At 37.9% G+C, this 72,089-nt stretch overlaps 1 long non-coding RNA gene across 1 annotated transcript; it reads left to right on the forward strand.

The window, feature by feature from the left end:
• The first annotated feature begins 237 nt into the window (after positions 1-237).
• On the forward strand, positions 238-18,990 carry LOC115907941. The gene is made up of 3 exons (XR_004061080.1): positions 238-335; positions 17,971-18,079; positions 18,891-18,990. It is a non-coding gene; the product is annotated as an uncharacterized LOC115907941 (long non-coding RNA).
• The last annotated feature ends 53,099 nt before the right edge of the window (positions 18,991-72,089 follow it).

Below are 72,089 nucleotides of genomic sequence, written 5' to 3' on the forward strand. Positions count from 1 at the left end.
TTGTAACTGATGGCATGAAAAATGTCAAGAACCATCTGCCTCAAACTTATCCAAACTGTCATCAAGTATTCTAATCCAGTCAAAGGAGATACAACTAGAACAACCTATGTAACTTGCTGAAGGCTTATCAAAAGAGTTGTAAATAAGGAAAAAAAAAAGAAAAAAAAAGAAAAAAGGAGAAAAAAAAACCCTATCAACTGCATAAGCACAGATTTCTGCCAGCTTGCCTGTGGCTTTGAAATTCAATCCCATTTCTCTAGTCTGACAAACTGTACTAAATGGTAAAATGGATTTTTATTGCTTTCAGCCATTTTCATTCCAGCTGCTATCACTAGGTAAGTACTCAGTTTTCTAATATGAGAATTATATTTTTTATTTCACTTTTCTCTTTTGTGTGTGTATACTGACTGCAATATGCACAAAAACCATTTTTTGCAGAGCCAGGATATAAATGGGGACATTTACACATCTGAGCTTAAAAAGCTGCTACTCCTTCTAACTCAGCACACAAAAGAATCCCAAATATAGCTATGTCACTGCAGAAAGCTACATTCAATTGAACAGACATGTTTGGTTTTTTTTTTTGCATTGGCTTTCACAGAGGATAGGAAAGCATGATTTTCCCAAGAAAAGAAACACATACATTTAATGCTGATCTTCCTTAATTACACTAAAATTAATCAAATGACCCCACATTTGCTAGTTTGGTTTTCAATGAGTTATGCAATCTTCAGGAAGTTAGGTCGTTCTGTATCTCAAGCATAGATTTAGCCATTTGAAATGTCCCTTGACAGCTGAAGAGAACAAGTCTCATTGCAAGTCAGTGAAAAGTCTGGTGCTAAGTCAATGAATTACCTGAAAATCTGTGTCTCGTCTACTGCTGCCTGACACTGCACTGGACTAGAGCATATTGGTTTTTCTATTGCAAGTAGTCCTGCTCCTTGTGCCCAAGGGATTCCAGGGGTTGGGAGTTAAATCCCAAGGCTTACTCTTGCATTCTATTCCTTTGGAGTTTCCTTGGTTTTGACTGGTTTCCAAAGTGGGAAAATTAAAGGCTTTTTTTCTTTTTTTTACAAAAGTGTTGTGAAACAGAGGCTTAATCAGGGCTAAAGCATGTGTGACCCCTTTATGAAAACTTCCTCTAAAGGTATTTGTTGAGAATTGGATCTTGGAGAGGTTGGATAATGGCTTAGATAAGCAAAAGTAATCAAATGGAAAACAAAAGCAAAGGACACAGAAGGAAAAGGGAAAGGATAATGAATTTCAAATATACTTAGTATTTTCACTTGTATTTAAGTATCACTTTTTTGGTAATATGTAGCATAACATAAGATATTTCAGAGCTGAAAACTATAATTTTTGGCCATGGGAAACATGCAATTTCATCAAGTTCCAGTAAAAGTTCCATATTGGCAGTCTGTATTGATGTATTTAATTTTCACTCAAAATTCAGAAGTCTTAGAATGCATACAAACATCCATATATTGTGTTGTTTGAAGTTGTAATTTTTCCTTTGCTACCACGCTATGATATCTTCTAATAGCTGTGTAGAGTTTAAGGGTAAAAGAAATCTTTCTATTAAATGTATCCATACTTTTCATTGGCTCAGGACTGAATTTATACAATTGATGTTGATACGTTTGTCATGGAATATTCTAGTGTACAGGTGGAAACAGATGATACAGTATTACTTTTTTTTCTTTTGGTGACAGAATGGTATGCAATGCATTGGAAGATTAGTTATCCATAGCAGTTATATGAAATGCAAATGTCATAACACAGATTACATTTCCATAAAACCAAAATAACACTTCAATATATGTGATTTAGTTTTACTGTGCACATTTTTATTTAGCAGAACTGACACATTGCTTCATATTTGCATCATTTTTTTGCCTTTCACATTGAACAAAAAGGTGAAGAACTATTTCAATGCACAGTAACCATTTCATTTCTGGCAGTCTCTCAAAAGGGATTTTCAATTTAATAAGAACAACCTCCTACTTTTTCATCCTTATTGCAAAAAGCAAGAGGGGGTAGGCCAAATATTAAATCTTGCAATTCCACTAGGGAAATCTGTCCCAGCTAAAACCCCACTTTGAGCAGCTTTTGCAGGGAGAAGGAACAGGGAAGGATATGGTAAAGGGACAATCTTTTTGTGGTATCATCAATTCTTTATTATCTATCTGAATTAATTCGGTTTACTGGATATTTATAAAGATAACCAGTTTCTTGTCCAATTCATGGGAGTGGCCTACTTTAGCTAGAGCAATTCTTAGCTCATCTGAGTTTCAAACATCTAGGAAAGAACTGGGAATAGCAGCGTTTGTATGTAGCAAGGCATTAATTAGAGCCTGAACTTTGCTCCTTCTTTGTATTTTTTAGTCAGTTGGCATTTGCTTATTAAAGCAATAGATGTTAAATGGGACCAACCACTCATCCCCCTGATAGCTCTGGGAGTCTACTTAACTTGATATTGCCTTTTTTTTTTGTTCATTAATTATAATCATCTGCTTACATATTTGGATAATGAATTCATTTAGTTAGGATGTCAACAAAAAGCACTTCACAAAGAGTTACAACAAGCCAAGTGGAAGATGACACAGAAGAAGTTGCTCCAGGAATGAGAAAATTCCTTGTTTTGTAGGCAGAGCTCTCCCCATGCTGGTTTTAGGATGTCTCAGCCTGTAAGGCACCATGTGTAACTGTGAGGATCATTAATATGCCATTGCTATGTTCTTGACCACCTCTAAGATAAACAACCGCCAAATATAATTAATTAATTTCTCTCTATATTCAGTGCAGAGATATAAATACCACTGGGTTATTAGCACCTGTCTTCAGACATCCCTGGAGGAGGATGTTTCCACTGATGAGTGAGGGGGAAAAACTAACTTCATACAGCTAAAATGCAAAGAGAGAAGTCCCATGCTCGGTGTCCTCCCTCAAAGAGCTGGCAGTCATTTCCTGTGTGGGTTGTGGTGTAGGTGGTGATGTGGTTTTTTTCCTTTCCTTTTTAATTCCTACACCTGCATAACTTCATTCTGTTAGCATTCATATCCAGAACACTTGCATGCACTGGCATTTAAAACTAAATTGCTGTTAACAGTCTGTAACACATCAGTAGTAGCATGAAGTGCTACTTTGTGAGATAACAATGGATGCTGTAAATGGAACTTGATTTTTCACAATATCTGACTGTGGCATGAGAAAAGTGGAATCTAAATGATCATGATACAATAAAGCATCTGCGGACTAGCTGAGACACTAAATTAGCATTTTTTGATAAAGAATAGTGTGGTGCATAGCCTATAAACCATGCTAATAGCTCTATCTTTGTAATTCATAAAGCATATACAACACATGCAGGTGGTTTCTTATTTTCATATGGGCAGAATTGTTTGAGTCTTGTACCCAGGTATGTATCCTGTGAATTCCTGGCTTTCTCATAAACCCAAGTTTTTGTTTATTATTGTTCCATTCATTGATAGTATTTATTATGTTTTGCTATAAACAGCATATTATTTAAGGAAAAACAAATGCCCTGATTTCATTGCATATTATTGTTGCTGTTATTTTGCACAGTTGTTAGACAAAAGTCTCTATGGTGGTTACTATACAACATTCATTTTTTTGTGGCAATTTCACTTCCAGTACTCAAAGGTATGGCAGTGATGGCAATGTGCTTACACTGTAGTGAACTACTGGGTGTGTATTTTCTTTTATTTTTCAAGCAATCTAGAGCAACTGCAGAAATGAAAACATTCCAAAATGTTCAGTTTGCTGGCCCCTAAACAGAAGCTTATTACAAGAAGTTATAAATGGCAGGAGAAAAAACCCAAACCCCTGTTCTCTGTTTGCTGCAAGAGACCCTCAGAGGTGTGCTGGTCATGCAGTCATTTCCAGTGAGATACATGTGAATTTTAATAAAACTGGACAGCTCTCTCCTACTTAGGTTTGCAGGCAAGCTTTACAAAAACATTGGATGGAAATGCACAAAGAGCTGACTCTGAGCTCAGCACACCTGGAAGTACATTAATGCACTCTTATGTAAATGGACTTAATGGAGAAAATGGAACATATCCAGCTACAATGGCTGTGGGATAAATCTCCACATCTGAGTGCATGGCTCAGACTGGCCAGCTGAAAACAAGAGAAACCCAGGCAGGAGCTAAGAGGAAAACCATGACCTGGATTTCCAAAGTGAGGCCCTGACATGCTGGCATTTGGGCTGCATGTGCCACACTGTGCATACTCTCCCTGAGAGGAAAAGGGGATTTTAAAATGCTCTAATTTTGAGTTATTCTCTGTTATTTTGTCATGGAGCAGACTCAGAGATTTCTGGGCTTGGGTTGAGAGTGGATGAGTGTGAGGCCATGGGGGGCACGACACAAAGGAACTTCTGCCAGCCAGTGGGTGCTGCCTGCTCACTGTGGGGAGGCTCTGGCCAGCCTGGGGGAGCCATGGCAGCACAGGGGACTGTGTCCTGTCTGTGGCACCAGGAGGGATAAAAGGAGAGCCCCACTGCCCCACTGTGTCCTGTCTGTGGTACAGGACAGCAGGGGAGCCCCACTGCAGGGACTGGGTCCTGTCTGTGGTACAGGACAGCAGGGGAGCCCCACTGCAGGGCCTGTGTCCTCTCTGTGGTACAGGACAGCAGGGGAGCCCCATTGCCCCACTGTGTCCTGTCTGTGGTGCCAGGAGGGCCCTGGGCCCTTGAACAAGCTCCCTGTGGGTGTCTATGACTGCAGGGAGGATGGTGACTTCTCCCAGACCTCCCCTCAGCCGGGTGAGTGTGCATGGCACAGGGGCATTGTCCCACCCCTGCCCTGCTGATGGCCGCCCACGGCCTTGTGGCCCCACAAGCCTGGCATCAGCTTATTTGGAGGTTTTGGGGTGCGATTTGACCCTGGATCCTGCACAAGGGCTCTTCTCAAAGCCAGGGGATGGCACCAGGCTCTGCATCACCACAAGTGATGCTTCTGCCTTTGCTCTTGTTTGTTTTGTATCAGTGTGAAGTGTCGCAGCCAGGAGAGTCACCAAGCTGGTGCCATGTGCAGGGGCTGGCTGGGGACATCCCTGTCCAGATGGAGACAGGCTCTTTATCTGAGGACAGACAGGAGCAGTTTCACAGGCAAAAACAATTCTGAAGGCCAAGCTGCCCTGGCACCTACAACCCACTTTGCTTCAGAAAAGGATTGTCTACCTTGACTTAGACAAGCACTTGAGCTGGGGAAGAGCCATGGCAAGGGAGAAATAAAGTACATGAACTAGGGATTTTAAAGTAAATGTCTGCTCCTTCAGTTTTATATAAAAAAGGATTTCTAGCAGTAGTCACAGAGGGCAGGAGAGAAAACTATGAATATTGATTTGTCTCCTAAGAGAAAAGGGTCATTTGTTAAATGTAACCTAACATTTGATTGCAGGGAAATAGGTTAATTTCAAAGAGTGATTTTCCACATTTTGTATATTGAACATATTCAAAGAAAGAAGAAAGTGGTTGACCACATTTCATTACATTTTCCTTGCAGTCCACAGTACATGTGCTTAATTGACAAGGACTTGGACAAAATCAAGCAATAAAAGGTTAAAAAGCTTTTCAATTGTGTCATAGATACTGTTGGTTTACTGCAGCTCAAAAGGTTCAGCTTAGCATGGGTTTGGAAATTGGCTTTATTTTGCACTGAGTGGAGGAGAAGTTTTTAATGTTGTAAGGAGAAGTACCACAATATAACTTTTGTTTCCCATCTATTAGGGCTTGATGGCAGCATTTAGTTATTTCATAAAGGGAAATCAGTAATATGGTTCCATAATCATTGCATTGATTAATTAGTAGTTAAAAGCAGGTGAATTTTGGATTTATCTCGCTCTATTGACTAAACTACAAGTAATTTTTTCAATGTTTCTCTACTTCTGCTGTTCTAATGGAAGATAACAAGTGGAATTGTTGCACCTACTCATGGTTAAAATGGAAAATTCTCTTCTTCTGTTGCTGTGGAGGAAGAAACCTCCTGACCACTTCCAAGGAAATGAGTTTAATACTTAGTCTCTAAGTTTGAGACAACTTACATTTCTTGTTTTTAAGCACAAATGTCAGGTTTTCTCTGGCTGCCAGAAGGTCATAACCATAAATCAATATTTTTCTGTATCACATTAGAGTTCTTGCCCTATTGCAACCTAGATGTCAATTAGTATGAAGTTAGAAAGATGGCACTTTGCATGCACCCTTTCTACATTGTTACAGCAGGTACTTGAAAAAGAGACACAAATTTAAGTTTCCGAGTTCTTTAATTGGCACAAGTGAGTTATAGGAAAAGAGTAAAAAACAAGGGGCTGAGATCATCACTAAGCATGTTGTAGGGAGAGGTGGCATTTGATCTAAAAATGTCACATTTCACTATGAGCACAAGGCTTTCACTGTGAAGTTATATTGCTCCCTGTAATGCTTTTCTTTCTAGGTTGGATTATGCTGAATTTCAATTCAATATGCATAAGAAAAAACTTGGCAGATTTTCTGCCTGCTTTCAGGAAGATTTGTATGCTTAATGCTTAATCTATTGGATACTATTCCTTGTTTTGCACTTTTTGTTCTGCTTTAGAAAAAAATGGTCTTACTAGTTTACAAGCCTTCCTTTCTCCTACGTCTGTAAACATAACGATTTCCCCCACAGAATAAAGTCTTTGGTTTGCAAAATTGGATGTATTATTCTTATGAGTACATGGCAAATTTTACTCTCAGTAATTGTTCCTTTTTTATTGTTTTATGTGTTCATCTAAGTCTGTTCTTATCCAGGCTGTAGCTGTGGTTTATCCTTTTTGGTTTGTTGTTTTTTTGGGTTTGGTCCTTTTTTCCCCCTCTTTTGTGGATGTCTCACAGACGATGTAATTTCCAAGACTGTGCTTGATTTTTCTTGTTGACTTTGGTCTCTGAAGGAACATGATGTAACTCAAAATTTAAAGTAGGCCTTGGTGAGCTGGTTCAAATTAATGGAAGCCCAGTGGGGCTGCCTGCTCATTTTTCATTTTTTTCTAAAATGCATAAGTCTGTATTTTTTTCTTTTAATTTAAAAAAGCCTAGTTCAATGTCTCTTTTTTTTGTTTTAATTTTGGGTAAAAAGCATCATCCACTTCTCACTTAGCATGAAGACATAAAATTCTTGAAATGCTGAAGAAAGCCTATGTATCGCAGTACTTCTAGCCAACTAGAAATTTTCTGGAAATTGAGACTTGCTGACTAGAAATGTCAAATTTTAATTCTTCTCTGAAGAGGGCTGTAGCTACAGATCTTTGGTGGCTCACCCTTTATTGCTATTAGAGGTACCATAATTACTAATGTGCAAGAAGGCTATGGCATACTGAAACAGAACCTCATTTTAAAATTGTGTCTGAAATGAATGAAAGAGAGATGATAATCCAACTCAGAGGTTGGATCCTTGATCTGGTTTATATATTGCTCATATTTTACCAAGCAGTGAGTTGTCTGTTCTGTCAAAGACACTTTTTCCCAGACACACAAAGCCTGTGTGTGTAGAAGTAATGATGCTTGAATTGTGTGTTCTTCATACTATCCTTCAAAGGAAGGCAGAGAGGAGGCTGCTCAGGAGATCTTAAAATAGTTCCACATCAAAAGTTTGAATTCTAAAAAAATTTCATCAGTTTATACTCTTCCTTGCTCTTCAGATGGGGACTGATAGTGGGCTCTATTTGCCTTCAGTGAAAAAAGAGCACAGGATTTGAGTTGTTTGTGTGCTTTATAGTGTCAATATATTTATGCATTATTTATGATAATAAAATCAGATGCTCTCTTATTGGTGGAAAAAAGGAGGATGAATGAATAGGTGATACAAGGCTTTACTGCCATATTGGACAGTTTCTGAAAGAATAGTATGTTTTATGGAAGTTAATGAATATTTGAAAAGCTGTCTTTATAATAGCATGTTTCAAATCATGCCTTACAAATAATTTTGTGCGGTACTGGGGGTTTGGTTTGTTTCTTAACAGGGATGTCAATTTTTCCTTGATGGCATTTAACATTGACTAATATAGAACTCATGTTCTGAATATTCAGTATTTTCAGAGTGTAGTAGGCAGGATAATGTGTATACACACATTAGTAAGACTTGCAAAATGTATTTTAAATTGGGGGGAATTTCAGATCAGGCAAGTTCTGAATCTTTTGGCTTTTCTGCTTAGTTGTGCAGTCTTTGGAACATTCATCATGTTAGCTTATCAGATAGTGGGTTTTCTTTCAGCTGAAATAGAAAAGTCTGGATGATGTGCCCTTGGCACAGAGCTGTAAACTGGCTCACTCAATGTCTGTTGGCAAAGGTGAAAAGTGCTGTTGTGGTTTTGTGAAGTCAGTTTTGACTCACAGCTTCTGAAGCTCCTATCAGCTAGAGTGCAATAGGATCCTGGAATCTCAGTGTCCATTTAGATAAGTGCCATGTCAATCTCTCTCTATCTGTATTAACTGCTCTGCTTTACATGTATCATTTATATATCCGGAATATGTATCTTGAACTAAGGAAGCTTGAAAGAGAAAGAAAGAAAAATTGGAGTGCGTCTTCATCTGCTCAAATGTTCTCTGATTTTTTTTAACACTTGGGGTTGCATCTTCATCTCTTCCATCAAGGCATGTATTTCTGCATAACATCAAAAATGCATTTTCTACTTGGGTACACTGGCGACAGAAGTTTTCGAAGTGCTACAGTGATGTTTGAACAGATTTTGTGCTGATTCCAGGAATATTGTATGAATACAATAGGAAACCAAACTCCAGTGGCAGCACAGAGGTCCAAAATCTTTCTGGTTATTAAATAAATAAATAAGCGACTGTGTTATATATTTATTTAGCTATAGGATCTGAACTAAATTGAACTGTCCCTTTATATTTTGATCTTCATCTGACTCAGTAGAATGAGACTGTATTCCTTTTCTCCAGTGAATTTTTGCTGCCTTTTTTTCTTACAGAAAAAGCCATTTAGGTGACAATAGTTTACAGACACAGCAGTACTAAATGAGTTTAGTGGTGCTACTCTTGCTTCGTTCTAGCATATGTGAGTGGACAATGAGAATGATGGATTCTTTAGTGGTGACCCCATTAACCCCTCAAAAGCTGCACTGAGGTCTCTAAAGGTGTGTAGATTTTTCCAAGCCTTCCCCTCAACCTTCATGGCCTAGTGATGCAGAGATCACGGGCATAATTGTGGATGTCCACCAGAAAGGGCTCAAAAAGGCGAGCATTAGTTTTACAGTTTGGTCTAGTGGTTTTCTTTAAACCCTAAAAGATTTGAAACTGAATCCTGGAAGCGAACTAGATCAGCCAAATAGGAAGACATTATTGAAACTGAGGTGTAGAAGTGAAAACCCTGTGGGATCTCTGAGGCATTAAGTGCTCTTCCAGGCTACCTCTGAGTGTGCCTAGACCCTGGTATAAGGGAGTCTTCAACTTCATGACATCAAGTGTCTCAACAAATAGCTGACCACGGAATGCATAGTCCTCTCCCTAGGACAGGCTTTGTCAATATCAAAGCAGGAGCAGCTAGAGATCAGATTGAGAAAAAGTGTAAAATAATCACAGCAAGGCAGGGCACTGAGATGGAGAATCCTGTCTGGTTAGAACCAGCCACCTCAGCCAACACAGCTCTGTTGCCAGTTCTGTCATGTAATATTTGTTCTATTGTCCAGAGTCCTCCACCCCAAAGAGCTGGTCAGGGCTATTTTTAGAATTTAATACTGATATTTATGATTATGAGGCAAACGTTGTTGTCATTGTGAGGTGCTCACAGGGTTAAAGGGTATATGGGAATGTGAGCTAGTCCTCCCTTTGAAGTCCTGAGGAGTTAAGAGGGCTTTACTCTTCATTCCTGGGAGTCCAGTAGCTCTTCCTGTAGACTGAAAGTCAAAAGGGTAGATGAAAAAATAACTTGCACCAAGGGGGGCTAGAACAATTATTTTTCCAAAGGATATAAACAAGAGTCCTGCAGAAATGACAAACTACATTTGTCTAGTGAACCATGTTGGTCTAGTGAGTAAGGAAAATGCCTTGTGGAATTATTTGAAGAAAACTTAATGTGCCCTGAAAAGGGGGAGTGGGAATGGAAGGAGGTTTCAGCAGTGTCTTTGCCCTGATGTCCTGTAGAGCTTATCCCAGGAACTACACTTCTTCTGCTTAGGAACTCCAGCAACATCTCTTGTTGGGTTTTTTTTGGTCATCTCTCCCAGTAAGAGGAGGACTTGGAGAGAAAGTGTTGAGACCTAATAGAGCCCAGTGAAACCTTAGCATCTACCATTCACAGATCTTGGAGTCTTTACTGAGTATCAAATAAGCCTGTTATTTCAGGGTATAATTCCTGTTAGGCAGCTCAATATCACTGCCACACATCATGAGTGGGTAAACTAAGACTGAGAAAGGTTAAGGGAGTTGTCAAACATTGTTCAGAAGTTCTGTGTCAGTCATATATTCCTGACTCTCTGTTTTTTAGCCAGCAGTTTAATTTCTCTAATGTCTAATTAAAAAATATTAAAAAAAAATACTTAACAGGTAACAAAGGTCTGTTATTATGTCTTGGTTTTTCTGCACATGTTTCTATAGTGCTTTCAGATGACAGAAAATGATTTTCCAATATTTTCAGATGTGTGAGAATGATGAAGTCATATTCCTAACCTGTCCCATCTATTGTTTTTATCAGATGCCAGGGAGAGGTGAATGCAGAGGTCAGGTTCTGTTTGTGAATCATTGTGGATTATTCTGAATGTGATGCTGCTTTGCTTCTCTCTGCCCACCACCCGCCTTCAGTTCCCACAGTTGTGTGTTTGTGTGCACTGTTTTTTAACACCTAAGTGGAGATATAAAATGACTCAATCTGCAATGACACATTTAGATTTCAGATGTTATACTGGCCAATGTGCTCACAGTTAAGCTGTCTTTGTAGAATGTACTTTTTTATCACTGGTTTCGGGTGTGCTTTGAGGAGCTGTGGTAAAATCTAGATAGATTTATCCCAGCTGTATTCCCTATAGACACCTAAAAGGATACAATATTCCAGAACTTACCTTACATTTTGAAATGATCCTTTATATTTATTTTAGGGCACACAAAATGAAAATATCAGTTTAACCTATCATACCTCTAACTTCTTGTCACTAACCTTTTTAAAGGAGCTACTTGTAAACAGACCAGATAATATCAGAATGATAATTTCTGATGCCATGAGGTATTTCTGTCCCTATCAGACTCTGGTGATCCTCTATTGCAGTGAAATGTGAAATTATTACATATTTTTTTGATAATTCATATGAGTGATGATTGCAGACTTTTCCTGGGGATGTGTTTGTGCACAAAATTTACAGAGAGGCACGTAATAACATAAACAACTGAGATCCAAACACATGGTTAAGGTCTCAAGGTTACAGATGTGTAAAGAGACCTTTCCCCAAAACATCTGTCCCATTCTTTTCCTTATGTGCTTTTTGCCATGAACTCTTTTGTAATTCTGATTTCTGTGTTCTACCATGTATAACCCAGTAGCTCTTTGGTCTTTTTTCTGGTGGTCCTTTTGACAAAAGTAACAAATATTCATTTGGATATTACATGATTCTGTTAGTCCAGAGTTTTCTCTTTTGAGAAAACAAATCTTGTTTTCTTCTTGTACAGAAGAGGATGACTCAATCCAAAGCCCACTCAAATTGAAGAGTTGACTCTAGCTTGTATCAGCTGAAATCAGGTCTTCTTTTCTCAGAAACTAAATATGTATCAGACCTAAAAACCTGAAATTTTCTGAATCATATGCTGATCCTTAATCACGCTTCATGATTAAAGAAAAAAGGCTTATGATGTCCACTGTGATAAATATGTTCTGAACTGTGTCAGAATTTAAGAAAGCCAAATAGCATATAGTTTCATTTGGTGAAAAATGTCATTAACACCTGTTACATATTTGACTGTTGCATTGTATTTGCTCACTACTTGCTGTTCAATATCTAACTGCTGTAGTAACAAGGCATTAAACCATAATAGCATAAAGAGACATTACGTGCAAATGTAGCTTTTTGGTGTGGGGTGCAGGGAAGGGAAAAAACAAGGATGAATAAACATTATGTTAATGTGAGTAAATGTATCTTTCCCTGGCAATGTTTTTTGCAGGGTGGCTGAGCTGTGAGCACTGCTGTTTGAGAAGCAGCTGCCAGATGTAACTCTGCACCATAAGCAGGACAGTGCTCGTGCTTCTGGAGCAGCAGTAAGCAAACGTTTCAGTGCAGATCTTGGTTTGTTACAAAGACAAAGATCTCTCTGCTGCCTGGTTTCCAGGTTGCTAGGACACATGAAAAGTGTTTTGATTCATTTGTCCACAGACAAAAAAAACTAGGAAGAGCTTGGATACTTGAGAAGGCAGGTTAGTACTGCCTTGATCGACTCCCAAGCTGTGTACGTGCGCCCTGGGGCTAGCTCCAGGTGCAGGCCTGTGCACAAAGTCCCCAGGTTGACATATGTTTAAAAAAAGAAAAAGCTTATTATGGGATTTATTTGTTAGGGGAAACCTGGCTGCAGGATCTGACCCAGGTAGAGGCAGAAAGGAACATCCCAGTTTGCTGCAGGAGTCGCATGGTTTGTAGATGTTGTTAAAAGATGGTGAAAGCACTGTTGTCATCTTTTCATGCTTTACCTGTCTCAGCTGGCAAATGGCTGCTGTCTTATCCTGAATGAGACAGTGCTAATATTCATTCAGGTTTGTCTGTCAGACAGCATGACAATCAGGTGGCAGAACCAGGCTTATAGAAAAAGTGAAGTATTATTGGCAAAACATTTTGCAATCTCTGCTGACTTTATTCACTACCCTTCAACATGCTCTACAAACCTGTGTAGTTAGCAATGTGGAGAGGTCTCTAGGTAAGAAAATCAAACCTAGAGGTACCTTTTGGGATAATGCTAATGGTAGGAGGAAGCTGCCATTTCCATTTTTTTCCTGTCAAAACTCAGAGAAGTGAATTTAGCACCATTAGTGGCTTAAAAGTCTCTTGGAAGATGAATTATTTCAGTAACATTAGCAGCTGACTCAAGGTTTTAACATTTCTATTTCTCTTTTTTTTCAGAAATGGCTAAAATCTAATTAAATCAGAGTGGATGTTTTATCATCTCCATATTTTTCATACATATCAATGTGCACTCAGTTTGTTATTGGATTCCAGACAGAGATACAGGAAATCTGTGAAACCAAGTCTGTTTACAGTGTGATATTGGCATTTTTCCATTAAAAAAGAAATTGGAGGGTTTAATAAGAAAAATATGCTTCTTGGGGAGCAAGTCAAGTCTTCAGAAATGCAGAGATATATCCTTGCTTTTGCCAAGAGCTGCTTCTGCCCTCATGGAAGTTGGTCAGTCTCTGTCTCAGTTATGCAAATTTGGAATCAACACGTCCCTGTTTCCTGGTGGCTGTAGTAGAGCATATTTATGAAAGTGTGTGAGGCAACCTTTTGGCTAAGGAAGCTGCACTGGGATGTCTTTGAGCAATTATTCATGGCAATTACTGCATCCACGTCAAGAAGGGCTGGGAGTCATTTAGGTGAGGCTCACTGGGTACCGCTGGAATGTACCTACTGTAGCTTTAGCTGACTTGTTCTAGGCTTTACACATTGTGCTGTTTGTTACTGTCCAGAGCACCCACTATTAAAAAAAAAAAAATTAAAAACCACCACCACAGAACTCCACCACTTTTAATGGACAACTTCACATGGTGCTGAGTTGCAATCCAGGTTCACAAAGGTTTTGTGTTTTATTGCTTTCTGACCAGCCTAGAAGACTTGAGTAGGAGAGACACCAAATTCATTCCCAACTGTAAGAAACATGGTCGTGGATTGTTTCCCAGCAAAACTGTCAACTGTTTCCTTTGAATTTCAAAGTGTAACTGTTCTGTTTCAGCTGAGAAAGGTTCCCCAGCAGTCACTCAGCTGCAGTGGAAACAGACCCAGTGTGACACATAGGTTTGCAATGCAAACATGGAAAGCTAAACCTTGTTCTTGGATTTGCCAGGCTTAATGATGACATTTGTCCAGACTACAGTGTTTGCTCCCTTTTGAGCTAAATTACACTTATGACCACTATTATGTGCTATAACAGCTTTACTTAGACTTAAGAATTTGTAACACTTTTATTTTGTGTAGCTTTACCTTTATCTTTTTTTCCCCTGTCAAGAAAGCTTTCCTGCATCTTTTTCTTCTAACAGGGGTAGGGAAGGAAAATCTGCTCCTGATTTTTTTTCTTTTTTGCCTTCACTCTGTGACTAGTGCATTTCTTGTAAAGGAAGAAAGGCTTCTTGTCTCTTTTCTGTGCTGTCTCTGTGCTGCTAGGGCCCAAGTGAAATGTTTATAAGAAACAAGAACTGGCCAGTGCAGTTGACAGGTCTAAAACTTTCAACTTCTTCCTGTCCTGCAGGACTGTTTCTGTACAGTATTTCTGGTCTTGGATTTGTGAGGTGACAAATATTTTACTGCCAGCCAGGCTTCTGCTTTGTGGCCCTATGACAAAGAAAGTGAAAGCTTTTGGGGCTTCTAGTACTAGAAATAGAGTCTGGCTGATTTGGGGGAGCATTCTTGCAAGATCTGGCAAGAGCTATGGCACATGCTTTCCTTTCTATAAGGGTGGAGGGTTTTAAATTAAGCATCTAGGCGCTGCTATTATCCCATTGGACATGAGACTCTTGCTAGGAGCCCTCTCTGAAAATATTTTTTGGTGACTTCTGATTAAAGTGTGGTGCACAGTCAATTTTTTATAGTTAAGAGTTATTTGGGTATAGGATGCCTTTATGTTTGGACCTGAACAAAAGAAAATGCAGAAGCACGTAAGTATACAGATCACAATCTTCAGTTGTTTTTATTTGTTGTTTGTTTTTTTTTCCTCCTCCTCTGTTTGGTTTGCCCTTCCCATGGGAAGTCCTGTATATATCTTTTAGCTAGTCATCTACCTCATATAGACTTACAGCATATTGAAGATGTGGTTCTGTGGGGTCTGGAGTGCTTCCATGTGGTTTAAATAAGGAATACATTTGAGAAAATACAATCTGCTTGAGGACATGCTGGAAGCAGAGAAAGAGGCTAATTTTGTTTAGTTAATTATTCACTGATAATTATTTACTCAGCTCTACAAATTGATGGAAACTTGTAATCATGTTGCTATGGCATCTGATGTCATTTATAAATGCTGAGTGAAGCAGCTCTATTTAATTGTAAAACTGGACACAGTTCTTGAACAAATGAAATCTGTCAGACTGAATTTTGTGAGGGAAATCTTACCAACAGAGTTTGCAAGTTAAACATCTAGCTGTAAATAAATTCATCCCTGTGAACCTGAAAACACAGTTGCGCTGTTTTCTGACTCAAGCCTGCATATTATTATCTTGTTAGAGTAAGCAACATCTGAATAACAAATTCTGTTATCTGAAACTGCTGAAGGCCTTTCTGAACTCTTCCTTCTCTGTGAAACTATAGCTATTTTCTATCAGTCTTAGTCTTGCAAAACAGCTTTCCAGAGAAGACCACTACACAAGGCTTTGATGCACAGACTTTCTAAATCTAATTTCCTAAGCAGTTTAGAAAGCAGTTGATGATTCTCCAAGCATTAAAATGTAAATATTATCAGTCCTACAACATTTAAATGTTTAGTCTGCAAGCTGCAAATAAAGCAACTTTAATTTTCTAAATGTAAGTGGACCTTCATTATTAATTCACTTGCTATATGTTTAATTGAGATACATGAATACAAAACTAAATTCAGCTGTGTATTCTGATATGCTTTTCTGTGCAATCTGGACATGTATAATGCATCGTTATTTTTACTGTCCCACCAGCAAATAATTCTGCACGTACTTATTTTCTAAGTTCTTTAACACTTTTCTATATTGTGGGATTTCAATTGTTTCTGTTTCTTTCTTGGTAAATAGTTGAGGAGTAAGCACATTTTCAAGAGCTGTAGGGAGGCTAAGATGCCAGTTGCATTTTAACGATATGGTGCTTTATCATTCTTACTGTAGCCAATTCTCTTTTAAATCATTGCAGTTTCTGCTTTAGCCTCCAGCTATAGAATTCTTTTCAAACGACAGTGAACTTGGCAGATTGCCAAGAGAAAAATAAAGGTGTTTTGGTCCACCAAAGTATTTTGAGTGCTTCTTAGTGATACAGTTTTCTTCTCTACATCTGCAAAACATTTTTTTTTCTGAAGTGAATTTTCATGTGAAAAGCCTCCTTAATAATCACCAGTATTGTTTGTTTCAATGCAGTTATTTAACTGCACCCCTGGGTGCTTACAAAATAAACAAGAGAGTCTTCTAAAGAGTTTTAAAAGTGGCAGGTGCTTAGTCTATGCCCTATTCACTTGGTTTGCAATGACATTTTTGTGTTAATCTATAGACAAACAAGAGACAGGTGACACACAGCATCAAGTACAATGTGCTAAGTCGACAAACTTTGGTCTAGATAAGATGTTTGTGCTGCATATGCCTACACTGGCAGCATGGATTTATGCTGTTTATATTTAAGTTATGTTCCTCAACACTGGTAGTATCAAAAACTTAAATGCTTATAAATTGACAGTGAATGAAGTATTTTAGGGGTTAGAGACTTCAAAGAATCTAGCGCCTCAAAGAAAAAACAAAACAAAAACCAAACAACAAAATAAAAACCAACTAAAACCACTCAAAAAACAACAAAAAAAAAAAAGAAAGCTAATTCATGTGAGCACTGCATAGTTTGCATTTTTAACATTGTTGAAATGTAAAACAGATTGTTAAATGTTGCTGAAATACAGAAATGGTATTTTTGAGACTCTGGCTGTGAATACAGTTCATTCATTATAAAATACCATATCCATGGCATTCTCAGGCTAGCAGTATTTACACTCTAAAGGGAATAGATATTACTAAATGTTGTATTATAAAGCATGGCCAAGAGAGTAATACTAAGTGAATTAAGCAGCAAATGAAGGCAGGATATTCATCATCCCTCCCATGTTTTACAGTCTAATTCGCTGAGATGCCACATGAACAACAGACTCAAAGCTTTTTAATGCTCCTGTTTGTAAGGAGGAGCTCTGTTTAGAGATTATGAGATTGGAGGACTGAGGGACAATGGCACAGCAGAACAGAAGTTTGACCACTTTATTTACTGAGGTAGTTTTTAGGAAGCCCTCCAAGGGTAGATGGTAAGGAAGAGCAGCACATGAATGTGCAGGGCAGTTTGATGGCTGTGTGAGCCATGCTATTTAAAAATGTCCCTAATCCAGGCAGATGTCTTACTTTAAGGCCTGTACTGTCTGTAACAGGTTGTAGGAGGCTCTCTATTTCATATTCTCTTTCCTGTGTTCACTTCCATTTGTGCACTACTCGTCCCTGCCACAGAAGAGACAGAGCAGCCTATTCCATTATCAGTGTCACTGCTTTTGCATGGGAGGCCACGTTTGGGATTGCTTTCCCTTGCAGGCCAAGAGGGGAGCTGCAGTGAGCACTCACAGCTGGGCAGACTTTGTTGCGCCTTGCATTCCTCCCTGGCATTCCCAGTGGGTGTTAGTGACAGAAGGGAATGGGCAGGGGGCTTGTTGCTGCAATGGAAGAGAATGGCAGAGCTTTTTCCTGCTGGTTCATCCAAACCCAACAAATGGGGCCAATGTGGGGAACCAAAGGCTGGTCTCTGGAGATAGCTGGTGCAACTTGGTGCACAGCATGAGCAAAAAGTATCATCATGACCAAAAAGTATCATCATTTCAAAGCAGAATATTGTCCTTGGGTCAAGGTCAGTTGTTCTTGGGGAATTTATACATATGGTCCCAACTATCCATTGCATGTTTGTCTTCTAAAAGTATTTCTATCTCCAAGTGAAGTTCAGAGGAAAAGTGATGTTAATAAAAAAAAAATTGAAAAAGAATCTATTTTATTAATGATTTTATTGGCTGTTGTGGCATGTTTGTTTTCTTATCTTTCCCAGACTGAAATTTGTCTTGAACTTTGAGAAGTGAAGAGTAAAATTTTATTACATTGAGCCAAAACCCTGGCCAGGGTGTGATGCAGCCCTTGATGCAATTCTTGATCAGCAGGTATGTAATTATCACCAATTTAGTTGTATTGTTTCTTGAAATCTGTTGTTTTTCATTATGAAAGAGCATAACTTAAATATGAAGCTCTGCATTGCTTAAAAGCATTGATAAAATCACATTTGCTGAATGGAATTCAGAGGTTGCTCTTGAAGATAAATGATAATCTGGACAATACAGAGGCTGTAGATCAAATTTTTTGGATTTCAGTAAACCATTTGATAAACTACCCCTTGGGAAATGGTTTGTTAACCTGGAGAAGATTTGGATTAGTAGAAGAAATGAATGGTGACTAAGGAAGGGACAACAGCGTAGAATTTTTCATGGTAGGGAGTCAACTAGTGGAGTATTTGTTAATTTAGCCACGTTTGTTTATTTTGTACTTTTGGTAGTGATTTTTTTCAGGGATGGTGGTAGGGAAAAAGGCTTGATAATGAGATTTTTAGATGAGGCACACCTGAGAAAACTTCATCAGCATCAAATTTCAGGCAGGTGGAATAAGATGATGATGAACTGGAGCAGAAAGGTCTGAGACCTGAACAGCACAAGCGTCTTTCAAGCTGCTGTGTATGAAGGGCTCCTTTTCTGCAGATGAAAGCAGTGGAGAAAGACCATACATGTTATCTGACCCCAGGGGGATTAAAAAATACAGAACTGAGGCAGTGAAATATTGGGCTGGACTGAGCAGAAGGTTAATACTGTACTAGGTATTATATTGGTTATTGCATTTACATATGTGTCAGCTATTTGAGCAGGAGGGGAGAAATAGCAGTGCAATCAAATCTTTGAATGAGGGCTTCCATCTTCCCTCCAGAGGCCAGCAGCACTGAATGGGCACCGACACCCACACTGGCCCTGAGCTTATCCACTCCAAGAGGGCAGCTGGGTTCCATGGGCCTGGGACAGGTGTGGAGGTAAGAACATTATTAAGTTCTTAGCTGAGAACCAAGTGGACACAAAGCAGATTAATGGCAGAACCTGGGAGCTGGTGTCTATAAATGTCTTGCAAATATAAGTCAGCTGTTTTAGTTCTATTTTTTTTCCTCCGAGTTGTGTGTCATCTTCTGTTTATGACAGTGAGACTACTGTTGTCACTTATGTGCAAAAGCAATTAAAATAATTTCGGCTGTTCTGACAATTGATGTTGGTTCCCACTAGCTCTGTTTTACAAATGAGCTGCATTATTATCTATAGCACTGACCATCCTTCAAGTATCCTATCATGTAAATAGTTCATATAAATAATTAAAAGCTGGGGTTCACAGTGGTGTCTGCAACAATGGACTTGTTTTTTGCAACTTGATAGGAAAGATTTGATTTACATCTGCTCTGGGTATTTTATTCCCTATCTTATTAAAGCTAACAACTTAGATATACCACAGTTTTTTATGGGGAACCTTGCCAAACATTTTCAGATGAAGAGAAATTTTCTCCAATTAAGAGATAGTATCAGTGGAATAGAGCGTTGTCACAGGATAATGGTCTCCTGCTGCTTTGTTAAATGCCAAGGTAAACCTGAGGCATTTATCAGAAATTAATGTCAAAGCAAAGTCGAGAGGTTTATCTTGAAAGCTGGAAACACTGAGACTGTGCAAATGTCTGTTAGAAAATAGTCCAGGTTTCCTTGTGCATCCTTCCTCCCTCCAATTACACTTAGAAGGAAGAAAATTTTCTTTCTTGCACCAAATGCTGCCACCCAAACAAGGTACCAGCTTCCTTTTAGATGCATAAAAAGGCTGCTGAATCTCTAATTTTAAGCTCAAGATGAGTAATTTCATCAATTGTTTTGTATGTATGTTTGAGGTTTACCTTTGCATCCCTTAACACTAAGCTGACCTTAACTTAGGCTTCACTCAGCCCTGATTCAAAGGATGTTGAAAAGGGGAGTTCGAATGTTAAAAACACAGCAAATACATAAATCTGCTGGGCTTGCTCTGTTACCAGGATGGAGCCTGATGGAAGGGGTGGAGTGAGGGAAAAGAAGGGACAGAAGATAAAAATATATCTCAGTCACTTGGAAAGATGCAAGGAAATGTTTTATGGCACAGAAATAGGCTGCAGTGCTATGTTCCTGTTTGTTCCTCACAGACATTGAGCAAAGTTTGTCAACTTGTGAACAGAAGAACCTGTTTATCTGTAAGATCCAAGGCAAATCTTAGAGAAGTAAATCCCTTTAAGTATTCTTGCTCTTCAGTTGCAATGCAACACTTCTGCTGGTGTCACAAGGTGGCTGCTGCCTTTTAAACCCTAAATTAACCATGTCAAATCAGCTTTAATAGCTACTTAGTCATGTATTTGATTATTCCAGAAACATGCATGAATTTTACCATTTTCTCCAATTTCCTTCTTCATTTAGATTACTTTGTGTTTCTTGTAAACCATATATTGCTTTACTGAAAATCCAAAGGTGGAAACCACTGTACATAGTAGAAGTGAAGCTCATTTGATTGCTTCCTTTTGTCCTAGTCTTGGAGATTGGAGGTCTAAGAAACCTGTTCAGTCCTTAACACTACTTTTTTGTTTGCCTAACTGATTCAGAGGAAATATTTTTAATTCGAGGAATTTGCTTCTCTTTAAAAATTAAGATGACCCTGGGCTTCAGTCTAAATATGAATTCTCCCAAAACATTAGGAGTGGTCCATGTACTGCAGGTTTGTCCCAGCTGAAAACAAAACTAACAAAGAAAACAAACTCCAACCCTTCCTCCCCCCAACAACAAAAAATAAAGCACACACACAAAAAATCCTTTATCTCACTGTTCCCACCCCCAAACACACACACATACTGGTGGTTTGTAGTCAAATTTGCTGAGAAGCTGAAAAGAGGCCAGTAAGGAGAAACAAGTGCGCTGCTTTTCCCCCCTCTCTTTCAGAGTGGAGAGATTTGTTTCAGGAGAGTAGATATTGGGTTGTACTGCAGCATACAGTGTTTCATCAGTCATGCTGCATTATGTCACATCAGGTGTTTCTATGAATTAATTTTAGTTTCTGAGATTTACTGAGGTGTGAAAAAGCCATTCCATGAAAGTGCCAGTGGCAGGCAATACTCTGCCACCAAAGAGGGAGGAGCTTTTAATTTAAGACTGAAAAGGTTTGAGAGGAAACGCAGGGATAAAACGATGAGGCAGTCCTATCAAATTAGCACATCATACTAAAACCTTGTGTTCAGCAAAAATGTCCATGGCCCTGCAATGTTCCTGGATGTGGCAGGATTCCCAGCCCAGTGCTCAGTTCAGCTCCTGCTCTGGTGTGTGTGGTGAGGCAAGGACAGGGGTTGTGGTTTGGCTGTTCCAGGGGGGCACAGGTAATTCCAGGTGGTTGGAGAACCAAAGCCCATGGAGCAGCCTGCAGGGGGAGGCAGAGGGGGGTGGGTACCCATTTGTCTGCCTGCAAATAACCAGTTCTTGGGCCATTTTCTCAAAAGTGATCTGCAGGGCCAGAGAGGCATTAGTAAAACATGCATTAGTATTCATTGAACATTCATTGTGAATATTTTCTGAGAACAGACAGACCTGTTACCTTGGAGGAACAAGAGAGTAGCATTAAAAGGGATGTGCTTTTATATCATATGTGCTGATTTTTCAGCAGCTTTTGGAACCTTTAGAGGGATGTTGGAAAGGGATGGATAGGGATCCCCTTTCCAAGGGATGTTCAAGGTCCTGTCAAAACAGGCAGAACAGAACCTTGTTGTAGGATACCCCTGTTTTGGCTTTAGGTCACTGGCAAACCCAGAATAAGAAATAAGTGAAGAGAATCAGCAGCTTTAAAACCAAATTTTCTATACCCCAATGAAGACTCCAGATTCAGGGCAGGCATGCATTCCAACAAACCTTTCACTGCCCTGTATTAAGTGTACACTTTATGTACGAGGGTTTTTCTAGATACTATGCCCCTGAACCTGACTGGCTGAAATTGGTGAGAGCTTTGCTATTGATTTCTGCTGGGCTGTGATCTGTGCTTTTGGGTCTGGTTGGCTTGACTTGGAATGTGTAATCCAACAGGATTCAAGAAAATAATATATAAAAATGGATTTTTTTTTATTCTAAAAAGAAGTGCATAACTTTTTAGATTACTTGTCTGAGTCAGAAATAATTGTGTAACTAGCATCTATGAGGTAAATTCACTATGGATGCAATAATGTGAACAGCATGTCATTCATAATCTACTAGAAGTAAGAATAGTATGGCTGTAAAAATTTACTATGAAATACTGACACTGTTAAATCTCCAATTATAAAGACATATAAGAGGAAAGAGAGCTGTAACCCATTACACTACTGGTGATCCCCAAAGGTGATATCACAGTAAGGCTGAATACTGACTAACTACAGTAATTTCTAGTGGCTTCAGTGGTTTGTGGCAAAAAGATGAATATCAGAAGCCCAAATAATAGACTTTCTTGCCTAGGTTTCTATTTATAATGAAATTCTGTTCAGATTAGTAGAAAACATTACAGTCAAAGAAGAAAGGGAGTGAAGACTAAATAGAATTGCCACAGGATTTATTTTTGCTGTAACTTGTAGATGATGATTAAAAATGTGTATTGATTTGCAGTTTACCCTGATACTTGAAACTGATAAAAGCATAAACCACTACTTTGGTTTAACAGCTTTATTAGAGCTGAGGCTGGGCAGAGTTATGTGGGGTCACTTTTTGCCTGGGGTTGCCTATCAGTTTTCAGTGGAAGAAAAGAATTGGAATGAAGCATTGACAGATCCCATCTGGGCTCCCTGAGACAGCTGGTTTCAATACAGTCTGTCTAATGCTAGAATTGTGCCTTCAGTTGCTTTTGTTGGCATATCACAATAGTTTGGTGTTTTGAGATAACACCTACAGAATGGACTGAGTCCACAGTGTGTTAGTAGCAGCATTTCTCATGAGCTACAGAAATACTGGATTTCTGTGTGCTGATTCAGCCACGCAGAGTTGGTGTGTGTGTTATATAAAACAGCCATAATTCTAGGAATATACAAATTTAGATGAAACTATGACTAATTTTAAGGTTTCTTTGGGTTCATTTGTTTCTTTAACTAGGAGATCAGTATTTTTTTAATTCTGGCATTTCAATATTGTATATTGATGCTTAATTCAACTTGGCTTACAAGCATGCTGTGTGGGTCATAACCTTATTTAAATAGCAGATTTTAAAATCCTGGAGTGTCAAATGGCAGCAGAAACACCTGGACAAAGATATTGGAGTCTGGTATGACAATTTTGCTGTAATCACATATTTGTATGTAATTTGGCTTTTGGTCTTGTGTGAAGTGACATTGGTGATATCTAATATTCTCATTATTATTTAACTAATTGTTGTAGCTATTTAAAAAAATTTTCCAAATTTCCCCTGCCTGAAAAGAAGAATAGTACCTGCTCTATAGAGTACAGAAACTGAATAAAACAGCTCATCCAGCAACGATAAATGCATTGGGGTTAGAGCTCATTTTGGGAGAACTGAAATTGGAGCCTAATGTGGGGAGAAAAATAGCAAAGCAGGAAATGGCCATATTCCCTCAAGAAACTTCAATGCAGCAATTAAAAAAAAAACCCAACTTATGAAATTTCGAATGTACATACAAATGCATACATCACTATTGGTCCCTGAATCGTGTTCAGCTGAAATCTTACTTTGCAAAAATTAAGTTGCTTTCTGCCAGGAAAAAATTGCTGTTTGTCATTTATTCCAAAAGGCTGCCTTGTTTTGTGTGATATGCAATGTAGAAACAACATATTTCCATTAATGCAGATGTTCACTTTCATCTCCATAAGACTCCTGAAGCACACTACTCTAAATTTAGACATGCCTGCTGTTTCTCCTGTCCCCACTTCTTCAATTTCTTTTTTAAATGATGTAGTTATATAGCTAAGAGATTGAGTCTATAATCAAACCCAGCCTGTAAGATGACACTCATTGGTGAATGCAGAGCTTATCCACCTCCTATCCTAACACTCAGATGTACAGCAGAGAACAGGAATTCTTTTGGCCTCTTCTTTGAGCCCCATTTTTTTTGGAAAGTTGGTTAACTCAATATTATACAGGGGATACGAGTTATTCACAGACAAGTATCTTTCTCTTATTGTCTGTTTCTGCTCAAAGGAAGCTATTTTATCCTGCACAAATAAAACAAAACCACAAATAAAATTACAACTTCTTTGTAGGGATCACTAGTGGAAAGCTTTGCAACAAATGCAAGATACTCCACACATTTTTTCCCCACGATTGGCATCATGACAGTAAAATATATTCAGTGTTCTACTTATCTGGATAATCTAAATGGATTTTGTGCCTTTGTTCCTGATACACTTATAAACCATGAACTTGCACCTTGATTCTTCAATTGCAATGCAGTTTGGGGAAATGGAGATTAAGAGGTGGTAATCTGTGCATAGTGACACATACAAATGCCAATGTGATTTAACAGGGCTCTGGAAGCAATGAGAGAAGTTTTTGAGGACTAGAAGGAGGGGAAGAACAGGAGAGGTTAGGTTTTTCTTTTTGGAGAGAGACTTCACTCAAGAGTTAACAGAACTTTGATTTGAAGAACCTTGGTAATTTTGCCTTTATGTTTAATTTTTTTCAGTATTATTTAACTGGTGTTAAATTGAACTGCTTGATCTGAAAGTAGGCTAAAAAGGAATGGGGAGATGTCAGATAAAATACATGCAACATACATTCTCTTACATTTGTGGCACAGTGTTTTGTTCTGGGCATTTTATGGTATGTTCCAGAGCCTGTTGGAGTGGAAAACGATGCCACATGTAACTAACTCCCATGTCTTTGTGTTAAATCACCCTTTATTTCCCAGGTCTCCAAGCAACAGTATCTTAAAGATGAAATATTCATTTCTGAAACCTAATTTAATTTCAGAGTTGCCTGAGCTGCAGAGCTTATCAGTTCATGGAACTCACAAAATTCAATGAATTAACAACTCTTTTCCATAGATGGAAGGTTGTTTTAATTTTTTTTTCAGGATCTCATTAAAATGCATCTTCTGATTTGTAACCTTGGTTTGGCTGGTTATGATTTACTCATTTTACTTATGATACAGCCGATAAGAAAAAAGACTAGAAGCAATAATCTTCCCAACATTAAATGGGAGGCATTGTAGCTTTATAACAGCTATTAGCAACTCTGAGCAGTGCAGAGCTGTAAATAAATGAAGATTAAAGATGTTTTGTATTTCCCAGGTTTGGTTCAAATTTTGTTTTTAAGCACAGTTTGTCTGGAACCTTAAGATCATCTAACAGATCACTAGTGGCATATTTTAGCTAGTTAAGTCAGTAACAAATGAAACTAGACATAAAACATGATGGAAATAATGAAGGAGCTCATGAGCTCGGCTTTGTGAATGCTAAAATGAACTAAGGTGAGCTCACCAAGAGCATCTGAGGATGCCTCCTTTATTCCTGTGAGCTTCCAATGACTGGCAGCTGGATGTCTGTGCTTCTGATGTTTACATAATTTTGCCAATTAGATACTTCAGAAAATTCTGATAATTAATGTGTAGACATTATTGTCTCCTTTTCCTTTTATACTAAATAAGCAGTAATGGTTGGAGAATGGAATACCTGAATACATTTTGGAGGGCTTTAGCTGAAGATAGGATTAATCATTAGTGCATGTGAGTCATAGCACTGATTATTTATCCACTTTTACAGAAGGCCATTGTTCATTGTGACTGGGTCCTCCTGGAAACACAGAACAGAGCAGCAGTGCTGGAGATTCAAGGCCCAAGCAGCCCCTCCTGCCCCCCTGTCCTTGTCCCCGGTGCCACTTCTGGTCTGGCCTCGTGTTCCCTGGGCAGAGGTGTAGAGGTGCCAGGATCTCTGCTGGAGAAACTCCTCTGGAGTCACTCTCTGTGGAACTTCCCCTCCTTGCATGTCTGCTGCTGCTAGGGCTCATGAAGGAGATCCAGTAAAATCCATTACTGGGAATCTCCAGGAGAAAAGCTGAAAAATCTTCAAGGTGGTGGCCTTGAAATGAGACATTCTTCTGCAGCTCTGCTCTACACTATGGCTTCCTCCGAGGTTATTTGGATTTACAGTAGCCATATGGGCAGTGTTTCCTCCAAGGAAAGAATACTCTGGAGAGTTGCTTTATTGTATCTTAGGTGCATTATGGAGCAGGCGTATGCAGACAGGACTTGTGCATCACCAGCTCCAGCTCAAACACAAATAACATCTGCTGCTGCATGTGGCATGATAAAGATCAGAATTAATGAATAAAGCCTGAATCTTCTACCTGATGAAAGAGATTTACTTAGCTGTAATTGGGCACTCACATTCCAAGAAACTCACATGATTACTTAATAATTTATATCCTTCTGTAAAAAGCAAAGTATGTGTGTGGTTGTTTGTTTGTTTGTTTGCTTTAGTTTTTTGGGTTTTTTTATCAGTTGCTTTGTGGGTTTTTCCAAGCAGGAATAAAAACGTTGCCAAGGTGAGAATCTGTAGATATTTAAAAACATTTTCACAGGAAAAGTATCAGGAGTTCTCAGAGTTAATTTACATTTCAGGGCAAATTTTCAGCGTTTACTATGGTTCATAAATGTCAATGACACAACCACATTTTTCAGCAGGAGAAATTACAAGCCTTAATTCAAGCATGCCTCATCACTTTACTAGCTATGCTTGTTTTGCAGACAACTAGGTAGAACAAACTGGTGTGTGCAAGAAAGGAGTAAGCAGAAAGTGCTGTAAAAATACATATTTTCTGCAAGGTTTATAGAAAACTCCTATGGTGTCTACAATTTTTTTTCTTTTTATAATATAAAGATTCTTTGTCTGCTTATGCATTTTGTTAAAAATCAGCAAATGAATACATTTTCCAAGACTGTGGTGATTTACAACTAAATAGAAATCATAGAGCAAAATAATGACAACACATTTTTGCAAGCTAAACTATTCTTCTTGGCTCACGTGCTGAAGAAAAGGCAGATAAAATAGATGAGTGCTGCAATGCTTTGTGAAGGGCAGTAATCACGGGCTGCTGCTGGGAAAATGGAGAGCTTTGACACCCTTGGCAAGGCAGGACCAAATTATCACCCCTTTTTTTTTTTTAATTATATTTAGCTCTAATACTTCTTGCCATTACTTGTGCTGGGATTTTACAAAGTTGTAGCCTTAGACCTTTAAAGGTTAAACAGCTCTAAAAAGGTACAATTAAAATGTAATAATCTATCTGGAATAAAATGTAGAACATCTAGAGAGGTCTTCTCTTAAACAGAACAAGTCTGTGAGAAGCTGTGGTTCTGAAAGAAAAGGTTACTTCTGGAGGGCATGACCAGTTTTGGATTATTTTGGATACTGTTGAGGAGGAAGACAAGACTTTAGGCTGCTTCTCAGTCTCTTGGCCAAGGTCAGGTGTAGTGTGTCTTTCGCATATGTGTGATTTTATGTGTAAATCTCATGGTAGGGAGACAAAAGACTGCCTGGATTAAGGAAAACTTCAGTCCAGAGATCAACCATGAACCTCTTGTTCATAGCTGCTGCTGTTTGGGGAAGGATAAAATTGATCTTGGTGTCATTGCTGATCAGCACATAATGCCCAAGACGGACCTGAAAAGGATGAAAAAATAGTAAAATTAACCAAATTAAGTCCCCAAGAGACACAAAGAAAGAAATCATGGAATTGGGTTTTTTATCTTGTGCAATTATATGTGCATACATTATTCCAGTGGGATGCAATATCCTTTAATGGGCTGTAAAAGACTTCTGGATTACAAAAACACTAAACTGTTGGGTGATCCATATTTTTGAAGACAGATTGGCCAGTGGGAATTCCCCCTTCCTGTAGGTGTTGTGATTGGTGTGATAAAATGGTTTGGAACAACTGTTTCTATGAGGATATTCTCAATTTTCAGAGATGTGTGCCAGTTCAGTGGAGAAAGCACATTTCCAAATTTCTCCTTCCTGCTGAAGGCATGTCTCATACTGAGCAACACAATCTAGATCCTGATAATGGGTAGTAAAGACTATGACAAAGCTTAGGTGATGCATGCTGTGATTTTTGAGAAAAATGCAGAGCACAGAAAAAGTGTATGCCCTGCAGAATAAATTTTTGCTGGTATGTAGGATATGAAAGCAAGAATCTAAGAACAAATCATAGAGAAAGCAAAAGTAATTAGTGCTATGGCCACTTGCCTTCTTACTGTCTCACCTTCAACTTATCAAGGTGTTTGCTGATCATATGTAAGCAGACTGTTGCTAGGAAGGAGAAATATTTGGGAACATATTCTTGTTCATATTAATAATGAAAAGTAACATTTGATTCCCTGGGCACTTTTTCAGCTCAGGCTCTGAAACTGAACCTAATTACCAATGTTGCATTACAAAGTGGAGCCTTTTCTGCTCAGGGAAGAGAGCAGACATTAATGAGAGCTTCTATTTACTTTTTTTTAAAAAAAGATTTTCTGCACATTAATTTTAGTTTATTCAATGTGCCACTCTTGTCTTAAAGTAGCTGACCAACAAACACCGACCTCTACACCCTGTCATTGCCTTTTAGTTTATGTGCTTGATTTGCTTTATTTCCAGAGAGAAAATAAAACATTTTAATTTGATTTTACTGTCATATGGTTAGTTACCAACCTGAGATTTCAGTGAAATGTCCTTTGTTGAAGATTTAGAAAAACAATCAGTGTGCAGCAAATATTGATATGACTCTTAATGGCAATTTAGCTGATTAATATCCTTTCATGCTGCAAAGCAGCGTGAAACACAGCGTCTTAATGAACGCCAGCAACAAAGAGTGTACCAGGTGTGTTACTAAGAAACAATCTCTAGTGTGATTTAATTAATCAAAGCATTGCATGGAGCAATTATGAGCAACCTTGTGTAAGTGGCTGCAGTACAAGATCCTTGATTTAAAATTGGTTTTAAAGAAAGACATCATGGCTTAATAACTATGCTCTACTAGTCATAGAACAAACATTCTCTTAATCTGGAATTTGTTTTTTGGTGGGTTGGTGAGTTTTTCTGCTTTTGGGGTTTGGTTGGTTGGTTTTTTTGTAAGTGGATGGGGAAAGGCAACACTAATTATTTTGAGTGTTAGCTGGATGGATGAAAAGTCACTGATCTATTGAATATGTCACTGAATTATATTCTTTCAGTTCTTTTCACCTTGCACTTCACCCAAATCTGCTCAATTATTTTTTAAATAACTTTCTGAGAGCCTGAAGCTGCTCCTGCTCAGGAGAGAACATTCCTGACCAACCTCAGGTGACAGCCAGACGTGTATGTGACACTGAAGCCAAATGGCCTGAGCTGTGCTCTGCCACGTTAGCAGGGCTTTTTTGTGGGAGATTTAGGTGGAGAGGTTTCAGCTTGCAGTCACAAGATGTAGAAGGAATTGAATAATTCCCAAATAAGCATCTGCCCATTCCATCCAAAACCAGTTGAAAATCACTGTAGTCCACAGTGCTTAACTGGGAACCTGAGGCTTTTTTTGATTAAGCAGATTATTGGAATGCAAACCTGTTTGGAGATCTAGGAAGGTTTCCTGAACGCTGTTCATTGGAGGAAAAATTATTGTGGCTGACTTACTTTCCCAATAAAAATAGGTGAGTTTTATCTCCGGCCCCCTGGCTCTCTTAGTGAGTTTATGGTTGAAATATGTTACCATAGTGTAGCTAATTCTTCTGCTATAAATACTTCTCTTTAAACATTGAAGTAGTAAAGCACTCTGTTTGTTTGGGTTGTAGCATAAACTATTGATGTGTGGACTTTATCCAGTCCAAATTCCATGCTCCAAAAGAAACATGCTGTATACAGTTACACTACTGGTAAGGTCTTTCAGACTCTTTCCTTCTTGCAGAAATTGTGGGACAAAAGCATGGGCATGAGCTGTTACACAGATGCACAATTATTTCCCTCTTAAAATTCTCTGCTGGACATCTGTAGATGAATTTCAACCCTTCTATAAGCTGGAGACAATTGAAGTCAAACAAAACTTCAAACATTAGCCCTGCAACATTAGCCTGTGCAAAAACCACAGAGAGTAAAAACCAATATCTGGACTAAACACTAATGGATGAAGAAATTTTTATGGAAGATGAAAAATTCTGCTACTACTCAGTATTTAGATTTCTGTTCAGGGAACTTTTGAGAGCTTGTCAAGTCTGTGTCATTGTGGTTTAAGATTTCACAGTGGGAAACACAAGTGAATATGCAAACTGTGGCACAACTTTCACTAATCTTATAATGGAGAAATAGAGAAAGACCTAAAGCTTTCATTCTTAGATATGTGCAGAAACTTGGTGTGCAAAGGCCATGGTACATGAAGACCTTTCAGTTCCTATCAGGGCACGTCTCAGGGCTTCTGGGATACCATCTGCAACCATGTATATGCACTGAGAAAAATACATGTGCATTTTTGAACACTGGTTAAACATAACATTAATTTTTCTTTAAATTAAGAGCTTCCTGGACTGAAGCTCTTATCTGAACTGCTTAATGTTGTTTCTGAAAGCAATGTGCTAAGGACATGCAGCAAATTATTTTAAAAATTGCTCTTGGTGCTTATTCAGCTTCCTTCTAAGTTGTGTGGAAAGTTTGTACAGTAAACTTGGATATTTTTTATGGAATAAAAGGAAGGAGGTTTTTCAGTTTCCCAGTAAAGCTTGGAAAGAGAAGTTGAGCTCAAGAAGAGGATGGACTGGAGGACCTCAAGTGCTCCCTTCTGACCCATTCCATTCTGTGATCCCTGACTTTGCTTTTGTATAGAATCAGAGAGACCTGGGTTGGAAGGGGCCCTTGGCTGATAGTCATTATTTTAGGATTGGGTTTTTTTTTGTCTGTAGAGTTTCTTGAGTTGTAAAGGCTGCACTTATCGCTAACATTATTTACTTTTTTTCATCTTGTGTTCCTGACTGCATTTTGTTTTAAAGAACCTTGGTATTTAAAGGATATGCATAACAGAGCTAAGATGATCAGAGCATAAAGTCAAACTTTGGGTTATGTATTGCCTTTGAGCATAATTTTTTTTACATATTACATGGGCTGAGGAAAAATAACAGTGGAGAATGTTCTGGGTTATATTTGTGTGGATCTGTCTTCAGTTCCCCCAAAAGATATAGAGCTTGAAGTTTAGCCTGAAAGTCAACCTACTCTGCTTTTTTATTTTAACACATAAAACTTGCAGGTTTTAAGATCAATCATGCAGAGCCCCAGAGGAATATCACAGCAATAAAATATCTGCCTTGGCTGTTAATTTTCTTGTTAAGGCAAGCCTTTAACTATGTACATTGCAAATCAGACCACTGTAATACCTCTAAAGTGGAACTTCATCACATGTTGAAATTTAATGTTAAACACAAGCTTAAATCCTTCATTTTCCATCATAGTCCTTAAAGAATGGTGGATGAGGTTCACTTGACTCTGAGAACTGCAGGTTTAAGGCAAACAGTTTGACCATCTTGTCAATGTGATAAAAATCCTTAAAGATCCTTACTGAGGACAAAGAGCTCAAAGATTTCTTCATTTCCCTTCTTGTATCCCCAATGCATAACCATTGGAGAGGAGAGTTTTTACTTCTTTCTACAGATGTTCTTTAAACCTGCTGCTGACAGAGGCAGCAGTTACTGCTTCTGGCTTTGGTGACTGCTTTGGATTCCTCTTTATCCTCTTTCTTTTGCTGAGCTGGAAGCCCACATTGGCTCAAACCAGCACTGTCAGCAAAATATGCCAGCCTAAACTCTCCTGATTCCACACTCTAAGGAAAAAAAAAAAAGATGAGTCCGCAGAACATGAAAGTTCTTAGAGAACACTTCCTTCTAGCAGGCATGTGTAGAACTCCATATGTAAGGTTTTTTCCCCTTGGATTCTGGGATAGAGGGACTAGATATGCTATAGATATGGCATATAGCATATCTAGATATGGAATGAAGGTACATCTGATAGATGGACATAAAACATGCTGTGCCTCACAGAGGAAGGAACAGCTCTTAATTTTTGTCATTGTTTTGGTGTTGATGGTAATTTGACTATATCTGAATGTGGTGAACATAAAGTAGGTGTTTTAGACCCTTGTTTCTTCCCATTTCAAAGCTGTCTGCTCAGAGCTTTGAACTCTCTGATAAACCTACTTAAAAAGAAAAATAAATGCAACCCCAACAACAACAGAAAGACATCAACCCCATCCACCTTAATATTAAAATCCTCAGTAAATTCTCTGCTTTGGTGTTTTTGAGCTCTGATTTGCCTATAGGCTTGATGATTATAGGCATCACACAGTGAAACCTCTCCTCTATCACACTGCTGCCAAATGTGACTCATTCCCTAGTCCCACAGTCCTGCAGGGAGCTAAACTGTGCCAGACCTTTTCACAGCTTATCTCTGTCTCTGTGCTGGATCAGCTGTGCTGGCTGACAAGTTCTATCACTATCAAATTGAGGAATTCATGAGTCATGACGCAAGAGTTGTGAAATTAACTTTCCAATCAAGGAGCTTATTCACACATAGATATGCACATGTATCCATATCCTCACGTGGACCTAGATGATACAATACATAATTCCATGTACAAGGCTATTGTATTTCTTTTGACCTCTTATTTAAACCTTTAAGCTTTACATTTCACAGTGTTTTCTTTGCATGCTTGAAAGCTAGGAGCAGCTGTTTTATCTTAAACAAAAAAAAAAAAAACCCACTCATTTTCTTATTTCACTGAAGATCTCTGGAAACTAGTTTTTCAAAGAAAAGAGGAAAAGAAGTCCAGAGCTGAGCAATGTTGTTTTGGTGGGTCAGAGTCAAGGTTGAAATACAAACACATTTTCTGTCTGTCAGAAACAGTTCTCTTTTTTCTTCAGTCTTGTATGACCGACCCTCTTGAAGGAGTAGACCCTGCCAAAGCATTTGCAGCAAGGTATTTAAGGCTATACCTTTGTATATGTGAGATCCTACATTTCCATGCTGCACTTGTAAGGCAGGAACATAGGCAGGTGTACAGTTTGTGATTGGAATGGACTAAAACGTGGCTATATGACAGAAGTATATACTTCTACAATGTATAAAGGCATGTTTCTGATTTAGATTGCAGGAGCATAGGTTATAGATTAAGACTTCCAAATTGTCAGTGCTTCCATGCTTCTACATGGAAGTAGTCGATACATAATATATGGCTTGCACACATTATGTTGTTTTTATCCAGTTTTCTCCCCATTCCTCTGTTTTCTGCTTTAACACAATATAGATATATAGATTGTGCTGTGCTCTGCAAAACTTGCAGGTGTCTGCTATTGCTCTTCAAGGATTGCAAAGGAGTTCTGTCTCCCTCTTCTTTCCTTTTATCTATGGGCCCTGATTTAGTTGTAAGAGAAATAAAAAAGGGAGGAATGTAAAATGTTAAACAGAGTGAAAACTACAAACATTTTTGTTTTTATTTATTGGTTCAGATAGCTAAATTTTCTGGAACAGAGCTGGTATCTGAGAATGGCAGATGAAACTCTATAAGTTGTGGAAGAATTTGCCCAGTGGAGCGAGTTTTACTGATGGCAACCATAGCTTGGGTAAAAAGCTGTGGATCTATTCACGGTGCTTTCTAACATGTAGACTGCCACTGATCTCCATTTCCCCTGGGAGAAACAGTAATGTGTTTAAACCTGGACATGGTAAGATTTTGGTTAGATGTTAGGAGAATCTTTCTAATGGCAAAAATGGGCATGGATCAGGGTATTAGCCATTTTCATTGCGTTAGCTTGCTTCCTTCTGACCTGAATTCATTGTGAAAACCAGAGCCTACATCAGAGGTGTTGCTTACATAGTTAATGCACCTGCCCCTAAGTTTTAAAGGCAAACGTGTGAATTAAATCCTTCTGTACTGGCCCTCTCTGCAAATGCCTGTAGCATCTGAGTGGTTCTACACTGACTGTGCTCAAGTTCTGTACCTAGAACTTGTGTACTGTGTAAAAAAGCTGAAATATTGCAGATACTTAAGATGTAGCTGCATGTATTGCAGCAGGTTTCTCTGGGTTTTGAAGTCTTATGTTTGATAATTTGATAAGCATATGAAATTTAAGAGTCTAATTAGCATTGTATAATACAGTGTACAAAATGCTGTTTATATATCTCTCACTGATAAACAGGGCATTTCATGTCATAATGTCTGAACAGTTAGCTGCATGCATGCTAAATGCTGCTTTTAATTAAACAATAAAGAAGGTAACAACCTTTATTGTATTGTTGTAAATTTTGACATGGTACAACAATTTGATTCCTTAAAAATTAATTGCCTAGGAGTGTGTTTAAGTAATATTGATTATGTTGGTGCTTTGTGTTGATCTGTGATACTTAACCCAGCATTTAAAATATCTTTTTTCCATTTTACATTTGTGATGCAAGAATAAAAGCAAAGTACAAAACAAATAGGCACTTGAATTCTAATAGCAATAAGCAATAAATGTCAGGCATCTGGAAATTATGGTTGCAATTTCATCAGAGTACACTTTGTTCTATTATGCCTGCATGAATTTTGCTACAGGCAAAATCTATTACAGATAACAGTTAAGAACCTTTCTAATCTACACAGATAGTCATGGAAAAATGCTAGAAAACAAAATGTTGGAAAATGTAATATTGCCAAGTAAAACTGACACTCAGAAAATAACGTTATCAAATTTAGAATTGCGGAGATAATTTCTGTAAGATCGTGTTGAATCAGAAATTTCTGGGCTGTTTGGTCCTGCTGAAGGGCGTATAACTAAAAACATGCAGTGTATCATTAAATGTGTTTGTGTACTCCAGATAGATAGATGTTTATCTCTATACTGCAGGCTAGTTAATTTGTTTGTTTAATGATTGTTACCTGAAATAGCAGTTACCAAGTTGGGACTATACATTAGAAGCCAGTACTTTTCCATTGCTAATGACTGGATTTGAACAGCAGCAATTTCTGCTCCGGGTCATCTCTATTGCCTGCAAAAGTGTTCATGTCATATGTTTTATCATGCATTATGATGCTTTACAACACTTTAATTGACTCTGTAAAGATTTACTGCCTGTTGATCAATTAGAATTCTGTCAAGTTCCAAAAGTAGATGGTTCATTTTACATAGCATCTTGGTGCCAAAGTGCCATGTTCTAGACAGCTTAAATTTATCCCGAGTTACACAGGAGTAACATAACATAAAGCTTAGACATGAGTAAAAATGACACTTGCAGAGACTCTTAATATTTTGCATTTATACTTTTGCTCTGGGATATAATATAGGATTGAATATTGATTGATTTGTGCTCTTTAAACAAACTCTTGAAAGTGGGTATACTGGATGGATTCCACCCATCACTACCTTTTTAATAAGTTTAAATTTTTCTTTCAGTGTAAATATCAGTCCTAGAGTTTTTTATACTTGCTTAGGAAGATGTCTTATGCAACAATAAAATGTGCAAATATATGATTTCCATTGGCAGTTTGCTTTCTTCACTAATTAGGCATTCTTTTCAATAACCACTAAGAGGAAGATATGCTCAAAATTTGGTTCCTGCAGAAAGCAGGACAATAATGGAAGTGTTAAAACTTGTAATTGTACAGTGGTTGCAGTTGGGGTTGTTTTTTTTTTACTAATAGGTGTCTTGGTGAAACGTCATGAAATATTATAATAAGCTTAGTGAATGAATCATATCCTGCTTTGAAAATGTAGCTTCTGTCCTGATGAGTCAAATAGTCATAAGGGAAAGTCTTTGTGCACAAAATGTTTAGGGGATGTAATTGTGGAAGAATTTTAAGGAATGAAAATTGTTTTTACCTTTTGATGTATGACTCAACATCAATGAAACTGGAGAGCTGTGAATCTCTAGAATTCTTGTCCTACTTTTATTTAGAATAAAAAAGAGCTTTAAAAAAGTAGAAGCAAGATTGCCTCTTTACTAGTAGAACAAAACTTAAAATGCATCTTTTACTTAGTGGTCTGGTATTTGGACATCCTTTAGGTTTGTTTGGTTTTAGTTTTTTTTGTTGTTTTTATTTTTTTTAAATGAAATGTAGAAAACAATCTTTGATTAATGTAAAATACTTCATTACTTGAAACAGAATCTGTTTCCAGTTTTGATTATTTTGGAGATCAGAAAATATAATGCCTTCTCTATATAATTTTTTTTCTTTTGAAAAAAAATTCTCTTTGGCCATGAAAATGTTTCCTAGTGCTCTCTAAAACTGAGTAAAAGATCTTTTATAATGGTATTTTAAATTTCTTTATGTTTAACTGATAGGTTTGCAATCATGTAAGTGCTTGGGGAACAAATGCTAGCTTGCACTATTTGTATTTAGAAATGTTTTAGTTGAACAAAGAGATAGAATTTGGCTTCAGAAAGGCAAAACAGATCAGTCAAAAATCCCGTGAGCAACGTGGTTGATTGGTTTGGGAGAAATGTATGCACTTGTGTTGATTCCATCAAAGATATGTAGATTTTCTGGGTCATGAAGAAGAGCCTATGCCAATTGTCCATGTAACTTGGCTAAAGAGGAGATTGTCTTCCCTCTCAGGCAGATGGATTATGTTCAGAAGTTGATGGCTCTGTCTGTGAAATGCAGGAGTTAAACTGGCCATGGCAATCTAAGAATCTTTCCTGTTTCTTTCCTGCTCCCTTGCCCCATTTCTGGTGATGAACACTTTAGCACCAATACCACTTGATAATGTTGGCAGCTGTGCTTACAAAGGTTTTAACAGCCCATATCTCTCCTCCCCAATTATATGAGCTAAACAATCCTGAAGGTGAAAATGAATCTTTATATTAATTGTAATCTCTTACAGTACTTGTGATGTCTTCTCATGGGTGTTCTTGTTCTGAAATATATGATCAATCTGACTGAAGAAATATAAAACCACTTTCATATTTAATATCAGAATGAAAAAAGCATATTAATGCCTTTGATGCCACAAGGGTTGCAAACCCTAGGGCTAGAATTTGTCTTGATTGTGCATATCTATGAATTTTTAAAGAAAAGAGGACAGATTCTGACTTAAATGAGACTACATGTGTGAGGAGGGTTCATATTTCAGTAGTTGTAAGATCACAATCAGACTTTAGTCTTTTGGCACTGTTTTTACAAGGAGATAGAACATGCAACCATGGGAAAAAATGGAACTCTTTCTAAAGATGTGTGCTGTATTAAGCACTAAGTTAATATTCAGTTTGCAGCTGGTTATACATAGTAACTTTTATATTCAGCTCAAATACTTATTTGAATAGAATTTATTCCAAATGGTGTTCAAAGATCGTCTCCCTGTATACTTAGTGGAATGTCATTTTGAATGAAAATGGTTCATCTGAATAAATTTGTTCATAATTTTGCTGATTATGAGAAGAAGTAGTGTATTTTCATGTAAATTTTTGGTCCTGTAAGCTTTCTATCTCTGTTTGTTGAAGTTTTATACTTGAGTAATTTAAAAATTCTTGTTAATATACTAAAATGTACAAAGCATCTAGAAATCTATTCCTTCATTAACCTGAGGGTTTCAATTCAATTACCTGATATATGTTGAGTACTTGAAATGATAGTAGTTTATTCATTTTGAAGCCCTTTACTTCCAGTGATCACAGAGCCGCAGGATATGCTGAGCTGGAAGGGACCCACAATGATCATCGAGTCCAGCTCACAGCCCTGCACAGCACCATCCCCAAGAGACACACTCTGTGCCTGAGAGCATTGTCCAAACGTTTCCTGAGCTCTCTCAGGTTTGGTGCTGTGCCACTGCCCTGGGGAGCTGTTCCAGTGCCCAGCCACCCTCTGGGTGAGGAACCTTTTCCTGATATCCAAGATAACCCTCCCTGAGACAGTTTTGTGCCATTCCCTTGGCTGCTGTCACTGTCACATGGAGCAGAGATCAGTGCCTGCCCCTCCTGTTCCCCTCTCAAGGGAGCTGTACCTGCACTGAGGTCCCCCCTCAGTCTCCTCTGCTCCAGGCTGAACAGACCAAGCACCCTCAGCTGTTCCTCACAGAGCTTCCCCTTGAGGCCCTTCACCATCCTCATGGCCTCCTCTGGACATTCTTTCATAGCATAAGATCTTTCCTGCACTGTGGTGCCCGAAACTGCCCCCAGCACTGGAGGTGAGGCTGCCCCAGCCCAGAGCAGAGTGGGACAATCCCCTCCCTTGCCCAGCTGGTGATGCTGTGCTTGCTGCCCACAGGACATGGGTGTCCCTCCTGGCTGCCAGGGCACTGCTAACTCATATTCTCCTGGCCATCAACCAGGACCCCCAGGTCCCTTTGCATGGCGCTGCTTTCCAGCATCTCCTTCCCCAGTCCATCCATAGGTCCAGGTTTGCCCCATCCCAGGTGCAGAATCCATCACTTTCCCTTGTTGGACCTCATGCAGCTGGTGATTGCTCAGTCCTCTAATCTGTTGAGGTCTCTCTGTAGGGTCTTCATGCATAGGAGAGAGTCAGCAGCAGAACCCCAGTAGTGACAGGTCACCATCACCCCTTTCACTGTAACCCCTTGTGCCTGACCCAGTTGTGCACCCACCCCATGATGTGTTTGTCCAGCCTTGTGGTGGGCATTCAGCATGCTTGTAAAAGACAGATCAAGTCGAAGTCCCATTTGAATTACCTTCACCTTGGTCTTCACATATAGGTTCTTTTCGTGGTACCAGAGAAAAGAGGTCTTGCAAGCTGTGCTTGGCACCTGGGTCAGCTTGCCAAAGATTGTCACTGAAGGTCTCTGAACAGGAGAAATTAATTGTAAAAAAAACTTCATCCTTTCTTATTGGTAACGTAAGTTTCACACACCTTATGATGAAAACCATAGCATGTCCATGTCCTAATTTGAGTCTGGACAGTAACAAATTTCAGGCACTTTTGGCTCTCAGATGAATTATTTTTTGCTTCCTTTCTCCTGAGTCCTTCCCCCAAAATACTTAAACATTTGATTACTTCCAGTTTGCTTAGTCCAAACTTTGTGCCTGGAGGCTTAAATATTAAGCTATCCTATCCTGTAGTTACACAAACCTAACTTGCAAAGTGTCTCCTTTATTTTATGAACAAAAGCTGAAACTATAACATGAACTGCAGATATTTATTATTACCATAAGTCATTGATTTGAGTGTGAACATAAGTATTTGCCTTTATAGAACACAGAGATGCTGGGAGAGATGCCTTCTGGTGGGTTCACCTGTGCTTTATGTTGACTGCACCATTAGAAAATGCTGTTCAGTTCTGTAATCTGATGTGCTTTTTATCACTTGCAAATCTCACAGTCTGTGTGATAAAAGCAAGAAAGACCAGGTGCATGAAAAGCACAGTGTGGAGCAGGAATTTGATGAGTGCAGAGATAGCATGGGGCAACATCGACCACAGTCAATTTGGGAACTTGCACAATTGAGTTCTAGGCTTTCTATAGATCTTTAGAGAAATGTATCCTGTCTGCACCTCTCTGTAAAGTGAGAATGGTGATTCCTTTGTGAAGCTCTATGCAAGACCAAGGAAATGTTACAAATTGTTATCTAAGTAAGCTCTGCTACTCCCACAGCACTGCTGTCAGGTAAGACTAGGAGATTAAATTATTTTCCTTTGTACATTGCAAGTACAATGTAATACAACCATATGAACGAAGTAATTCTGGATATTTTTTTCTGTATCCTTCCAAATCAGTCTATTTCTTTTTCCTCAACTGTGTCACCCCTCCTCCTCATCTCTTGCAAGAAAAAAAATCATGCAATAATTTGTGGAGTGTTGCCACCCTGGTTTTCATTTACAGCCATGGAAAAAGCCATGGAACATTTATTATTCATTTACTAGCTATTTAATTCCATTTGTTTATTAGGTTGTTCTTGTGGAGTGACAGAGACTTGGTGAGTTTAGAAAGGTTTGCAGTCAGTGCACCACAGGTAGGAAAATACAGTTTTAGATTGGGAACTTGCTCAGTGATATATTTTTCTCTGGAGTTGAATGGATTGAAGATTATCTGCAGTGGAAGCTGTGACCTACTTAACACAAATGAGATTGCTTAATGGCTACTGATTGGTTGTCAGAGAGTTTTCTTTAAATATACATGTCCATCATTAGCCACTTTGTAATAATGAATGTCTCCTGTGTTATCCCATTTGTCTGTTTATATCACAAAGTAATGTGTCATACTGTAAAATGCAAATGTGTTCATTGAGATAAGTTTGCTTTATCCTGATGTTGAGTGGTGTAGCTACATTACATGACATACAAGGTGTCAACTAATTAGGTATTAACATATCTCTTATGTGATTGAATTTCAGAAATAATTTCTTTGAAGTGAGTAGTTGTCTGAAGTGCTAGGGAAGAGCTACCAAAAATGCCAGTGCATAAGAAATTCTGCAGAGATAGTCTGTGGAAGGGATTTGTATTCTGAGGCTTGATAAGATGACCAAGGCACAGACAACATGAGGGATAGCTGCGCCTTGTGATATTTTTGTTTCTGGTTGTGTGCCTTGTTCATCAAATGTAATGGCAGAGTTTTGCTTTAGTAGAAAGGGAAGATATATCTACTGCTGTTAAAATATAAGAGGGCATAATCTGAAAGTTCTGATGTTTTCTCCCCACCAAATCATTATGAAACAGATGGCTATTTATTTCTAATATACAGAATTGGTTTTGTATATTTCATATTTACCACTGGAGTTGTCAGGAACATCTAGCTTATAGTTTCATAAATGATGTAGCTGACTTTATTTAGGTTGTGCACTATTAGGGAAAATGAGGAAAGAGAACACACAAATTATGAATAAATTATATTTGAAACAAATCATTTAAAGGTGTTGTGTTTTGTTTTTTGTTTCAAAGGAGTCATTACTGGAATCCTAATGGAGTAAAATTAGTCTACTTTAGTTAAATTCATCAAGAATAAAGCCAGTTCAGCAAGAAGTATTTTGAAAGTGTGATGTTGTGTTGTTGATGTCTATGAATGTTGGGTAAATCTGAAAATTTAGAGTTATGATTTAATTTTCAGATGTATCAAGGTATTAGCTAAATTTCCAAAAATGCTTCTACTCTAATAACATGTGGTCTTTCACTTTAAAACATTGTGCTCTTCTTCAGAAACTTAATTGAAATGAAGAGGTCTGGACACATCTCCTTCACAGCTCTGATTGGGGCTCTCAGTGGGATCAATCAGTGTTTATAAACCTCACTTCACAATCTGCAGCCAGGATATTTCTTCTCCACTGTGAATGCACTGATTGCCTTCCCAAACTGCAAATTTTTGGGCAGGGAAAAAAAGTAATCTATGTGGCCTGTGTTCTTTCACTGCAAATCATTTGGATGTTCTCTGAGTTGTGCAGATGTAGTTGCTGGGGTACAGATGGAAACAATAAGGACTGGTTTAGTCATGTTACAAATACATTTCTCTACATGCACAAGGGCTGAGCCCAACTGGCTAATCACTTCTGTCTATATTTAACCTCATGGCAAGTTTGTGGGTTTAATGTGAATTAGTTCCCAAATTCATTGCACTGAAAAGTCATCTGTTTGAAAGTCAGCAAATACCAATTAGGAAGATGTGCCTCCCCAGCCAATTAGAATGTACAGGTGCAATAACTTTGCTATAAACAGCTTTGATGTTTATCTAGGAAGTTTTATATCGAGAAATATTTTGAAATTACATTGGGAAATGAGCCCATTAGAAAAATGTTCTTCTGCTTGATGCTAAAAAGGTGACTTAGGAGTACAGGATTCAATACTGACTGGCTGTGTTGATACAATTAACCCCTACTATTCAAGTGACCAGGGAAAGAATCACTCTGGATGAAGAGGAAATAAGAGGAAAAAAGCCCATGTTAACTTCTCTTTAATTATCTATGAGGACTTGGATTATAAGAGAGGGCAATCCTTGCAGATAATTAGGTTTATGTAGTTATTGTGTAGGGAGCAATTTTGCTTCTGTAGCTTGGCTATCCTCTGCATAGAGCAATAGTTCTTTACCCTGGAGCCAGTGGGAATGCAATGGAGCCCTGTAATGACAGTGACAATAAAGCAAGCAGCTCTTTTAGAAAAAGAAACATAATAAACTGGGCAAAGTATTTGAAGTGAAATATGTAGTGCTCCCTAGATTCTGATAAACCTTTTCCTAGGAACACACAAGTACTGGCTATTAAAAAGAGGGAAGCTAAACCCAGAATCAAGAGGGCTCCAGGAATCTGTATTAGCTAAGCTGGCAGTGTGTGCTATTACTAATAATAACTGTTTAGGTAGGTTTCAGTTTGCTGCAGCCATGCTACACAGCACTTGACAAGTGTTGCACAGTTCTGCCTATTTCCAGCATGAAGGCTGAGAGCTTTTTTCTCCTTACCTTGCTCATTACTTTATTCAGGTTTCAGCAAGATCTTTAAAGGCTTATTTAACAGGTGCAGTTTCTCTAAAGTAAGCCATGATTCATCCTTGCACAAAGCTGTGAGATAAGATACAGTATCCTAAAAGAAGGTCTTAGATTACTCTTCAAACATTGAGTAACACAAAAGCATAATCTCTTGAAAGTAGTTTATAGTTGATTTTTTTCTGTGTTTTTTTCGGGGGATGGTGGGGGAGAGGCTGTTTTTTAAAATTCTGTTTTGTTTTTTTTGTGCCAAAAATCCTGATTACCACTTCATAAAAAATACCCAAAACCAAACCCTATGTCAGGTGGGTAACAGAGATCCGGCTAAGTCAAATTTGATGCAAGTGTAGTGGGGACAGGTTGGTGAAGTAAGGGCTCTAAAGGACCTTTGCCTGTTCCTCTTGCTGAAGCTCTCTTTCACATTCCACGAGTCTGTCCTGGTCTGTTTCAGTGTTTTCCCACGGATTGTGCTCTCCTTCATTCTGGCATCTTACTATTTGCACTCAGAGGTTTTGGCTTGGGCAACACCCAGCTGGAGTCATGCCCGGATTTTTGACAGTGGTGTGACTGTTTCTTCTGAGGCACATGTATTTGTTTTCATCTTTCTACTGTCCCTCCCAAAAGTAACTTCATAGTCAGGTGAATAGATGGCATTTTGCTATTGTTACCAGCCACCTTCAATTTTTCAAATAAAGACAGTTCACGGGGAAGAAAATAATCCACATTCTTCCTTGTTGGATTACTCCCTGCTGCAGGTGTAGGACTTGCATGACAAAACTCTTTGTCCTGAATGACCTTGGGGAATTGTGTGCTGATATTTGATGGAGATAATCTGTGTGGATAATCTGGTGAGCTCAGGCAAGCCAGACTGGGACCTGGCTGCAGAATGCACCTCTGCATGTGGTGGCAGCATCTTAACAAACTCATATAAGAACAAAGAGCACGTATATGAGCCAACAAGATTGTCATGCCACTTAACTGCTAAAAAAGAAAAAGAAAGAAGAGCTAGATTCTCCACCTTTTACTGACTTCATGTACTTGGTTAGTTTAAGCTTATAACTCAGGACTACTCTTCCTCCTGTGTGCAAGGGGGAGATGAGCAGTGTAGTAAAAATTTATTTCCCACCTCCTACTATTTACTCATAGACCTACACAACTGCCTACAGCAGCTACTTCAGAGAAAGTGTGTGACTTCCTTTACAGGGGTGGAGGAGGTGACTTCCTCTAGTTATTCCAGTTTGCACATTAGCACTTGCTTGAGGTGTTCCAGGAGCACAAGCTGGTCCTTTTCCTCACCATACATGGGTACCTTTATGGAATAGATGCCTTAACAGAAAGGCAGCTCTCATAAAACTGTCTTCCAAGGAATAAAGAATGGAAATTTTAATATATATTGTGTGTAAATGAAAGCTAAAGGAAGAAAAAGAAAGACCCAACCCAAAGTCCAACTTACATCTTCAACTCAGCCGGCTTTTGGTGAGAATGGGGCTGGGAACATCATAACAAATGATTTAGAGGGATTAATTGCACTGGTATTTGTAATACCTCCAGTTGCTTTCCCAGGGCTGCTACTAAAGAAATCTTTCAGCTGACAGCAAAGTGATTGGTTAATGGCAGACATGGGGAATAATTGACAACTCAGGCAAAACATCTGGGGATGAAATATATTTTGTCAAAGAGCTAAAACCCTTGTGTTGAGAAAATGCATTTTTTTCCCTCTGATCCATTCTGTCAACAAAATACTTTTCATCAGAAACATCAAAGCCGTTTCATCTGAAAATTTCATTTTTGAATCCCTTTATCTATTCTGTTGACAAAAATTTCTGTCAACTGACTCAAACCATTTTATTAACAAATTTCTTTTTGTCAATCATGATTTATTATTTTGGCAAATACATTCTATAATACTCTGCTTCATTCTGTGCAGAGAATACATAAGTCAGACTCCCATCCTAATTTTTAGGGAGTGAAATTAAAAGTAAATGTAGTGTCACAACTGCTTGCCTGCTGAATCTATACACTGATTAGACTTATTTTAAATATATTCAGTTGAATTAAAGTTTCTGCTGAATAACACACAAGTTGAAGAAAGGAAACTGTAGATGCAATAAAATCACATTTATCAATGTTTTCTTTGCAGAATCTCTCTGCTAATCACAGCTTTCAGCCTCACAATAGAAAGACGATCTCTAGTGAGCTGTACTTTAACTGGTTTCTAGATGTTGATGAACTGGAGGTTTATTGTAACATCACTACCTAGAAGGAACAACTGAAATAGTAAAAAATATTGATGCACCCCTAATGTATTCCATGCTAATTTAGAATTAACCAATATAGTATACAAATTAACCTACTAGTTTGTTCCTCAAACAAAGAATATATCTGTTTAAAGATAAAGATATATAAATCATGATGATAAGAAAATTATAAGCTGTAAATGTAAAATATCTGTAATGTACATAATAACAATTTAGTCTTTTAGCTATTCCTTGTACAAATGAAAAAAAACCCAGATCAATCAAACACTGGGATGTGCATAGGCCAGCTGACCATTCCAAAATCAAGTGTCCCCAAAATAGTCATTACATTGATGTTTCTTAATTATTTTTTGCAAATGTAAATTGAAAAATCTTTTAAACTTGGTCAATCCCTATTTTCCTTGAAAACTAAACATTACTTTTTGTTGTTGTTGGTTTGGTTTGGTTTGGGTTTTTTTTTATATTTGCTTGGATTTTTTTCTTTTCTGTGTTCTTCCTTCATTCTGGATCTTTTCTCCTGGATTAATTTTGCACTTTAATGTTAATTTTATCTCCGGAGTTTCTGCCTTTTATCTACTGAGGGGCTACAAAGCAGTCACTTTCTATGTGCAGTATGCAATCCAGCTGACAGGTCATCATTTATTAGCATCTTTTATTAGAATGTTGGGAATTTGGCATGTCTTTTTACTGAAAATATGGTATGATGGATTGATTGATTGACACTAACCAAAATTTGTTTTTCATCTACTATCGAGTAGATGAAGAAATATTCCAAATAGTGAGACTAGTTAGATGCATGTAATGTCAGAAATTCCTAGAAAAATATGGAACAGCCAGTCAAGGGAGTGTTTTGCTCAACAGTATTTCAGATACTTTAAGAAGGCAATCCTAAATTCTTGTAGAATGAGACTTAGTTAGGCTGAATTTTGCTTCCAGAAATGTTAGCCCTTGTCAGAATACAAAAGCTACAAGGGAAAAAGGCAAATATTTTTCTCCTGTGTAATAAGTCAGAGAAAGCCAGGACAACAACTGTACATCTGAAAATTATAGCTTTAAGAGAAATATTGGTTTTGAGAAAGACATAAACATAGGTATTCTTCACTCATTTAGCACTAAAGGAGTTTTCTTCTCTTTTCTTAGCCTAGGAAACCTGTATTGACCAAGCTGCCCTAATCACAGAGGAAGCTGCTAGGAAGGACAATTGGTAAGGGAAAAGTGTGGTTCTTCAAATAGAAAACTTGATTCCAGAAGAAAAAAAACTTTTACTCCAGGGAGTGCACTTGCTTTTAGTGGAGGCTGAACCTTGCTGGAGTTGTTCTAGACCAGCTGCACATCAGGTTTGTGTGCATAAAGAGAAGGGAAGTGTGAGGGGTTGGGCTGCACAGACGCCACCCTGACTCTGAACGTGTGTGTGACCTCAGAAGTCCAGAGAACTATAGAGGAACCTTTTCCCTGATGGGGGCCAAGTTAATTAAGAGGAATGAAAAGAATAAATCTGTTCTATGGATTTTTCCAGCGGTTGTTCAGTGGAGGCTGGTTTCACTAGGAGCTGATTACAATTTAATGTGTTACCACAAAACATGGACAATGCTGTATAAAGATTTTTTACATAGAAACTAAAAGCAAAATTTGATATTTTATGGCTTTCTCCCAAGGTCATTAATATTTTACTGTTTTGTTTAATGAAGGCAATAATCACCTATGTTCCCTACAGCCCAAAGTTTCTTTACCCTCACCTCCCTTTTTTCCTTTCCCATTGCCATGAAATGAGAGAGGCACATGTGAAAAGATGTACAATAAGTATGTTACTGAAAGATAAAAGCTGTGCTCTAGCACATTTTTTTAATTTATTAAGGTTCAAACTTCTTATTGAGGTTGGTGGGATTCAGTCACTGATCCTATGAGAAGAAAAAGAAAAAATGGCTTGGAATAAGAATATGGTCCAGGAGCAGTTTTCAGTGAGTCTTTTGGAGATGTGCATGTCTTCTCCTTGGAGACGTTATTTTTATTAATATAAAATTGCTGGCCTCCTCCATTGTCCGTGTATAAAAGAGTAGTGCTGGAAGTGGAACTAGTGTTCCTCCAATTCACTTTTCTGGGTAGGAAGAATGAACTAAACATTGCAATTTCCTCATAACATGTGTATGCAGAAGTAAAGATTGATGCCTAGCTTGAAAGAGCGAATGAATAACTGCACTTGATGCAGCCATCCAACTGGGCTGGAGTTAGAAATTTTTTCTTATGAAAAGTATTTTCAGTTTTATCATGGCAAAATAGAGGGAACGTGGTAGAGAAGACTGGGCACTGTAGATTTGGATTTGCTAGTTTCCTTATGAAAGTATTTTATTTTGTTTCCTTGTTTGTAGTAAAAATAAAGATATTTGCTGTCCCTTGTGAAGTGCTGGCATACCCATAGTATCACAGAATTATACTCTGTTACAGAAACCATTCATCATAAGAGTTAAATCACAATGGAAACTTGTCTTAAGTTTATATTTATTTTAGTTTCTCCTGTAGACAGAGTGAACTATGCTCTGTAGTCCCAATATGTTAATTTATTTTGTTCTGCTGATTCAGTTTGGCCATAGTACAGCTGCAGGAGAAGATTCTTCACTGTTTGTTAATACTATACATTTTAAATTATGTTTGTTTTTGAAGATTTTAGCTTTTTGCTGCAGCATTAACTGTAGAATAAAGAAGTGCTACAATATTTTTGCTATTTGTCCCAGCAATGACTCTGATTTTACTTAAGAACTTTAAAATCCACTGAGGGAATAAGTCTATCTGCATCAATTCTCATGATTCCCTAAAATCAGCCAGATAGAAAATACAGCCTGCAATACCTGTGAATACATGCATCATTTTGTCCTTCATGATATATTAGCGGTGTCAAGTGCTGATGAGATCATAGTTGATAGTGGTTGATGATATAGGCTGGATGGGTGGTGAGTTAAAGCTTTTTTAAATCCATCTGTTCCAGAATTCACTCAGCTGGATTCAAGCCCTCTTCCATCTTTTGACAGCTGATGTAAAATCAGGAACATCTCTACTGAAGGCAAGTCAGTTATGCTGTGTCAAGGAAGTGAAGGTAGGAAAAAATGATTAATTCCTACTCTAGTCTTGTTTGATTAAAGCAAGCTCTGTCACAGAAACCCATGGAGTTTTGTCTGCTAAAAACTCTCAGAAGCAATTGCACACTGACCAATTGCTGTAAAACATTATGGATTTTGTTTTTAACTGAGGCTACTGTATACACTTTCTTGAAACCCTTGCTTATCCTCTTTCTTGGAAATATTGCCTCTTAATGTGAGTAAAAGCAGGGTTTGCTTCTATTCTTGAATTGTGTTGGTTTTTTTGTCAACCATCCAGCAATACATTGCATTTGGATCAGGTGTAGTCCAATCATAAAATCATAGAGTATCTCAGCTGGGAAGGGACCCATAAGGATCTTTGCTATAGGCCTCTAAACAATTTGAACGTGGCTAGTTGTCTTAATTATTTATTTCTTCATTAGAGCAAATATTAAAATCTGCAAACTGCTAGGTAAGCATTGAGTGCTGCCAGAATTTCCTTGTGTAGGAAGGATTTTCCATTTTCTCATATTTTATGCATATTTATATAGTCTAGTTGGTTCCTGTGGTGCTGATGTGGGGATCTCAGTCTATTTCCTTTGATTGTGGTACTGGGATGAAACAATATCAGTGGAAATGAGGTGATTATTTAGAAGGAGTGCTATATCTGTCCATATTCATTAGTGTGTCCTAACTTGTTTTGGGCCCTTGCATTTTGCACCGAGACTTTTATTCTTGCTTTGGTATTTAAATCTCCTTGATCAATAGCATGTTACATTGTCATTTTCTGCTTGTTGTGACAGTTTTCTCTACTCAGTCTGTCTCTCCAACACACAGCATATGTGCACACATACTCCTAAGAAGGAATCATCATTCATCCCTCTCCACAGCGTGCACATTGCCCAATTTTGTACAGGAAGAGATGGCATTCTAGGGATTCTCAGTTAAGTTTTGGATAAAACTGATGGCTGTGCCATTTGAACTAATTGCATACATAAGGTCAGCACTAGGACTTAAACTGCCTTAAAATGTAAGTATATTACAGGCCTTGGTGGTTGAAATCAATGTGAAATGTGATGTAAATTGGTTTATTTAGATACCACCTTTGTGCTTATACTTGTGGTCATATTAGGTGCTTTACTGGTGGGATTAGCAACTTGCTGTCTGCATTCCAGGCAGCCATAGAGGGTTTGCATGAAAAAATAAGAATACAACTGGGTGAATCATATATTGCATAGCCCAAGCTGAAATACTGTGCTTTCTGTTACTCTACTTGCATGTTTATGTAACATATAAACATTAGTGTTTCAACATTGCTCATCTCCAGCTTAAATAAGATTCTCTTCCTGAAGATGAAAAATGAGAGCAAAACCTCTCCTTTATGTAGAGTGGACTTGATGGCTAAAGCAAGGAACAGATCACTTTCAAATCACAGCTGCATCAGAAATTTGTTTTACAGCGTTAGCTTTGAAAGAGACAAATTCCATTCTCTGGCTTGCTGATGCTGCCAGGTTGTCCCAGTTGCTCAAGACATAGAATGGATAAAAGGCATTTGAGGGTTGTGAAGCTGCATTAGGCATTGCATCATGGGAACATCTTCATTGTATGCAACACAAGACTTGGGGGCAGGATCTTTTGATCTGCTAAATTCCTTTTGCCTTTGTCCTTATGCACCTTTCCAAGTTCTGCTGCTTTGCATTCTTTTTCCCCAACTGTCTGTCTGTGTTGGCTTAGTTTGTGCTTGGACGAGATTTGAGCATTCCAGTGAGTCTGATTGTTTCACTTCTGTGAACCTATTTCTGTTCTATTATGTTAGTATCCTGCTTTTGCTGAGCAAAGCAGCACAGCAGGTTCAGCAGCTGCCAGTGGTAGAGAATATGCCAGACCAAACCAAGAGCAGCTGTTTCTCTTTTTCCTAGATTTGAAATGGGTTCAGTGTCAATTTTTTATGTCTTTCTTGGTATTTTTCCTTCCTAACCAAGAATATCTGTGAGACATAATAAATAACTGAGACTTAAAAGTGACACCTGTCAGTGGACAATCATGTTTTTACTGTCTTGTGGAGAGGATAAAGGCAATATATTGAATCAGGCCAAACTCCCTATTGAAGTGTGCCACACAATGTTTTGTTCTGCTGATGTAATACTGTAGATAAACCAAACCCAGGAGGCAGACAGACATGAACTAACATGGGCAAACCAGGCATCTTCCCCCTTTATGCCCCTTATCCTCTTGGAGGTTGTGAAATCCTGTGTTTCCTCCTGCTGACAAATGTGTGAGCTCCTGTCTGATTTAGGTGTTTGTGATAGAAATGTTCAAAGTGGAGGAAAGTTGCCTCAAACTTTCCAGATTTTCTGACTTTGAGCATTAGGCGCTCCTTTGGTGCGTTTAAAGAGAGATTGATGACCTTTTCACTTACTAGAGTATTCTAATTGCTTTAAATGAGCTCCATTTAATTGGTTTAAATTATTTTAAGTGTCTAATTTTACTATTCAGTGTCTTAAGATGCCTGTCATAATAGCTGCTATAAATATACATATTGACTTTCAAAAAATACTTTCCTGTTCTAGCTCATAATCTAAGTGTTGCCTAATACTGGATGGTGAATGCGTCTGTTGCCTTGAGGCTTCCTCTTGAGGTCAGTGAGTCTGTTAGCTGAACTAGATCAGGATCACAAGAATTGGTGGCAAGAGTTGTCCTGTAGAATGTGAACTCTAGTACAGTCTTTAATTTTTTAGGTGAATGTGTGCTAATACTCTACTGAGCATTTCCTCTTTGCATTCCACTATCAGCCTGCACAAAGTGACAGGAGAATATGTGGGTGATACCAAGGCACACAAGGCTTGGCTGGGCCCGTGGGGAAGGGTCCATCTCTCCTTTTGAGCCTTTAAAGAGTCTGTTTGGTCTCAGTGGACCTCTGGGCTAAGTGGGGATGGATTTACTTCTATTTCTCTGGAGTTAGCAAGACTTGCTGTGTGGGTAAGGGAGGGAACTTTGTACATGAGTTTATTTTGACTTCAACCTTGCAGCAATTCTCCCATTTTGAATGCTTTTAAAGTTGCCATCTGTTTTCTGTTTGTTTATTTTAAAGCTCTCACATTTTTCCCCCGCATTCCCTTCTGGGTAAGTGGGCTAAAATGAGTTTGTGTGCTGCAGTCTCCTCGCTTCAAGCCGAATACCCAATTGCCACTAGTGACACACAAAGACAACGTGTGAGGGTGAGGAATTCTACAGAAATATCGTAGAGCTGCTGTTAAGTACAAGCCAGTAAAGCTTTGGAGTCAGAAATTACTTTTCCACAAACTGGGATGCTCCTTCCCCACAGTTCTAGCTGCTGCTGACTGGCAAATACTCAGGTACACTTCTTATGTCCAGAGGTACTGCAGGCTTCTGAAGTGGGGATTTTTAATTTATTTTCTTCATTGTACTTGCATAATAATATTGCTATTGCCAGTTATCTCTATTATTACAATATATCTCCCTTGTGGAAGTTTATTTTTAAACTTAAGTCACCTCTAACCCATTACTAGCTAAGTGACAATGAGGCCCTTTTGTATTGAATAGGGATGGTTACAATTAAAGAGTTAGCTTCATTTCTTTACAGAGTATTTTTATATTGTTTCTCCAACTTTCATACAGCTTCCCTATGTGAACAAGGCATTAGGTAAATCTGTCACATTTGTTATATTTCCAAAATGACATCCATAGGCTTATAGCCATAATCTAGCTGAAAATATATGTTGCTTAGTGTAAGAATAGGAACTGTATTTTACAGCTAAATTTCAGCATTTTGTTTTCTTTTGTCTGTCTTTGCCTACCATATTAATGTGAAGCTGAATCTGGAGCTGAAAAGCAAAATAAAGTATTGCTCAGCTGAGGTTTCCCTGAGGTGACATGGCCTGGAGATTAGGTTGAGAAAAAGTCACATTTTGCTTGATGAAAGTATTCTGCATTACACAGGGATGTTTGTCTGCAGGGATATGAGTTACACTAAATTACTATTACTGTTCATGGACAAAAGAATTTTTTTCATCATCATCTATTTCATCTCCCTGAGTCTTGCACTTTAGCACTAAAATAGCTACTGCTGAATTTCTTGGTATTTGTGAAAATTCATAGCTGACGGATCACTCCAGTGACTTTGGACAAACCACAGCATTGCTATTTTACCATCTGACTTGCTGTGTCCTTCTTGCAATTTCCAGCATGCCTCGACAAATTTATATTCTGTACTTGCATGATCAGGGTCATTGAGGCTTCAGTGTAGCTGGTGCAGTTTCACATGGACATTCAGATTTAGTTCAGCGTTAAAAAAAAAAAGAATGTAAAAGCTTTCCAGGAAAAATACTTTCCCCTATCTTGAGAGATTTCTTAAATCTATCTTTTTTTTTTTTTCAGATTATGTGACTGGTCACTTATTATACTTCTACTTTTAAATTTAAATTGGAAAAAAAAAGTTGATTATTTACATTATTTAGAAAAATAATTAAGGAATCTGCTGTCAATACAAGACAATAGAATGAAAGAAATTTGCATCCTAAATGGAGACTGCTACTACAAAAAGACACATTGTATATGACAGTGATCATTCATATGATAAGGATGGACAATACAAATAATACCTAAATGACTTCAACATGAGGATTTTGGAAAAGATTCACATTGGGCAATAAAAAAAAAAAAAAACCACAAACAAAACAAGCAAGAACCAACCCCAGAAGTAAACTAAATCTGTCCTTCCCAGTCAAAACTATTAACTTCTGTGTGGTAAAGATAGGGCAAAACTAAACAATTCAAAAAACTCTACTGAAGGGATATCTACATCTGATTTGGTATCTTCTCCAGGAAGTAGAATATACACTGCTCCAATATTTAATTTTTTTCACTCTCTGATTACATCATGCCCCCAGGGTTGTTGATATTCCCTCACATTTATGTATAAAAATGTGTATACTTTATACTATACTTACACCTGATTATCTTATCATTATATGAGATAGTACCAGGGGAATAAGTACTCCAAATTAATATATTTTAAACCCTTGATTTGTATGATTTTCTAAATGTATGATTTTCTAAATGGTCCTTCAACTCAGAAGCTACAAAAACCCAGTTTGGTTTTGTGGTGTGTTTTTATGTTTTGTTTTTTTAAATTATATTCAAATAGTTAAGAGAATTTAAAATGTATATATATCCTGAGTTGTCATTTTGCTCTTGCAATTCTATATGTAGACATTCTATGGTGAAATGATAAATGATTACCAGCCTTGAAAGGAATACTCATTGTTTTCTCACATGTGATTTCACTCTGGGTATTCTGGAGCCTAATACATAATCATATGTTATATTCTAAGAACATTTCCTGGTTTGACTGACCAATGAACAGTAAATCTTTTTCAGAAGTGTTAATATTATGTTATTTTTTTTTCAGTTTCTAGATTAGATCTGATTTCAGATACAATCCAACATAAATATCTGAGACTACAGGGAAGTGTAGCTTACCATAAATCTGGAAAACCTATTCCTCCCATTTTTTTCAAGGCCTACCATGATTTATTTTTGTTCCCTGGTTCATTCCAATTTCATATGGATCTTGAAATATATTTACCTATTCACTTTCTTGTCCTTAAATGATTCTTGTTGAAGATGCTCATAGAATAAAGATGTTATAAGACTTGTTGATGTAAATGAAAATGCCTTTACTCCAGTCAGTACTTGCAGTAGGACCTGGCTTGAGGGGAGAAATGTGATTCTGCACTAAAGCACAAAGTGATGGAGGTCAGGTTCAGAGATTGCAGCATCATGAACTCATCTTGCAGGGCTGGCTGGGGATGCAGTTCTCTAGTTCACCAAAAGGAGCGAGATGTCTCCAAGAAGCACAGCGCAGTGTGTTGTGTGCTGCTCTCTGAAATGTCTCACAGGCCCAGTCCCAACCTCTGCCCCTCCCATGGGGCTGCCTTGAGACTGCAGTAAAAAAAATACAGAAGTGCCTCCTAAGATTTGCTTTCATACCTCTTCGTGGAAATAGTCCCCTCCACAATGCACTGGTGACAGGAGGGGATGGGAATTGTCTGCTCCATAGGTAACTGTAGCCAAAAGGAAATTGAACAGATATGCAAAATATTCCAGTCTGGCAATTTAGCTTCATTCTACTTTTTCCTCATTAAAATGTCATTCACTCTACCCATTCTACCTACTCCTTAGAATGATCTCAGTTTGGAAAGGGCAGATTAAAGTTCATAAAGATGGCAACTCTAAAATATACTTTTAAGATCATTTAGTTGTCTTTTTCTGTAAAGCATTGCATTTCCATTGAATTTGATTTGTGAGATCATTCTTTCCTGGCTGTTGCTAGGACAACAAAAGCAGTATTGTACTTCAGTACAAATAGTACATTGTATCTATTAGCCTTCAGAAATACTGCTAACATAATCAATATCAAATATATTGAATATTTTAGATTTTTAAATTACATTTTCAGTGGAAAACAATTTTATTTTCAGTGTACTTTAGCATCTGTGTGGCTCTGTATTGATTTTCATTTCAACTCTTGTGTTCTGGTGTCTGGCTTGGACATTATATTGGTATTCCCTCTGGAAATTCAGCTTTTCTATGTGAGAGGAGTCATGCTAAATGGACATAACTTATAACTTAGAAGAACAGTTACTATTTCACTGCATTTGGAAATCCAAAAGATTTGGAAGAATTTCTACTGTAGCTATTTAAACCTTCTCCAAGATATGCTTTGAATGAAATTATTCTAGTCCTGAGAAAATGGCTGCAAGTGAATCTGTCAGGGACCAGGAGCTCCCCATGGCGTGCCCTGCAAAAACAGGTTCTGCTGATCTCACTTGGAGCTTGAGATCATCCAGCATCAGCTGGATGGGAGGGAATTACAGAGAGCTCATTTGAGAGTCTGAGCTCTTTCAGGTACAGTAAATAAAGAAAGCTCTTCAAAACACACGGACAGTATTTAAACCCAGGTGCTTTGAAAACTGTTTAAATTCAGGTGCTGCTCAGGTTAGGCAGTAATTCTGTTTTTGCAGTATTATTGTATCATAACCATCACATCATCATGGTTGAGTTAACATCTAGACTGAGTGGCAGGTGGTAATTTTATGTCCCTTAATTGTATCTTCTAGGATTTAAAAACAATTGATAGTTCTATATGACAGAATGCTAGTCCATGTGAAAATAAAATTACTCTGTACTCAATTTTTGCTTTTTTGGGATGGTAAATAACCATGCCACTTCTGCATAGCTTGGACATAGAATCCTACTGTACCATAGAGAGTGTTGTTATCCTACTGCTCTCATAGCTAATAAATACATTATATAGAGATCCCTGGCTCTCATGGAGAGAAAAATTTAAACACCTGCTTGGAACTATGACATGCACTTAGGGTTAAGCATATGAACATGGACAAAACATTTAATCAAGCACCTCCTCATTGCTAGAGGCACAACCAAATCCTAAACCCTCTAAGACAGTTTCTACGTCAAAGTTTTCCAGCTGAAGGGCACATTACTCATTTTTTTAAAAGATCTGGGTCCAGAGGAATCAAATATTTTTCATTGTAGACATCAAATTTCACAAGCTTCCCACCACCCATATGTGATATCATACATTGCTTCATGTATTTGATGAGCAGTTAATGACAATATTTTAATTTTTGGCTTGTGCAGTATTTGATAACCTCTCAAAGTACAATTGTTATTGTTTGGGGATTTTTTTGTTTGTTTATTCATTTGGGGTTTAGTTTGGTTGGGGGTTTTGTTTCTTTTTTTGGTGGGGGGGGGTTGAGTTACTTCTGGGATTTTGTTTTAAATCCGTGACAAAGGAAACAGAAGTTTTATACTTTGGTGTTTTCTCAATCAGGTGTTTAGAGATGCTGATTGCTCTCAACTTTTACTAAATGCAGTGGGAATTGTCTCAGTGCATATCAGGATCAAGCCATGAAACCATTATGTAAAATACTTTAATTGAAAGTGTTGTCTTGCCTTCTCAAAGGAACCTAAATGCTATTAAAATTCAGGGGAATGTGGGCATCTAGCTTCTTTTCACTCTGTTCAAGATCTCGGCCAATGTTCTCTAAATAAATTAGAATTTTACTTGTTTCTGACCAAAATAATAATTTTTCCATTTCTCAATGGTTATATAATAGTAATTTCTCTGCTTTTGTGTGCTAGTGTGCCCAGGCCAATAATGGATTCTTTGATGCAGCTGTCTTGAATTCCATTTACTGTTTTTGGCTGTAGTTTCAGTTCTTTGTAGAACACAGTGTAGGGAACCTATCTTAAATTTTTATTCTGATAATGTATATTATTTTTATACAGAAGAGACCCCTTTCTTATTTGCACATAGTTTGCAATTCATTTTAATCCCTAATTTTTCAGAAAGACTGATGATAAGAAAATTTCATTTTTTTTCCTGGTCTTGTATTGTCACTTACAGAAGAGCTGCTGAGAACATTGTGTTCTGTTTGACTTAAAAAAAACAGCAAACAAAAAAACCCCTGTCAGGTTCAGAGAAGCTCATAATGACTCATAAGAATCCTTGTGGAAAACAACCAGGTAGATTTTTATGAAGATATCCAGTGGGATTTTATTTTTCTGGAGGCTTCATGTCTGCAGTGTGTCTGTGAAATGTGTTTAAAATAGACTCATAACTATGTTTGCTTCATCACTGATGAAACCCAGGGTTTTTTTCATGGTAGAGTAGCACAGGTTGAAATAAGGACTCTATGTGTGAGTAAATGTAACTTTGTATTACAATGCTAGTTAATTTAAATATAAATCTAAACATGAATTGTTCTCTTTTCTGTGGAATGAAATGTCTTCCCCTATAGTATTGCAATTTATTGTTATTTCAATCTTATTGAACCTTTTGAGCTCTTTTCATGTTTTGAAGCCAGGAGAAATTCATGAACCTTTTTTCTTTGCATAGTTATTATTTCATATTACTTGTGCAGTCAGTTCATTTTTTCTCTGCTGTCCTTGTTTATGAAAGACATGTGTAAGCATCATCTCTATATAAAGTTGGATTGGCAGGAAGAAGGAAGAAGAAATTAGATTCTCCCATTGATCTTTGTTTCACATATTCTCTCTGTTTCCATTCTGTTTGCTCTCTAATGCATTTTGCCTCCTGGTCCTTCCTTTGAGTCTATATTTTCTTGCATTCTGCTCTTGTTTAAAAAGTTTTGAATTCTAAAGAACAGTTTCTGAATCTACAGTTTAAATGGGTTTTGTTCTAGTGCATTTATGGGGCTTCAGGAACGTGCAAACAGTGTCAAATGCTGAAGCATTTGTGTCTGAGCACAGGAGCCGGTGACAGATTTTTCTGGTAGCAGCAAGTGGAGCTAAGACAGAGCAATGCTCCAGCCACCTGATTTGTTTCCTGCCTACAGTCTGAGTGGCTTGATGAAGTAGAATGAGTTTTAAATACTTCAGGAGCTAGGACTGCAGGCATTAAAAAAATCTAGCATTGTACTATAGTAACATAATGTGCTGTTTCTTTCCTGGAGAGCACAGGAATAGTGGCTGTTGTGTTGTTCAGTTCAGCATTTTATTGGGTGTAAGTCCTCAACTGGCATAAACCATCTTTGTTCTTCCAAGTTTTAACCAGACTCAGGAAAGGAACCCAATATAACATGGTTATTAACATTCCTGCTGTGGGGGAGCTGGTGTAAATCAGTATGATTCTGCAGCTGGTTTCATGGAACCAATTTGCACCATTTTTTATGGCACCAGATATAAAACCAGGGAATTTCTGGAATAAATCTTATCAAACCAGATGACAATCTGAGTGTTGAGAAAGGGTGGCTTTTTAGCCATTTCTTTGGTTTTGTTTTGATTTTTTTTTCTGTAAAGGTATATCCTTAACTGTGCACCTGAAAATGTTTCCAGTAGCCATTGGGACAATAGTAGCTATACTTTGATTTTTACAGTCAGAACATCTCTACTTGCTCTGCATTATAGAGCATAAAAGGATTTGTAACAATGAGTGGTGTTATTTGAGCATTTCTTGTGAAATCATTTGAGCTGGTCTTCCATTGATGGAGTCAAATCTGGCATGAAATTAAATCCAATTCAAGAACCTCATGAATAGCAAGGGAATGTCTGGCCACTAAAGTCCTCGCAATTACCTTGTGGTCTTTATAGGATGGGTGTCCTGAAAACCAAAGTGACAAATCTGTCTGTGTTTGAGTGGTCATCTATGCCTCAGTAAGCAGACTTTAAAGACAGGTTCTAAAAGCCAGAGGCACTCAGATAGACTCCATTAGAAAACCATTCCATTTCCCTTCATGGTCGGAAGATTTACTATCTTAGGGGCTTTTGCTCCCCAGTCAATAGTAGTGTTTGATAAAGGGGAGGGAGAAGAAAAAAAATGGGGGAAATGTACTGGATTCCCAGTACAAAGACTCTGTATGTAATACATTTAACTGTCAAGAACCTTTTCTTGTGAGTAATGTGCAAGCTTGCAAGTAAGAGAACTGAAGTTGTCAAGAGTTCTTGTAGTGAGGGCGTTGCAAGAGATGCATCCTTGACAGGTGGTATTGTCAGGGTCTCCAAACTACATTTTCCTTAAATTTGTGTGAGTGTTGGTTTATTTATATTTCATTTTTATGCTGCTTTTATTTTGTTTACTGGATTTTTGAAACACAAGAACAGAATAACCTATTCCAAGACCTGGACAAAATGTAATGTTCCTGTGGACAGATGGCAGGATCCCACAGAAATCTGGGGACCACCAGTGGAAATATGGTGTTCATGTAAATAGATGCAAGGTGAAAGGAGTGAGGACCCTCACACCGTACTGTCACAAAATCCACCAGATGCATCAGTCAGTGTACTGGCCAAATTCAATCCCCTTTTTCCTCATTTTGTGTTCATTCCCCAAATGCAGAACATAACACTGCTGAAGTCCTCTGGCCTGTCATTTTCACAGTGAGATTGGAATTTGGCAGATAAAATATAACAAGCAAACTTCATCCTACTATGTGCATTTTCTCCAAAAGCTGGGCTGGGCATGTAGCAAACCCTTTTGAATAGAGAGTTTCGTCTTTAATCCTCTATACCCACATCTCTCTCCAGACCTCTGAGAGCCTGAAGGCTGCTCTTTGGGGCTATCCTCTTTGGTAATGCAGCAATATAAATGCTTCTAATACCTGAGATAAATGCATCACTCCAAATTTCAATATCTCAAAAAGAGCCTGGTATTCTGTATGTGGACACTCACAGCTGAACTCTGACATTGGGTGTTGAGCTCTGCACTGTGGATAATGCAGACAAAATAGTCTCCAGGTGCTTTGCTGGCTTTGCTCAGATTCAGCCTGTGGAGCTGTGTTTCAGTCTTGATGCAAACTGCATTATAAACACTCTGTGCTTCTGCTGACAGCAGAGAAACCACTCTGGGATAAACGCCGGCATTAGCGCAAAATGTCTCTAAAGAATTCAAGTATTTCATCAAAAGATTTATCTTTTGGTTTCTGTGGTTGTTTAAGGCTGTGCAATGACCCATAGGCAGAAGCTATGTGATGGATAGTCCATCAGTATTTCATATCACCCCAGCAGCCACCCTCTAGAAAGGGAAACTGGAATTAAAACTTTAATATTTGTTAAAAGCTGACACTTTTGTAGCCTCAGAGTTCCAGTTCCTGAGGGAGAAGAAAAAAGTTGATTTACAGGATATATTTTAGAGTTGTGACTTAAAAAGCATATTTTATTTGCTTTGTTTCCTTTCTGAAAAATCTCAGTCCAGGAGAGTTGGTGCTACTCTGAGCCAGGCAAGTTCCATTGAAGTCAAGGCAATATTTTAACTCTTCAGCTGCAAGCCTGTCCCTTAGTCCTTAATTAGTTAATGACTGAGATTAGATAGGTTGGTCAATGATTGCAAGGGAGGTGGAAGCACAGCTTATATTTGTATTTCAGTCAATGTCTGCATTAATGTGTTCATTTATTGCTGCTGGCACTACAGATAAACCTGTGTATGATCTTATATAAGCACTGAAATTGCCTGAGAGAAACTGAAACCAGAAAATGGTCCCTAACCAGGTAATAACTCCCACTCTTTAGGTCTCCTCATGAAGGACTGAATCTTCACAATTCCCAAACAGTTAAACAGGGTCCTTCTGCTACACAGAGAAAACAAATTCCCAGCCAGCCTAAGTCTATTGAAATCAATGAAATACTAGCAGCAGAAAAATTTGCTCTATTTTAAAATTATGCTTTGTATTCCAGACCCCTTTTTCATTTGATATAGTGAAAAGGGCAAGATAATTCCTTCAGCTGATTAAAGCATGAGTCTACTATTGCGTCTTGTTCTTAAATCCTTGGTAGCTTTTGTTCAGCCTAATAGAATTATTCTTTACACTCTATTGATGCTTAATATTTATTAGCAACTGTATTTTATAATATGAATATCCATCTTGATCTTATTTATAAATCAAAGCCTATAAAAGAAAATATCATTATAGCAATATCAAGATTAGAATCACACCCTGTATGTGTTAGTAATGTTTCATTAGAGACCAGAGGTTGTAAGTAGTATTTTTCAGTGGCAACTGCTGTGGCACAGTAGGATTATATTTTCAAGAATTCTTATCAGGGACTTTGGATAGAATGATATGAAAATGCTTCATTATTATGTTACTGCTTGAGACTGGTGCACAATATTTGGAATTCTCAAATAAATTTATGTCATATTTTAGTATTGGCAAATTTATTGCAGTATCACACTGACTTTTCTGTTCTATATAAAGCATAAAAATTTAATCATGCTTGACTAATTAAATATGTGTTAAAACAGAGAATTATGGGATTATGTTATTTAAAAATACAAATGATTATACAGTACACTTATTTCTGTGAAAATATACCCAATAGACAATAGAAAATGGTGGAAAAATGCTTGTTATAGATGTTGTTAAATGAAACAATTTAGCAGAGATGGACTGGGTTCTGCAACCTTTTTTCCAAATCCTTTTTTTTTATTACTCCTTGACTAGCCCCACTGATTTCAATAAAGATCACTTGGAAGTTAAGTTTGATAGTGTAAAAAAGGTACCAGAACCTTTGTCAGGGGGAAGTGGTAACTACTCTTACAAGAAGTAATTCTACATTTCATGAGATTTACTACATATTATTCTTTTTTTCTTCCTATTCATACTCTCCTTCTTTCCAATAGAAAGGTCACTGTCTCTCATTTTGGTTTGATTCCAGGGAAGTTGAGAGAATTGTCAGTCATGTTAAGTGGCCAGGAAAAACACAACATTTCTAGGGTGTCTCAAAAGAAAATACCCAATCACATCTATCACACAAGCTGCAGGTGGTATCATGAACACCAGCATTATCATCACAGTAGAACTGATAGCAGCCAAAGCTCACCCTAGAATCATAACTGCTTTTCATCTCACCTGGGCGGGTACTCTCCTAAAAATGTAAGTTTTATCTTAAATTACTTCTTTGTCAGAGGGAAGATAAATGGAGGAAGAAAATGGAAAGAATTTGGCAAAAAATATTGGGGCTGAAAAGTTCCTGGAGCTTGGCTGTGAGATCTCCTAGTTGTTCAGGATGAGGCTTTCTGTGGGCACAGGGAGAGCAGAGAGCACGGCTGGTCTCTCCAGAGGAGCCAGGTCCCCAGGAGTGCAGAGCCACACATCACCTGTCTGTGGAGGCTGTGTCCTGGCTGGTGACATGGCAGAGTCACAGATCCAAGTTCAGTCATTCTGCATTTTATTTGGAGCAGCATTTCACTGCTCTCTGATACTCAGTATGGGAGAGGAGTGGAGCAAAACCAAGCAACACAACAACACAACCCAAAATATTTCAAGGTTCAGCCATAGTCCTCCTTTCCTACAAAAAAATAATTCAAAACAAAAAAGTTCTGAGGATGCTTATAGGCATTTTCTTTGCCCATTACTCCAGGCTCAAATTTACTTCTCCTTACAATAATGTTGCAGATAAATTAATATTTTCACAAATGGCTTCTAATTTTTGGCATTTCAATTTATATGGCCACAATGAAATTCTGGTTTTCACTTCTCTAGTGCCATTTCCATATTTTTATATAATCTGTAATATTAGATCATCGTCTGTCAGCTGAGTTGCAGTAAATGGAGTGAAATAAGATCCATAGTCTATAGCAATTAAACTGTAACCCATGGATCTTGGAGTAAAATTCCTGGAAAGGGTTAAGGGTTGTCTGTTATCTCCTGAGAAAGATTTGAAATGAATGACACATCCTCTTATTATTTTCTTTGGCGAGGAAAAACAAGGGAAAAGATAGTGGAATGGGTAAAAATGGGATTACTTACTGCCCTTTTGGAGGGGACAGCTTGGATCCAGTGTTTTCTGTCACACTAAGGATTTGTTTGCCAAGGAAAAGGCACAAAGTGGGTTTGGGACAGGATCTGCTTTCTGGGTAGGTGGGAGAGCCCCAGCGGGCACCTGCCCCACCCAGACCTTGCTGGCATGGCTGAAATCCTAGTGGATAAAATAGGATCATCCCAGAGTGTGAACCTCATTGGAGGTGATACTTCAGCAATAATAATGAGACAGTCACCAGAAATTATAATTAAAAATGGGACGTATTTTGAATTATAGAAGATTTAAGAGTAAAGAGGTTACAGAGAGTGGAATATTGTCCCTGAGAGACAAGAAAAAAAATGCAGATTTTACTTCATAAAATCCTCTGAACTTAAACTCAGGCATAGAGTCCTGTAAAGTCCAGTGGGAATAATTTTCTTCTTTGCACTTGTCTGATATTTTTCTTTCAAAGTTTTTTTTTTCAGATTTCTTTCAGAGACATTGCAGAACCAGCTCATGTCTCTATACCTCTGTGTGACATTGATTTTCTTCCTTAATGAATTACATGGGATTTCTAGCTGATTCATTCCTGTACTACCATTGTCCCTAGGTTTCTTCTTGAAATTTTTCAAGGGAAAGGCACAATCCACAGCCTGATTACAACTGGGGTTAATGCTAGAGACCTGTCACACGTATTTTAATTAGGAGCAAACACAAATTAATTTCCAGGATAAAATACTGATATATCTTACCATAGGTCTTTAGGGGGTCAATAGTTTCATGCTTTCCCAGAAATGAGTCCTGCTAATGTTAACATTGATTAAAACACTAAAGATAATACTTTTCAGATTATGGTATATGTCATAGTCTTTCTTCTGGCAAGATGATGCATTTAGTTGCTGGCTGCAGAGATAATTACCTTATGGATATTACCTTATGGGTATTATGGAGAATAACTGATTTCTACCATGGGCATGTGTATCTGTGCACATGGATCACTCTATATCTGGTTGGTACAACGAAATAAGAATTTTTGTGTGTGCCCATAGACATATATGTGAAAAGAGAGAGGCAGATTGATTCTTCGATCAGAAAACATTTAACTGTTGACAGAAGCATGTTGCTTTTACACCAAATGATCTACATGAATGAAACCAGTGCCTAAGGGTCCAAACCAACAGGCATGAAGGTGAAAATGAAGATGTCTAACTGGGGCATGTGCAACAGAGGATATGGTATCTAGTAAAAGCTGGGAGTAATATTAAATCAATTGTCCTTGAGACATGCTCTAAGAGCTTACAAAATAGAGTAGGGTAATTTCGCTGCAACATGTGAATATTTAGCACCTAGGAAGACTAGATATTTTTATCATCTATGCTTTTATTTTGTTAACCTGTGTTTGATTCTAGTTTAAGTACCAGCTGTTGATTCTAATACTAGTTTCAGTTTGAAATTTATACTTTTTGGAGGGTTTACTGTGGTGAAAGGACTGTGCACACAAATGTTTCTTCACTTTTTTCATCTATATCCAATCAAAGATATTGTCTCTCCCTATACATTTTATTTGGTTGTCTTATTCTCAAAGCAGCCTGTCTATCAGAAAGTACAACAAAACACAGGTGGCAATAGGTTCCAGGCAAGACAAAGTCTTCTGTTAGTTCCCCTTACCACATCCTCTCTTTGCCTCTTCTTGGCCCCAGGTCAGTTCCCACCAAGGAGAGGAAACTCCAGGGATCTCTCATCAGCTCCAGCAGGATCCCAGAGACATGGCCAGCTGCAAAGGAGAGGGAGAGGGGAAGTGACCTCCCCCTCAAAACCAGACCAGAGCCTTGCTTGGGTATTAGAATAAATGGAAGTGCTGTCTGAAGGGCAGTGACCTCTGGAACACCCCATGGTTGTGAAGATAGATAGGGGATTGAGTGATAATTCTGCCTGGTAATTCCATGCTGGGTTTTTGTAGAGAAAAGTTCATTTGTTGAGCACTTATTTAGGGAGTTTGGAGAATTGGCAGATAACTACAGACCTTCAGTGTCAGAGAACCTCCAAAGCAATTAGTGTAAAGCATATCTGTCTCAATTATCTCCTGAGATCATGTGGTATCACATGGGCATATGGGCAAGAAATAATTCTTTCAGGGTTCCTATAAAACATGAGTAGTATTAAGAAAGGACATTCTTTTGACCTGAGAAGGAAATTCTTCTGTAGGTGATGTGAGAGGTTATGATCATAGGTAATGCTTGCAGCATGGCAATTACAGATGCTTAGGAGCTAATTTATTGAAACTAATGGAACAGGGGTCACTTCATTAATCTTACAATGAAAAAATAATTTAGGGGAAGAGCTGATGAAATTTTCAAATCATGGTTTTTTTATATTTTACTTAATAAAAAAATTGCTGCACTTTTGAGACCATGGGGGTGCAGTGGGAGCCAGCTCCTCCCTGGGGACCTGGAGCTGTGGGAACCCTGGGGTGGCATGAGCTGTCCTGCTGCCCCAGCAGTGGAGCAGCACAGGCTGGGCGTGGGGGCAGGCACCCCTGGGAATGGCACAAGGCCAGGTCAGGGTCAGGCCCAGTGAGGGTAAGAAGGGTCAGACAGAGCCCCAGGTGAGGCAGGTCGTGGCTGGGTAATACAGAAAATAATATCATGCTGTTGTGCTTGCAGTGATTTGTCAATATTTTTAGCCGTTCTAAAAGCTACTCAAGGTAGCTTAATAATATCCCATCAGATCCATTATGAAATGCATCTTTCCTTTATTACAACTTCTTCCTGCTGGTACATTGTGTATTTGATAACACTCTATGTCATCATATATATATATATATACACACATATATATTTGATTTACTGTACTTCTGATTTCTTTTTACTACTCAGATTTGCTGGTGGTAACATCAAGTGAAGAAAAACTGTCTCATTGCTTACTCACCCTCTTCAGCTTTACTCCTCTTTACACAAGGGGAGTAAAGAAAGGTTCATTACAATTCTGCAAGTTTATGAAGCTGAGAGGCAGCACAGTTTATAGATTGATCACAGCTGCAGGTGTAGTGTCTCAGTGATCAATACTGAAACATGTTTCTGGAGGCAGAAATTTGCTGTGCATTTAAACCAAACATACCTCACTGTATCTTCTGATCTCCAGTAAGAGTTTAGGAAGGCATGAACCTTAGAATTATTGCTGAAATGGTCACAGCAGTGCAGAGAGAAAAAAACAACTGTATCAGGGCATGCATCTGTTGTCAGATATATTTTTCAAATGGGGATTAAAGGATAAGAACAAATTTCAGCAATCTCCCTAGTTTAATATCAATATATTTGTAAAACGTGTTCTTGTTTATAGCTCTGTGGGGGAAAGGCTTTGGAGACAAGTTTCTCTTTCTGTAGGCACAATCTTTTGTTAACAGCTCATATGAATTATTTTGATCCATTAAAAACTACACTGTTTACCTCATACAAATTGCAGATGACTGAAGAAAAAGAAATTGTAAAGCAGTTGTGAAACTTGCCTCATGTGAAGAAAAGAGAGAAAATTCAGGTTTCCATGTCTGTGGGCTACCCTGAGTGTACAGTGATTCATCTGGTTACTATCAGACCAGCAGAGACAGTGCTCTATTAGAACCAGTGCCTTATCATAGCATGATAAGTTGCCCTTTGCTCAGAGATTCTTTCATGGTAGATCATAGAGTCCTTCTCAAGCAGAAATAATGGCAAGGGAAGAGATCCCTTTTGTTTAGCAGTTACATTCAATAGCTCTGGGGCCGAGTCATGGTGTTTAGTAATCAAAGGAAATGCAGCAGAATGTCTTTTCTCTGCTCCCATGGAACTTCAAACAACTTCCTGCAAAGGGCTGGCTGTGGATAGGAGTAGAAAATCATTTTACTGTTGTAGTTTGAGGAGTTGCATTATCAGATACAACATAATTAACTGGATTTTTACAAGGAATGATAAATATTTTTTTGCTTTGGCCACTAGTGATCCAAATAGTTATCCCAATCAAATCCATTCTGTTTCTATTTTTCCTTCCACAGCAAGTGCAAATACTGATTTACATGCCTCAGACATCTCTTGATGTGTCAGCCTGAGTCTTTGGCTTCCTTAAAAATACAGCAATTTATAATTAGGCTTGATTTATGTATGCTAATGGGTTACATGGTCTGAGAACTAAGGGAGAGACAGTAAAGATATGAGATAGGTAAGCTGTAAAAGTTGCCTGTTGGGGTTTGTTTTGTGTTTGTTTGTTTTCTCCACTTCAGGTGGTGTTCTTTCATGCTAATTTGTAGAACAATATTAGAGTTTTAGTCATTTCTTGCCTAAATCAAGATTCTTGGCTTATATGTAGGTTCCTTTAGGCTATAATAGTAGGAAATTTCATGCAGGTGTGTGATTATTCAGCTCACCCAAAGTGCTTTATAAAACCCAGTGTCTGTGGCAAATTAAAGGGGGGGAATTTAGGTTTTTTCCTAAGACTAGAACAAGAAGATGCTTCTTGTTATGAAATCACAGCTAGAAGAATTTATTGGAAGTAGCTATTTTTGAGAGTCTAGAAGAGAGTGGAAAAGTTTTGGAAGTGGCTGGAAAATCTATACTCTGCAGACACGAAAGTTACTGAGAATAGCTCTTTTGAGAGGGTGAACATATTTTTGTGCCTTAAGCCATTTAGTTATTTTTCTTTCTAATGTGAAATATACTTGAATTTGTTTCATATAAGTGTAGCATTTACTTACAGAGCAATTGATAAAATTTGTTGATGAAAAATAGTGTCAGGAAAATGTTTCATTTCCAAAGGATCTCTAGGACAGTTTGGAAATCAGGGAAATACACATGTTGCAGTGAGAAAGATTGAAATTACAGCAGTGTAGGTATCCAGTTAGGGTTTCTGCTACCAAAACTGGCACATTCAAGGGAAATGTTTCCTGGACATAGCATTTTTGTTTGTTTGTTTTTAAGGAAAGAGTGAGCCTCAGAAGTGGAGCTGTTGGAAGTGGCATTGGTAAAAGCTCCTGTTGTAGATGAGGTCAGGATGTAGGGCTACCTGAACTGAATCCAGTACAGTTAATGAAGCTACTGCATAGTGTCTGAGATCTACAGACTCCATTTAAGCAAGTAAAATGTCTAACAAAAAGGGGAAAATTTAGGGAAGTATTTATGCTGGTGCTACACTTGACCAAGAAAAAATAAATTATTTCCTACCTATCATTACACTGACAATGAGAGTTATTCCCTACATTTTCAACATAAATTCCTAGTTCTTTTGATTTGTGCTGGCTTATGCCTCATATATCATGTTTCTAATGTATCTTGAAAACAGTTAAGTGGTTTAAAATCAGCAGGTTTGTGGAGTCTGGCGAAAAGCAAATTTTCAAGTTTTATTTATTCTAAAATGACTGGTCTAGCCATAGAAGTGATGGGAACAATTTTTCATAAATGATCTGTGTAATGTATTGGTGGTTTTGAGCCATTCATTCAATGACTGCATTGAACAGTTTGCCTTAAAAGTTATTGGATAACAGTGGTGATTTTAATTCTGTGGATTCTATGCTCAATTGACAATTATGAAGCTGCAGATTTTGTTTTCATTTATCACTGAGACGCTATTTCAATTTTGAAATGAAATTATTCTTTAGGTAACTTGGTTCATATTGTAATTTATTCATAACCACTAGAAATCAACATCTCTAAATGACGCTGAATCCATAATCCAAAATATGTTACAGCAGGAGATTGTCAGTCTTTAGTTGCTGACTTGATTGCATAGGACTTTGACAAGCAGATGTTACTAGGGAGACATTAGCATCTTAGGTGTTTTTTCATAAAATTTATGGGTAAACATTCTTCTCTTCATTTCTGAAATATAATCTTATTAAATAAAATTCCTTTTTCCCCCCCCTATGTTCCTGTTATCTGTTTTTGTACAAAAGTGAGTTGTATTTATTTTTGCTGTTATGCAAGATTTGAAGCAAATCTCTGTGTGGTGGTAATACATTCTACTTTGATCAGATAAATTCTTTTTAGGCTTTATCATAACATATCCACAGTGAAGTCAGGTTCTTTTTCAAATTAAAATACTATGAAAGGATTTTGACAGCTACAGAAGCGAATGCTATCTACACTTAGTAACTAGGACACACAAACCTTTTGCTGTCCAGATAATCTTACAGAATAATTTCATTACAAAATGTCACATCAGAAATAGCATTTAGTTTTTTGCATGCTGCTTGTTACCTTTATAGAGCAAATATATTTGCATTTTCCCAGCTTTCTTCATAATGAGAGATTTTTCATAGAGAACACTGTATTTGTGCTGTGGTCTGATTCACTTATCAAGCACTTGCTGTGTTCCAGATAATTTTAACAAGTGTGATAGTGTGTAGCACTTAGAGAGGAGTATGGCTGCACAATTCCTTCAGTCCATTTGCTGTGTCCCCAGTGATAGCATACACTCTAAGTGTGGAATGAAAACATATTGCAATTTGCACCTGCTATTAGGGTTTCTTTTAATACAGCTTCCTCAGATGAATGACAAATGGAAGTGATTTTTTTAGTTTCACCCTCCTTGCTTTGCTGCAGAGATGATGTTGGGACAGGTTTAACATCCATTTTTGGAATCTTAGTAATCTACATCTTAATTTTATTCTTCAGCTTGTATAGCAGTCTTTACGTCTGTCTAAACTCTCTCAAAATGCTTTTAATAACACTTGAGATTTGTGTAGGCTAAATAGATTCTTGGACTTTATTTCAAAACTGTAATGCACACTCTTGCTCAATAGTTTTATAAGGTCTGCTCAGATATCTGCCTTCTATACTGACACTGAAAATGGGCTCCTGAAATCCATCCTGCCCAGGTACTGTCAAATATCTCCATGCCTGGAGGTCTCACAGCAAACTGAATGCAGGATTTAACAGAGAAGTAAAATTTGAAATAAATAGTATGGGTAATAGGGGAAAAGAAAATTCTCCTCAGCTGGGAAAGGAAGGGGTAGAGGCATCTTTTTATCTGCTTGTGTGGATGGGATTGCACCTGCACACGTGTCCATAAATGCTGTCTGCTGCAGAGCCATGCTCTGCCCTGGGAGGCACAAAGCTGGCACTGATCACAGTGAGGAGGATGAAATGGGTCCCCTTTTGTGCTGGTAACTGGTGAACTTGTCCCTTCTTTAAAGTTTCAGAACCTGATATTTGGACCTGTTGTGGTTGGATGAGTTGTTCTGTTAGACACACATGTCCACTCCATGGTTGCAGCTGTGGTGTAGAAATAGCTTTCTTATTTTATTGCTCTTGCGTTTAAATAACATACCTATGCTTTCTGGTGTGTTGAGAGCCCAGCTTTGAAACACCCCCTACATGATCCCCACTGCCTTGTAATTCAGGGCAGGGACACCACACTATGGGGCCTGGGATGTGACACCAAGAGCAGTTCCCACTGACACATTTGTGTCATTCTGCCAGCAGTTCAGAGATGTGCCCACAAGTCTTGGCTTCACAAGGCTCTCAGTGAAGGGAGTGGCTGATTTATTCATTTTTTTGTGTCTTTGGCAGTGTTTTTTTGAGACTACCTAATCTCATATACAGTGATAGCAGTGCGTCCTAAATTGTAGGTATACCCATAAGGGCACAGCATGACTCTGCTGCCATTCAGGGACCATGCCATGTCTGTACTTCTTTCAATCTTCTTTTTTTTTTTTTTTCTGTGGAAGCCATATGATGATTTTTTGTAGTTTATTTGTGGGTTTTCTTCTTTTGGGGTTTTTTTCCTCTAGAAATTCCTGTACATGGTGACCATCTTTGCTATGGAGTTAGCAGAACCAGTGCTAGACCCAAATTTGAATTGAAGGTTCCCAGTACTTTTGTAGGAGTGTACTATGCCTGACTCTGCCATCTGCCCAAATCCAAGAGTAGATTAAATGACAGATCTACCTTGAACATTATCAAACCTGGAATCCAGTGGTTTCTTGTGTTTTTGTGATTGAGACTTTTCACTTAGCTAGAATCCTGTAACAGCAGCTATGCTCTCAAAACTGTTGTAAAAAATAATGGCAAACCAAAGTAATTATAGTTCAAACATTTTCCATATCCCATACTGTCTGATCTTTTTCTTATATTAATATGATATTTCTGTTTTCATTGGACAGGTTACAATGAGTTTAATACCTTTTTATTAAATTCCATTTTTAATAATTAGAAAGAATTCCATTCTTTTCTCTGTAGTACATGCTTTAGTATACTGCTTGCCTTTAGTTTGCAGAGGAAATGCTGGGTGAATACTTACTGCTCAAATGAACAGGAAATAAAAGGTCCTTTTTTTAATTTGATGCATGACATGGTGTCCTGAATAGGAAGAGTCTGAGTATTAGCAAAGGAGTGGCATCCTTGGTCACCTTACAGCTGCCTATGTTTCTTCCTCATGTTTATCTAATATAATGTCTAAATATAACTACTAGATTCACACCACTGAGTTCCCACAGTTATCCTGTAGTATAAACAAGTCCTTCCAAGCTGAAATCTTTCCTTATCCTTTTATTTTTCTAGGCTGGAATTTAAAAGGGAAAAACAGTATTTAAACATTTATGCTGGAGATGAGAGGAATTATTGTGTTATTGTGGAGAAGGATTTGCTCATGTTTGTTGTTTTGAAAAAAAAAACTGTGCTGCAACCATCTAGTCCAGAGGAAATAATATAGTGAAACAATAATTGCACAGCCCTGGATGAAATCCTGGATCAGTAAAAGTCAATGGGAAAGCTCTCACAGATGGCAGTGAGACCTAAATTCTGCCCATTGGTTTCATTGCCATTGGAAAATTCATACTGAAGGACATGACAGCTCTTCTGTGTGCTGACTGCCTTGTCCAGCAGTAAAGAAAAGTCAGAATGAGAATTTACGGGCTTCATCTGCTTTACAAGAGTTTCATTCCCCATTCTTGATATTTAAGCTAAAATCAGAATAAAGTGTAGATTTTTAAATTAGTTACTCAGAAATTTATGGTTATGCTTTACCAACTTTATTTACAGAAACTTCTATAGCTCAGGTGGACTAAAGCTGCGAAGTTGCCCATATGTACATACATATGTTATACACACACATAGAGATCCTACACTTGTATTCTACCAGCTTTATTTATCTAAGTTTTTATGGCTCAGGTGGCCTGACTAGAAAGTGTTAAGCCACACATTACGCCTGTTATGACATTCCTTTTAGAAACGTATAGATCCTTCAAAATAACATTCTTAGATTACAAGTTCTTTTTTTGTTGTTGCTGTTTGAATTTCTAAATTCTGTTAGTATCCATCCAGATAAAATATTTCTTGTCAGACCTGTTAAAGAAATTTGAGTTTCATTGTTGATATTAAGCACATGTTGTATCTCCTTGCAAGGGTTATAACCCAACATAGGTCCTCAATGTCTTACTCAATGCAGTTTTGTGTCCTGTACTACATATTAAACACCATAGCCCCAATAGCTGAAAGATGCCTAATTATTATTAGATAAGGAACATAAAACTGGCTGAAGAACTTCAAATCACTTATCCACAGCAGGAAAATCCTACTTCCAGCTATGCTGGACTAATAAAATTAGCTGATAATCTAGTAATAAATGCATGATTTGTGAGAAAAAATTATGAACTTTGAGTTAATAGTGCAATTTCAGACTATTTGAAAAGTGTTTTCAGCTTCATTTTCAGTTATAATTGACCCACTGATGAAGCAAGATCATCACACTAGGCAAAGCTGCTGCAGCTTCATTGACATCAAAAGGCGAATTTAGAGAGGACACAAATCCAGCTTGTAGACTCTAAAAACATGAAATAAAAGTCACTGCCAGACCAAATAATTTCTAAATTGAAAAGAGAGGACTGCTCAAAGTAATGTCAACCATCTGGAAGAGAGACAGCATAAAAAGAAAAAAAAAGTCTCTGTCCAAGTTTTCAACTTTTTCAAAAAACGAGAACATTGGCAGGAGTTCAAACAAGAAGGCTGTGAAATGAACTGATAAATAGTCAATGCCACACACACCGTGGCAAAGAAATACAGTAAGATACTGCTACCAGCAATAAATGGACAGAGTTGTAGGCAGATGGTCAAGAATATGGGAAAGGAGGAGACTGGTAAAGAT

This window comes from Camarhynchus parvulus, chromosome 11 (assembly GCF_901933205.1).
Source record: "Camarhynchus parvulus chromosome 11, STF_HiC, whole genome shotgun sequence".
Classification (NCBI taxonomy): domain Eukaryota; kingdom Metazoa; phylum Chordata; class Aves; order Passeriformes; family Thraupidae; genus Camarhynchus; species Camarhynchus parvulus.